This window comes from Patiria miniata, unplaced genomic scaffold (genome assembly GCF_015706575.1).
Source record: "Patiria miniata isolate m_02_andy unplaced genomic scaffold, ASM1570657v1 HiC_scaffold_29, whole genome shotgun sequence".
Taxonomy (NCBI): Eukaryota; Metazoa; Echinodermata; class Asteroidea; order Valvatida; family Asterinidae; genus Patiria; species Patiria miniata.
The window spans coordinates 15320581-15392669 of NW_024037068.1; the positions used below are offsets into that span (position 1 = coordinate 15320581).

General features: G+C 40.7%; 5 protein-coding genes across 5 annotated transcripts; all 5 read left to right on the forward strand.

The window, feature by feature from the left end:
* Window positions 1-19258: 19258 nt before the first annotated feature.
* Window positions 19259-21442, forward strand: LOC119736245 (alpha-N-acetylgalactosamine-specific lectin-like). Its single transcript, XM_038210284.1, has one exon. It carries the CDS (start codon window positions 19378-19380, stop codon window positions 19858-19860), a length of 483 nt encoding a protein of 160 aa, XP_038066212.1. The 5' UTR covers window positions 19259-19377; the 3' UTR covers window positions 19861-21442.
* A 10143-nt stretch (window positions 21443-31585) lies between these two features.
* Window positions 31586-33691, forward strand: LOC119735205. The gene has a single exon (XM_038208910.1). The coding sequence runs from the start codon at window positions 31586-31588 to the stop codon at window positions 33689-33691; it is 2106 nt and encodes a 701-aa protein (XP_038064838.1).
* Window positions 33692-34016: 325 nt separating this feature from the next.
* On the forward strand, window positions 34017-36917 carry LOC119735206. Its single transcript, XM_038208911.1, has one exon. The coding sequence runs from the start codon at window positions 34017-34019 to the stop codon at window positions 36915-36917; it is 2901 nt and encodes a 966-aa protein (XP_038064839.1).
* Window positions 36918-48901: 11984 nt separating this feature from the next.
* LOC119736270 (alpha-N-acetylgalactosamine-specific lectin-like) lies at window positions 48902-51150 on the forward strand. The gene has a single exon (XM_038210314.1). The coding sequence runs from the start codon at window positions 49081-49083 to the stop codon at window positions 49564-49566; it is 486 nt and encodes a 161-aa protein (XP_038066242.1). The 5' UTR covers window positions 48902-49080; the 3' UTR covers window positions 49567-51150.
* Window positions 51151-67149: 15999 nt separating this feature from the next.
* Window positions 67150-69231, forward strand: LOC119736281 (alpha-N-acetylgalactosamine-specific lectin-like). Its single transcript, XM_038210327.1, has one exon. The coding sequence runs from the start codon at window positions 67353-67355 to the stop codon at window positions 67830-67832; it is 480 nt and encodes a 159-aa protein (XP_038066255.1). The 5' UTR covers window positions 67150-67352; the 3' UTR covers window positions 67833-69231.
* The last annotated feature ends 2858 nt before the right edge of the window (window positions 69232-72089 follow it).

A 72089-nucleotide genomic window follows, 5' to 3' on the forward strand; every position in this document is an offset into this window, starting at 1 on the left:
TATACCACCACCAGAAATTTGCAAACATCACAAACGCAAGACTGAGCATACCATTGACTTTTAACAACTCATTACAAATTTTCAGTCACCTTTTGGAGTAGGCAATCAGAGCAAAGAAAACTAGTAAATGTCCCAGGGGTTATAAACGAGATAGCGTCAGGGGTGAGGCGGGAAAGAAGAACATTTTAGCAGAGAAAAATCGTGACACTTGTGGATTTACTAGACGACTGGTTGTGGACTACTACTGTGAGGCTATCTGTTTGTTTACCTTATGAGTCTCGTATCATCTTCAAAGAAAGATGTCAATTCTAAAGCTAGTTGAATGCTGCATGAGACACTTATTGATAAATATTGCCCGTGTAATGATATTCGCGATAGTCATAGTTGAACAAAAATACACTCCACGCTACACAGTTGTTCATGCGACATTTTTACTCTGCGATAATTAATGTAACTTAAAAAATAAGATCAAACATGCAAGATAATAGCAAAAACATAAAAAATAAACAATAGAAATAAACAATTATAAATAAAGAATACAAAAAGAAGTAAAATAAACAAATGAAGATAAACATGTTGAGAGACTCCCATCCAGGATAATGCTGACAGTAACATGTTTACACGTACTTAATTTCAAATCTTAACAAAATCACTTCCACATTTTCTGTCATCATCTCAGTAATTTGTTAGGCTAACGTTCAACACAGAAGACTGACATATTATGCTGATACACTTCATTGTGAAATATCCAAAAATGAAATTAGTTTATCTGGTGCTTTCTGAATCTAGTAAACTTTGTTGTCAGGGTTGTGCTCTTAAAACGAAAGCAATAAATGTGTTAATAAGTCCATCACATTCTGAGCACATACGTTTCTTATTTTGTTTACTCAGACGGCAAATTAATTAAGAAAATCCCTCCACCAACATGTTAATATTACCAAAAAGTTGAATTTAAAAGGCAAAAACAAATTAAGTTTCTTGAGAAGAATTCAAGAGGACATGAATTTAAAGTTTCAAGCTAGGAGTTTGTAGCGTGAGGAATCAGATTTTGAATTGAATGTTTCTTTGTTCGTTGCAGTTGTGAGACACATTCCAGTTCGTTCATTATGTAGTTTTTGGAGATAATGTCATTGTGTTATACAGTGCGGCTAAGGGCCCTGTCACACTTCTGCGTTTCCTAATTCCTTATGAGTTGCGCATTGACATTTTTTCCATACGCAGTCGTACGCACATTACGCACCTCATATGCATCTCTATCGTTTTGTGTAAGTTTTATGTACGCAGGCATACACATGGTACGGCCTAGTACGCTGGATAGTTTTGGGCATGCAAAAAACTACGCTGCGTACGCTGTTACGCAGGTCATAAGTTATAAATACGCAGCGCATCGGTCCCGCATCGGTCGAGCGCGGTACGAGTACGCTATGTGTTCATGGGGGATAAGCCGTTCATACGCGGTGATACGCTGACCTCCTATATTGGACGTATACATAGCGTACTTGCAGCGCAGATATAACGCACGCTGAACGAACTCATAGCGAATGCCGACGTATTGAACGAATAAGTACCGCTCGTCCTGCGAGCGGGCAGCGCATTGTACTTATTCGTAACTTATGAGAAACGCACAGATAGCGAACTTGCGCACTGCATACGCAACTCATATGCATCTTATACGCATTGGATGCGCTGAATTCGTTACTTGTTCGCTAGATGTGCGTCGCACATAAGTCAAAGTAATCAAAAAAAATCGACGTTTTTGATCGTACGGCTGCGTATTGAAAAAAATTGATAAGGAACTCATAAGGAATTGGGATACGCAATAGTGTGACGGGGGCTTAAAGTACAACAGCTGATTAGTTCACCGATGCTATGACCTTCATCCATGTATTCTAAATACTAAATGGTTAACTTAAAAGCATGCAGGTTGGTGAACGTTGGAGCCATGAAGATGCGAAGTGGGTTCAGGCGCGGTTCTAGAGCCAATATTTGGGGGGGGGGGGCTAGCAGGGTGGATCCAGTAATTTTTTTCAGGGAGGCATGCTGAAATGGTTATTTTCTCCGGACACTTAGGCCTCCAAAAATCAACAGGTGGGGGGAGAGACTCGTGCCACATTTTCAATGGGGATATCTGCTAAATCCTACAATCTATATTAACTAAAAGTGTACAAGTGCATCCTTCTCACGACTTTTCAATTAGGGGGGAGACCCCTTCGAACGTACGGGGGATAAAGCCCCCCCCCCCCCCCAGCTCCCCGTAAAACCGCCATTGGTGGGTTATGGAAACGATTTCTTTTCACCGTGAAGCCGGCCAGCAGTCTACACCATGAAATACAACCGTTAAGTAATGAAGTGTACTGTGGATATCGGTGAACACTTTGGGCATCGGATTGACATGCCGCAGCAAAACCGCATGAAAGCCATGCTGTTTACAGGTTGTCTTCCTATACCGCTGAGTGTCACAAACCAAATTGCAGTTGCAGAGTGAGGCTAAAAGATGAGATGACATCGCTTATAAACCCTCGATTGGTCAGTAGTGAGTAGGGTCTTCATCGGACAGACAAAAGAATTCTTTGCATAATGCACAAAGACAATGGACTCATTAGCATATCAATGAAACCAATTAGCATATCGATGGATGATGTTAGCATAATAAAAGAGCGCATGGGCGTGTGTAAGTTTTATCGGACAAGGGATGGGTCTAAAAAAAAAAATGTATTGGACAAAGGGGAAACCCATCCCCCTAGATGGAATATTGGACAGAGGAAGACTGGAACTGGAATAGTGGACAAGGGGAAAACATGAACTGGAATATTGGACAAAGGGGGGCAGCCCACCCCTCTAGATGGAATAGCGGACAGAGGAAGACCTGAACCGGAATAGCGGACAAAGGGAGACTTGAACTGGAGTAGAGGGCAGAAGAAGACTTGAGCCGGATTATCGGACAAAAGGGAGACTTGAGCCGGATTATCGGACAAAGATGCATGTCAAACGTTTAAAATGACCAAGACTATCATTTGTATTCATTCAAAGCAGTGTGCAAACAATGAATAATAAAAACAAAATGCAGGCCACACCAACAGAGCGCCAATTAAGCCGACTAGCTGGAAATCTTGTGAAAAAATGTTTTTACTCTGGTAAAAATGGAGAGTGCGAGCGACCTTGGGAGAAGTTAATGATGAATCTCGGTCTATCAAGAGCCGCTATGTATAGACATTTAGAGGAAAACAAATTTTGTGAATGGGGGCAATGTTTTAACGCACTTATAGAGTTACTCATTTACTCATTTCGTTACTCATTTACTCATTTGATTAAATGATGAGTAATGATGAGTAACGAAATGAGTAAATGAGTAACGAAATGAGTAAATGAGTAACGAAATGAGTAAATGAGTAACGAAATGAGTAAATGAGTAACGAAATGAGTAACGAAATGAGTAACGAAATGAGTAGCAAATGAGTGAATGAGTAACGAATTGAGTAAATGTGTAACGAAATGAGTAGCAAATGAGTGAATGAGTAACCAAATAAGTAGCAAATGAGTGAATGAGTAGCAAATGAGTGAATGAGTAACGAACTGAGTAAATGAGTAGCAAATGAGTGAATGAGTAATCAAATGAGTAGCAAACGAGTGAATGAGTAGCAAATAAGTAACCAAATAAGTGACGAAATGAGTAACCAAATGAGTAGAAAATGAGTGAATGAGTAAAGAAATGAGTAAATGAGTAACGAACTGAGTAAATGAGTAACGAAATGAGTAAATGAGTAACGAAATGAGTAACCAAATAAGTAGATATATATTAAATGATTTCATCCGTTCCCTATCATTCGGAGATTAATTTTCAAAGCTTCAACATGAATACTATTTCTGCAGTCAAACCCTATGCTTGTCACCAGTGTGACAAACGCTTTGGACGGAGATATAACCTCTTGAGACATACCGAAAATAAACATGCTGAAGATGAATCCGACATAGACGAAGTTGAGGTGGATAATTCTGAACCTGAATTTAAAAGCAGTAGATTTAAAGATCCGGAAATGGAAAACTATGAAACTGAATCTACGTATGATGAAGACGAAGATCTTGAGGAAAATGATTCCGAATCCGTCACGGAGGTGGAAGATGACGAATCATCTGATGAAGATGAGTCTAGTTCTGATTTGGAAGACAATGCAGCCTATTTAGACTGGTTGGGAGAGGCAAAAGAAGCGATTGATGAAATGTGGAGTGAAAAACATGAAAAGTACATCAACGAGGGCATGAGTGAAGATCAGGCCACGGAAAAGGCCAACAGGAAGACCTTGTGGGCAGTCAAGCGAATCTTTTTCAACAAATACAAAGATTTTTTGTCAAGTTACATACATCTGAAAGATAATGATACTCATCAAGAAATTGTGGACGAGATCGAAGACAGAGTCAATCATTCCGGTATTCTACTGCCCACGGCTGTCAGCCGGGTCATATCTAAACACCAGGCCAAATTTGACGGCCTGTTACATCAATTAGATGAAGATGACGTTAACGAGGAAGACAGTGACGATTAAAGACAAGTCAACGTTACATTAAGATCACTGATGATTTAATTGCAAAGAATACATTTAAAAACAAATTTAAAAAAAACACGAGTGTTTCATTGAGAAATGACGTCAATAAAGCAATGATGTTATCATGTATACACTTTCTGCAGTTGTATTTTTCTTTGTTGGTGTTGTCTTACAGTTAAACAATCGGGAAGCGAATATTTTATTTACACAATAGTACAGGGTACCCATTTTTCAGGCGACTTGAATCACGGTTATATGATTGCGGCGCTCTACACGCGCGCGCGCGTATACTCTCTCCACATATTATGTGTGAAAGTATATAATTTATGAATTGCAGGGTTTTTCGAGCACCGCCGTTGCCTAGTGATTAGGCATGCTTGCCATTGATCGGAGGCCTCGAGTTCGATTCCTCGCTCTGCCCACAAAGATTTTGCTCTTTTTTTCAACAATTTAAAGTTGTATCTTAAAAACGTTATTTTTCAGTCGGATACTACTTGTATAGCAGCAATTTCCTATTTCTTTTCCTGATCTGAGGCTCTGGAGGATTTTTTTTTAAAAGGGAAATAAAGTCCGAAAGTTGAAAAATAGTAGCCTCCACTCAAGCCTGGTTATAAAAACCAAGCCCCATAGGAAAGCGCACAAAGTACCCCAGATAGTTGTGTAAAAAAAAAATATCGCAATCGGGAAAGCCCTACTGTCAAGCAGTCATATAATTAGTGTTTGGACACGCCCTGTCAATAATCCCCGAAATGTTTACGGTCTTTAATGCTTCATGTATGGCTTTATCACGCACCGTGTCCAACTTTGGGACTACCTCCATGGTTGGGGTAAAAAAGTTAGTTGCCTTATGACACTCTAAATTTTCAATATAAAATAGAAGTACATACTATTGCTTTAACACAAAAAGACCTTGTTATATATATATATCCTTGATTTTGTAAACAAGTCCGGCACGGTGGTAGGGTTCGGTGCATTCCTGTACAGACAACGGTAAAGGGGTATTAAGGCTTGAAATCATGTTTAGTCAGTGAACTTCATTGACTTCTTTCACGTACAGATTTTTGAAGCTCCCGCACATGCCGTGCGCTGCCAATTAAGTCCCATTGTCCAATAAAGGGAGTCAGCGTTCACTACTGTTGCGTAACTCCTGGCAATCGATATTCCTGTTCATTTTTATTTCTGTGAAGCGCCTTGAGCGTCAATTTTGACGGATTTGGCGCTATACAAGAATTAGATATTATTATTATTATTATTATTATATTTAGAACGCTCAATAATCCATCCCCCACTGTACATGCAGGTAGGTTCAGTCGGTGAAAGATAATCGATATAATGAACACGTCTTGAAAGAATTACGTCTTTATGGATTAGGGAAACAGCGCTATCTGATCGGACGGTGTAATATACAATGTGTATATGTAGGATGCAGTCAGTCCCTTAACCCTTTCCTTACCATGGGCGACTTTTGTCGACAAGAAGTAGCCCCATGCTGGTTCCCATGGGCGACTTTAGTCGACCAGGAAACCACACACAAAACACCCTCAACACATATATATTCACTACTTTTCAGAAAGGCGGCATGTTGATGTTTGGCCGCCCATACATCAACTATATACCAGCTGAAAGAGTGTTTTCGGATCTTTCTATTGGTGTGGTTTATTCATAGTGTTACCATACAAAAAAAATGAGAAAAGTGCCTTCAGAAGTATCCACGCACAATTTTGAGGTATGGAGTGCCATTTGGTCATGTGGTGAAATAGCTTGCAGTTTGATAATTGGGACCAGATAAACAAAAAGTCATACCTTTCTTGTATTTGCACGTATGGACTTCATTTTTACATCACATAAAAGAGTAAGGTTCAAGGAACAAACTTTACACACAACATTTATGATTTTAATCACCTCTTGGCAATGAAAATCTGGGTTGAAAAAAAGTGAGTTTTTGACTCGTGCTCATTTTGTTCACGCTCTAGTGATTTCCGCATGACTGAGCAAACAATTTGGTCCTTGGGAGAGCCTAGTCAATAAACAATGTGGGCATACAGATGTACGTGTACATACTGTACACACCGTACCGAGTGAGCCGACGCTGAAAGTTTGTATTTTCTACGACCACCGCACACAGATATACGTAAATGTACATAGATGGTTATGCAGGTGGTAATGTGGAAGAATACAGTCGACTCTCGTTATAACAAGGTCGATGGGACTAGCCAAATTACCTCTTTATAACAGGAATGTTGTTAAGAAAGGACAGCGAAACAAAGAAACACAAAGAGAACCTGAGATTTGGGACCTCAGAATTTGCTCTTTATAAGCAGAACCTCTTTATAAAAGTGCTCTTTATAATATAATGAGAGTCGACTGTATTGTGCAATTGTTATTGCACCTGGATAACACACACGATATGACAAGGCAAATATCGGTGCAGAAGCACGGAGTTATTTATTTGCTCCATGATCGGTGCGGTCATCGAGGGGTGATCGACCATCGGTCTCCGTATAGAACGCATGATTCATTAGCTCTCTGATCTATTATTAACACAATTCCTCCATGGTTAAAACAATCATCGGACTATACCGTGCAAGTACGCTGTTCACCGGTGAGTGTTTGTTTACTATAAATACATAAATTAATTTTTCAAACTTTTTTAAAACTCGACCAGAAGAAACTCTTGTATGTCTGTACACGTACACGAACTTGTCCGTGTGGATTGCACAATGGACTACCGAGATGAGTCATTCGCAACAAATCTTAAGGGTTGTTCCATTCTAGACGATGTTCGCCGTACTCGATAATAATTTACTAAAAGATAAATTCTTCAATTAGACAATCATAATTGTTTCTTTCTTTCTTTCTTTTTTGGAAGGGGGGAAGGGTAATGGTTTACTGCAGCAAAAAATTGTAAGCGTTATGATCAATACCGCAAAATCGACAGGCATTCAATAATCGTTCAATCGTGGCATTTTTATATTCGCGTCGTTTCCACTCTATAAGTGCGTTAAAACATTGCCCCCATTCACAAAATTTGTTTTCCTCTAAATGTCTATACATAGCGTCTCTTGATAGACCGAGATTCATCATTAACTTCTCCCAAGGTCGCTCGCACTCTCCATTTTTACCAGAGTAAAAACATTTTTTCACAAGATTTCCAGCTAGTCGGCTTAATTGGCGCTCTGTTGGTGTGGCCTGCATTTTGTTTTTATTATTCATTGTTTGCACACTGCTTTGAATGAATACAAATGATAGTCTTGGTCATTTCAAACGTTTGACATTCATAATCCGGCTCAAGTCTCCGTTTGTCCACTATTCCGGTTCAGGTCTTCCTCTGTCCGCTATTCCATCTAGCCGGGTGGGCTGCCCCCTTTGTCCAATACATTTTTTTAGACCCATCCTTTGTCCGGTAAAACTTACACACGCCCATGCGCTCTTTTATTATGCTAACATCATCCATCGATATGCTAATTGGTTTCATTGATATGCTAATGAGTCCATTGTCTTTGTGCATTATGCATAAAATTTGTCTTGTCTTGTGCGATGAAGACCCTACTCACTACTTTGGTCCCAGTTTGGAATAATGCATATTCGACATCTGTGAGGCTTCATTGGCGTTCAGCGTCGCGGTTAACCCTAACTCCCTAGGGGGTGTGCCAAATTATATTGAAATTGGAGGATTCAGGACTGTTGGGGCTATTTGGCCAATGGAAGTTGGAGGTGTGGCCAAAGCCATATTTCCCACGAAAAAAAGTTTGACCTGTTTAAATTGTATCACTGAAAAGTACCTATTACGTCATCCTCTTTTAGCACCATGATTGATCAGTATTTTTTTTTCAGCGATTAATGAGTTTTATTCACAAGACCATTTATTATGTTTCATTTCACTCTCCCGTCGCAGGCCGAAGGCTGAATTGTGGGCAGGTTTATATTAAAAAACTTTTTTTTTTAAATAGACAGAGGAACTAACTGTATGCATAACAATAAAAAAAATTAAATGACTGTTTGCACCTGCAAACAGTCGACTAGCTGTTTCCCATTAAACCCTATTTTCAGTTTTCATTTTGCCATTAATAAGGGCATTTTTGTAAGCCAACACTCTCCGTGGGGGACAGTGCAACTGTTATATAGAGAGAATGACACGACAAGGCGATGTACAGGTGGCATTTTTTTTCCTATTGTCTTCGCTTAATTCCATCAGGACGCGATCAGTTAAGAATTCCAACTCCTCTTCCTGCTAACTTATGGACAAGAAAAGCAAATAGACCTATTGTTTTTAACTTGTAAATAAGATGCTCTCTTCATGTTCTTGTAAACTGATGTGTTGCCTGCTGAAAACGTGTGTGCAAAAATGGGCACTTTTTACTTCCAGCCATCTGGAAGTACTCGGTAATAGAATAGTCTGAACATTCCAGGGAAACTGATGCAACACAAACTCTAACGTTCATGTATTGTGTATTTAAGTGTATTTCATTTCCCAATTGACATATGGTTAATTTGGCTTGTACGTCAATAGCTTTCTCGTATTCGTTACCGATATGGCAAGTTATTTATGTTGGTTTTTTATGTTTTTATTTGAACAAGTTTGAGCAAAATTTTAAACAAATATAATACCAGTTAGTATCAATTTAAAGTTACAAAACCAATAAATAATGACTGTTGTTTTTCCCCCTGTCGTTACAGTGTGAAATGATGCAGCAATAATATGGGCGTTGGGTAGTAAGTGTAGCTGTCAATCACACTAATCCTGTAATCACTCAGACCGTTAATATGTGGTTTTCACACCTTCAGTGGAGGGAAGCTGGACCTGCTATACAGTTATGAATAACAATAGACCCTTGGACCTCCGGAAGACCCATGTAAAAATACCGTCAAACTGCAGTGAGTTTATCCCCTGCTGAGGGGCCCAGTTTGACACCGTGAGAATGAGCTTACTTGGCAGTGTAAAAAAGTTTCACGGCGACTTCATTGTAAACTATATTTTCACAGTGTTGAAATTCATATTGTAGGTCAATTAAACAGACTGCAATGAAAAGACTTCCAGTGAATAGTCCTAGCCATTGTGAATCAATTGAACAGACTACATGTATGCAAAGACTTCCAGTGAATAGTCCTAGCCATTGTGAATCATTCAACAGACTACATGTATGAAAAGACTTCCAGTGAATAGTCCTAGCCATTGTGAATCAATTGAACAGACTACATGTATTAAAAGACTTCCAGTGAATAGTCCTAGCCATTGTGAATCATTCAACAGACTACATGTATGAAAAGACTTCCAGTGAATAGTCCTAGCCATTGTGAATCAATTCAACAGACGTACGTACTACATGTATGCAAAGACTTCCAGTAAATAGTCCTAACCATTGTGAGTCAATTAAAGTGACTACAATGAAAAGACTTCCAGTGAATAGTCCTAGCCATTGTGAATCAATTGAACAGACTACATGCATGAAAAGACTTCCAGTGGATAGTCCTAGCCATTGTAAATCGATTCAACAGACTACATGCATGAAAAGACTTCCAGTGAATAGTCCTAGCCATTGTGAATCAATTCAACAGACTACATGCATGAAAAGACTTCCATAGTCCAAGCCTTTGTGAATCATTTAAAACAGAGCATGGAGGAATAAGAATTCCTCCATGAACAGACTACATGCATGCAAAGACTTCCAGTGAATAGTCCTAGCCATTGTGAATAAATTCAACAGAATTGTGCACACTCTGGGACTAGCTTACCAGGTTTGCCTTGTCTGGTTGGGGTTTCCCTTTGCTAACAGCTACATCGCAACATTGTATCGATACACTTCAAATAAAGTGAGCTTATTCCATGAAAGTTATGGACTAATTTCTCAGTGAAAAGAAGGAGGGGGGGGGGAAAGGCCAAAATTAATGGAACGCTCAGTATGCCAGACCTAGAAACATAATTCCGATCAAATCCAAAATAAATTTCGTTATTCTGCATTTTCGGCGGGATTTTTAAATTGAAAGTAGGCCTCCACTGTAAAAGAAAGTTGGGTTAAACAGTGGTGGGCAACGTTATTTGCCCAACATTGGAATTCATTTGCCTTACTGTATTTTGATTGCATGTGGTAACAAAATTCAACAACTATTGTCAAGAATTTTCCAATTTTGTTTTCAAATGGAACTTCAGACGGCTTTGGTTTCCCCTGTTTTCAGGATGGGGTGATACGAAACATTGGCTCGATTGATTTACGAAGGACTATTTTAAATTCCAGTGACAAGGGAAATACTTGAATTCGACGTTCGACTTCATCGGAAAAACCTTCTTATTGCTAGAAACCCAGCAATTTCGGCCATCAGCCTTGGTCCAGAATGTTGGCTACCGGTATCAAATGAGGGGAATAATCGTCACAGCGATTTTTGGCAAGGTATACGCCTTCGGAGTTGGAAAATATGTGATAGCATTGCAACAGTGGCAGCTTTTTGGGTGTTATCACTTTTTTTCAAAATGTCCATCAAAATGCTTGTTACCACTCTAGGGGCGGTTTATACCTTGCGCATGCTCATTATAATCATTTATGCCCTGATTTGATACTGACCAAACCCCCAGGCTGATGCCCTAATTCCAAATACAATTTAAAAGTAGCACTGCAGCAAAGTAGCAAGGAATAGTCATCTTCAGAGTGGAATTGATGACAAAATAAAAATTGGAATTGACCTTTCATTTTTCTATGAGCAATTTCGAAGCGTTTGTCTTGGATTCTTGAGGAGTTTTGTTTGTTAAGTTTTGAACGAATTTATTGGCGAAGCACATGTAAGTCACATGTAAAAATAGACAGAGGAACTAACTGAATGCATAACAATACAAAAAAAATTAAATGACTGTTTGCACCTGCAAACAGTCGACTAGCTGTTTCCCATTAAACCCTATTTTCAGTTTTCATTTTGCCATTAATAAGGGCATTTTTGTAAGCCAACACTCTCCTTGGGGGACAGTGCAACTGTTATATAGAGAGAATGACACGACAAGGCGATGTACAGGTGGCATTTTTTTTCCTATTGTCTTCGCTTAATTCCATCAGGACGCGATCAGTTAAGAATTCCAACTCCTCTTCCTGCTAACTTATGGACAAGAAAAGCAAATAGACCTATTGTTTTTAATTTTTAAATAAGATGCTCTCTTCATGTTCTTGTAAACTGATGTGTTGCCTGCTGAAAACGTGTGTGCAAAAGTGGGCACTTATTACTTCCAGCCATCTGGAAGTACTCGGTAATAGAATAGTCTGAACATTCCAGGGAAACTGATGCAACACAAACTCTAACGTTCATGTATTGTGTATTTAAGTGTATTTCATTTCCCAATTGCCATATGGTTAATTTGGCGTGTACGTCAATAGCTTTCTCGTATTCGTTACCGATATGGCAAGTTATTTATGTTGGTTTTTTTATGTTTTTATTTGAACAAGTTTGAGCAAAATTTTAAACAAATATAATACCAGTTAGTATCAATTTAAAGTTACAAAACCAATAAATAAGTTATTTTTTTTAATAGTTGTTTTAAGACACATTCCGGAACCCAACAAGTTGTGAGCCACAAGTCTGGTTCAACTGGAAGGAACTCTTTTCTTTGCTTAGGAAAGTCTAGAAGAACTTAGGTTTAGCTTTGTTTAATACCTGCACATTGAGCCAGGGGATTCCTCCCCTGTGTGACCTCACAAAGTTGCACGGTCGCAGGAGAGGAGGAAATATTCACGCTGACGTACCACGCCTTCAACGCCGAAGAGCAGTCAAATTCAATGGAACCATCGCTTGGTTTGGCTTGGGCAGCGGTGACAGGGGACCACAAGTCGGGTTGAAGGTGACATTGGAGCTGTCGGTTGAGTCTCGATAGTCCGAAGTCCCATTGGTCCGAAGTCGGGTTGTAGGTGACACTGTAGCAGTTGTGGTTTTTGTGGTGTCTTTTATTGCAGAGTGAAAGGCTATGGTTGCCAATCAAGGCAGGTGGGGAAAAAAGTGATTTCACCATGAAAAGTGGCGCAAGCCTCTAAATAGACCCTTGCACAAAATTGGTCACTGCTCAGTCAACCGTGAATGTAAGCACACAATTAGGGTGTCATTTTAAAGAGGATATTTAACCCTAAAGGAGGATATCTCCCTTTGATTCACATGTGCCCAACTTCTGTTCCAATTTGCAATAATATTTCATTTTTTTATCCACCCTGTAGTGTGCCTGATTGTAGGATTTTATCCGCGCTCCCTATTGAATAAGGCACGAGCCCCCCCCCCCCCCCCCCCCCCCAACCTATTGAAATTCGGAGGCCTAAGTGTCCGGTGAAAATAACCGGTCTACATTTCAGCACGCCTCCCTGAAACAAATTCTGGATCCACCCTGCTAGCCCCCAAAAAATATTGGCTCTAGAACCGCGCCTGGTCCAGTCCCGAAAGTAAGACACGAATGATTACAAATCTCGAATTAGAGAATGCCTACTGTATCTGGGTTTCTTAGTACATTGTAATGGTCACAAGCTTCCAATCTTACAAACCAGAATGTCGAATCATTCAAGCTGGATGAGAAATCTTGAAACTATTTTTGTTCTTGTTTGCCCAACAACTAAACAACTGTAGGTACTAATAATGTTAAGAACATACTCAGCTCCAGAGAAATAGCTGCCTTTGGGGTGCAAACATTGTTTTTTAAAAATTGATTTTTTTTTTGTCATGTATGAAAAATCCTTGTTTCTTGATAGTTTTTAAAAATGTTTCATTTCACTCTCCCGTCGCAGGCCGAAGGCTAAATTGTGGGCAGGTTTATATTAAAAAAAAATATTTAAAAAAAATAGACAGAGGAACTAACTGAATGCATAACAATAAAAGAATTAAATGACTGTTTGCACCTGCAAACAGTCGACTAGCTGTTTCCCATTAAACCCATCTTTCAGTTTTCATTTTGCCATTAATAAGGGCATATTTGTAAGCCAACACTCTCCGTGGGGGACAGTGCAACGGTTATATAGAGAGAATGACACGACAAGGCGATGTACAGGTGGCATTTTTTTCCGCTTGTCTTCGCTTAATTCCATCAGGACGCGATCAGTTAAGAATTCCAACTCCTCTTCCTGCTAACTTATGGACAAGAAAAGCAAATAGACCTATTGTTTTTAATTTTTAAATAAGATGCTCTCTTCATGTTCTTGTAAACTGATGTGTTGCCTGCTGAAAACGTGTGTGCAAAAGTGGGCACTTATTACTTCCAGCCATCTGGAAGTACTCGGTAATAGAATAGTCTGAACATTCCAGGGAAACTGATGCAACACAAACTCTAACGTTCATGTATTGTGTATTTAAGTGTATTTCATTTTCCAATTGCCATATGGTTAATTTGGCGTGTACGTCAATAGCTTTCTCGTATTCGTTACCGATATGGCAAGTTATTTATGTTGGTTTTTTTATGTTTTTATTTGAACAAGTTTGAGCAAAATTTTAAACAAATATAATACCAGTTAGTATCAATTTAAAGTTACAAAACCAATAAATAATTTATTTTTTTTAATAGTTGTTTTAAGACACATTCCGGAACCCAACAAGTTGTGAGCCACAAGTCTGGTTCAACTGGAAGGAACTCTTTTCTTTGCTTAGGAAAGTCTAGAAGAACTTAGGTTTAGCTTTGTTTAATACCTGCACATTGAGCCAGGGGGATTCCTCCCCTGTGTGACCTCACAAAGTTGCACGGTCGCAGGAGAGGAGGAAATATTCACGCTGACGTACCACGCCTTCAACGCCGAAGAGCAGTCAAATTCAATGGAACCATCGCTTGGTTTGGCTTGGGCAGCGGTGACAGGGGACCACAAGTCGGGTTGAAGGTGACATTGGAGCTGTCGGTTGAGTCTCGATAGTCCGAAGTCCCATTGGTCCGAAGTCGGGTTGTAGGTGACATTGGAGCAGTTGTGTTTTTTGTGGTGTCTTTTATCACAGAGTGAAAGGCTATGGTTGCCAATCAAGGCAGGTGGGGAAAAAAAGTGATTTCACCATGAAAAGTGGCGCAAGCCTCTAAATAGACCCTTGCACAAAATTGGTGACTGCTCAGTCAACCGTGAATGTAAGCACACAATTAGGGTGTCATTTTAAAGAGGATATTTAACCCTAAAGGAGGATATCTCCCTTTGATTCACATGTGCCCAACTTCTGTTCCAATTTGCAATAATATTTCGGTTTCATTTTTTTATCCATCCTGTAGTGTGCCTGATTGTAGGCTTTTATCCGCGCTCCCTATTGAATAAGGCACGACCCCCCCCCCCCCCCCCAACCTATTGAAATTCGGAGGCCTAAGTGTCCGGTGAAAATAACCGGTCTACATTTCAGCAAGCCTCCCTGAAAAAATTCTGGATCCACCCTGCTAGCCCCCAAAAAAATATTGGCTCTAGAACCACGCCTGGTCCAGACCCGAAAGTAAGACACGAATGATTACAAATCTCGAATTAGAAAATGCCTACTGTATCTGGGTTTCTTAGTACATTGTAATAGTCACAAGCTTCCAATCTTGCAAACAAGAAAGTCGAATCATTCAAGCTGGATGAGAAATCTTGAAACTATTTTTGTTCTTGTTTGCCCAACAACTAAACAATTGTAGGTACTAATAATGTTAAGAACATACTCAGCTCCAGAGAAATAGCTGCCTTGAGGTGCACACATTGTTTTTTTTAAATTGAAAGGTTTTTTTTGTCATGTATGAAAAATCCTTGTTTCTTGATAGTTTTTAAAAATGTTTCATTTCACTCTCCCGTCGCAGGCCGAAGGCTGAATTGTGGGCAGGTTTATATTAAAAAACTTTTTTTTTAAATAGACAGAGGAACTAACTGTATGCATAACAATAAAAAAAAATTAAATGACTGTTTGCACCTGCAAACAGTCGACTAGCTGTTTCCCATTAAACCCATCTTTCAGTTTTCATTTTGCCATTAATAAGGGCATATTTGTAAGCCAGCACTCTCCGTGGGGGACAGTGCAACGATTATATAGAGAGAATGACACGACAAGGCGATGTACAGGTGGCATTTTTTTCCGCTTGTCTTCGCTTAATTCCATCAGGACGCGATCAGTCAAGAATTCCAACTCCTCTTCCTGATGACTTATTGACAAGAAAAGCAACTAGACCTATTGTTTTTAATTTTCTAAATAAGATGCTCTCTTCATATTTTTGCAAACTGATGTGTTGCCTGCTAAAAACGTGCGTGCAAAAGTGGGCACTTATTACTTCCAGCCATCTGGAAGTACTCGGTAATAGAATAGTCTGAACATTCCAGGGAAACTAATGCAACACAAACTCTAACGTTCATGTATTGTGTGTTTAAGTGTATTTCATTTCCCAATTGACATATGGTTAATTTGGCTTGTACGTCAATAGCTTTCTCGTATTCGTCACCGATATGGCAAGTTATTTATGTTGGTTTGTTTTATGTTTTTATTCGAACAAGTTTGAGCAAACGTTTAAACAAATATAATACCAGTTAGTATCAATTTAAAGTTACTACACCAATAAATAATGACTGTTGTTTTCCCCCTGTCGTTACCGAGTGAAATGATGCAGCAATAATATCATATCAATTACAACTTTCATTATCGATAGCGTTTAGAATTTACTTTACCTCCGTTGTAAATCAACTGTTTTAATGCAGTCCTTGAAAAAGAAAACACTTTTGTTTCCCAATTAACCCCATTTTCAGTTTTCATTTTGCCAATAATCAGGGCATTTTGGTAAGCCAACACTCTCCGTGGGGGACAGTGCACCGGTTATACAGAGAGAATGACACGACTAGGCGATGTACAGGTGGCGATTTTTTTTCCCAAAACGACATCCGCATATGGTGTACGCTATGACGTTTTGGACTTTACTTCTCAGTCAATACAACAAAACAGGGAAGCTTTCCCACATTATTAGCAACTAATTAATATTGCAAAGGAAACCAGACAAAAATCGCCATCAGTGTTTCAGAAAAAAAAAATGACTTGTTCTTTATATCTCTATTCAAAATGTGTTGGTAAAAATAACGCTTCAGTCTTGACCCAAATGATTAAAATCCCATTTGTATTTGAATGCCTGTGTGTAGTAATTCTCTCTCAGCTCAGGCTCTTTTAGTAAAACATGCAAAACTTATGATAGCATTGATCAATTTCACCAATTTTGGTTTTTTTGTCAGATGAGTGGAAAGCCATGCTATTTAAAGACATACTTCATTGGTGTATCTTATTTGATTGCTTTTAAAAAAAAAATTGAATCATTTTTTGACTCACCATGTAGAGTAAACAAGGAAGGCGGATTTTTTTCCTCACGTTTTGGGTTTTTTGTTTTGTTCTTGTCTTTGGGGGAATTGATTCCCGAGGCATAGTATTGAATATTGTTTGTAATTTTGAAAACAAAGGGTGGGGTTATTTTGGTAGCAAAACAAACAACCGGAACTAGTCTCCATCTGTGAATGACTTGAAGGTGTGGTAAAAATGTCTGTGAATAAAATTAAGACCGCGAACTAGGATATTTCTTTGCTTCCATGAAAGCCCAAAGTCATGCATGCACAGCAGTATACCTGAAGCCTAGTCTCCAGTTGCTGGCGTGATGACAGTAAGTATAGTGGCAAGACGTGAACGGTCAGAGACGAGACAATCTCTGACGCCCTTCCTCCAAACATTGAATAACAAAATGGCGTCAAAATGGAGTTCACATGTTTCCATATAAAGTGGTGGGGTTTTGTTTGGCTGGTCCCATAGGGCCAGCAACAAAAAAATGTTTCTGACTGACTTATTGACCTCCTGCCTGATTAACTGACTAGCTGACTAACTGACTGACAGACAGGTAGTAGACTGGTGAAGAGAGCTTAATGTTGGGTTAATTCCGGTCCATTATGTAGACCACAAATATGCAAAGACTTTCAATGGATAGTCCTAGCCATTGTAGGTCAATTAAACAGACTGAAATGAAAAGACTTCCAGTTAATAGTCCTAGCCATTGTGAATCAATTGAACAGACTACATGTATGCAAAGACTTCCAGTGAATAGTCCTAGCCATTGTGAATCAACTGAACAGACTACATGTATGCAAAGACTTCCAGTGAATAGTCCTAGCCATTGTGAATCAATTGAACAGACTACATGTATGAAAAGACTTCCAGTGGATAGTCCTAGCCATTGTGAATCAAGTGAACAGACTACATGTATGAAAAGACTTCCAGTGAATAGTCCTAGCCATTGTGAATCAATTGAACAGACTACATGTATGCAAAGACCTCCAGTGGATAGTCCTAGCCATTCTGAATCAAGTGAACAGACATGCATGACAAGACTTCCTGTGTCTAGTCCTTGCCATTGTGAGCCAATTCAACAGACTGTATGCATGAAAATACTTCCAGTGAATAGTCCTAGCCATTGTGAATAAATTCAACAGAATTGTGTGCACTCTGGGACCTGCGTACTAGGTTTGCATTGTTTTGTTGGTAGGTTTCACTTTGCTAACAGCTAAACCGATACATATTATCGATATATTTCAATTAAAGTGAGCTTATTCCATGAAAATTATAGATTTACTTCTTAGTGAAAAGAAGGAGGGGGGGAAAGGCCAAAATTCATGAAACGCTCAGCATGCTGGGCCTAGACGCAAAATGCCGGTCAAATCCAAAATAATTTTCGTCAGTCTGCATTTTCGGCGGGGTTTTCGATTTGAAAGTAGGCCTCCACTGTAAAAGAAAGTTGGGTTAAACAGTGGTGGGCAACGTTATTTGCCCAACATTGGAATTCATTTGCCTTACTGTATTTTGATTGCATGTGGTAACAAAATTCAACAACTATTGTCAAGAATTTTCCAACTTTGTTTTCAAATGGAACTTCAGACGGCTTTGGTTTCCCCTGTTTTTGGGATGGGGTGATACGAAACATTGGCTCGATTGATTTACGAAGGACTATTTTAAATTCCAGTAACAAGGGAAATACTTGAATTCGACGTTCGACTTCATCGTGAAAACCTTCTTATTGCTAAAAAAAAACCCAGCAATTTCGGCCATCAGCCTTGGTCCAGAATTTTGGCGACCGGTATCAAATGAGGGGAATAATCGTCACAGCGATTTTTGGCAAGGTATACGCCTTCGGAGTTGGAAAATATGTGATAGCATTGCAACAGTGGCAGCTTTTTGGGTGTTATCACTTTTTTTTCAAAATGTCCATCAAAATGCTTGTTACCACTCTAAGGGCTGATGCCATAATTCCAAATACAATTTAAAAGTAGCACTGCAGCAAAGTAGCAAGGAATAGTCATCTTCAGAGTGGAATTGATGACAAAATAAAAATTGGAATTGACCTTTCATTTTTCTATGAGCAATTTCGAAGCGTTTGTCTTGGATTCTTGAGGAGTTTTGTTTGTTAAGTTTTGAACGAATTTATTGGCGAAGCACATGTAAGTCTAATTTCTCCAACTATATTACCACTCGGTTTAAACAAATAAATCCTCTCATATTTCTCAATGTAAATGCACGTGACAACCAGTTACAATAAATGGTCTCGTGAATAAAACTCATTAATCGCTGAAAAAATACTGACCAATCATGGTGCAAAGAGAGGATGACGTGATAGGCAGTTTTCAGTGATACAATATATACAGTTCGAACTTTTTTCGTGGGAAATGTGGCTCTGGCCACACCTCCGACTGTCATTTGCCAATCAAAACACTCCACGTGACGCTTGACGCCAATGAAGCGTCACAGATGTCGGGTTTGCATTTTTCCAAACTGGGACCAATCGAGGCTTTATAAGCGATGCCATCTCTTCTCTTAGCCTCACTCTGCAACTGCATTTTGGCGTGTGACACTGAGCGGTGTAGGAAGACTACTCGTAAACATCATGACTTTCATGCAAGCCTTGTGCTTCGTTCTGTTGGTTGGTTTGGCCGCGGCATTTCAACCAGACTGCCCCAAGTGTCCTCCACTGTGGACTTTCTACAATGGCAACTGCTACCGATTTTTCGGCACTGGTAAGACCTTCGCTGAAGCTGAGAAGTACTGCCAGAAGTTCGCTCAAGTCGGCCAGGGTCATGTGGCGTCCATAACCAGCGCCGAGGAGAATAATCTGCTCATGACGATGTGGGAGTCGGTCCGTACAACTACAACAGGCGGCCTGTGGATCGGCTTCACTCACAAGGCATTGGAAGGGAAGTACATCTGGACGGATGGATCACCGGTCGGTTTCACAGCATGGAGCTATGGCAAACCCAATTACGGCTCCGTTAAGCCGTGTGCTCACATGCGGTTCAAATATGCCACATGGGTTGCAGCCCCATGCGACATGGTGTGGCCACACATCTGCAAGATGGCAACTACAGACTAAATTGACCCTACGATGGACAGCCACAGAGATGCGTCAGAACATATTTGCCACATCAACCCTGAAGCTCTTAACAACGATACCAAGTCGACGTCATCGGCTATGATCACCAAACAGTGAAAAAGAAATCGTTTCAATAAACCCAATTCGCATCTTAGTTGCTTCAACGTTTACGAACCTGCTGCATGCTTTCAAGTTTAACGTTTAGTGTTTAGCTTTGAGCGTTTTATCAGGTGTCCAGTTGAATAGTGAGAAGAATATGGATGAACTAATCTACCGATGTTCTCAAGCTGCACTACAGGGTAAGTCAAAAAAGCGGAACCCAAACCCCATAAAATATATTTTATATTTAAAAAAATATGTAGCACCAAAAATAATAATGAATGGAGAGACACTTTCATAAGCTACTTTGAGATAAAAAAAATAAATGCTCAATCCGTTTAAAGAATATCGCCATTTAAACACAGTGACTCTCAAACCTGTCTCGTCCAAAAAGGCAATTCATTGCGTGTTTTGGCTGTTTGGAACAACAAAGAAAATGACACAGAATACTTGTTTCACCAACTGTCACCAACTCTAGTACACAATATCTTCATTAACAACCCCGGTTAGGCAAACAATATGATTTATAAAATCTTCTTTTTCAAAGGACGGGCCTGCAAACGGATTCTGTTTAATATTTCTAACGTTTAAACTGAGATTTTATCGCTGGTGATGTTTGAAGACAATTGAGACGACGATTCTTGAAATCGCATTTTTTGGACGAGATTGGTTTAAGGGTCATTGTATTTAAATGGTGATATTTTCTGAACAGATGGACCAATTTTAGTCATCTTTTCATCTAAAAGTACCTTATGAGATTGGCTTTCCAGTCATTATTGTTTTGGTGCTACATTTTGTTTTTTTAAATGAAGTATAATTTTTGGGGGTTGGGTCCGCTTTTTTGACTCACCCTGTACTATACGCCAATGACATTATTAAGGAAACAACGAACTGGAACGTGTCTCAAATCTACAACAAAGAAATTTTCAATTCAAATCCGATTTCTCACGTTTCTCAACAGAAATAGAAAGCTTGACTTTACTGGATACCTCTTTTTAAACTTTATATAATAATTTACTCTTGATTTTTTTCTCTACAACTTCGTTCTTATATATTTATTTGTTTCCGTTTAATTTTCAACTTCTTGTTCATTTGTACGTACTGGTAGAGGGGATTTGTTTCAGTTAATTTTGCCGTCAAAGTACAATAAGAACACTCAAAAGCTCAGATGTTGATGGACTAATGAAAAACTAATTGCATCAGTAAAATAAAACATCCGGATAATTTTACATATCACAGACTAAACTAAGGTTAAGCGGTAGTCAAGAATCGGAAAAGCGGAAATAGTCAGAATCGTTTGGTCTGGGAGCCAGACTACTATGCTGATATTCTTAATGGTGATGTATTGCCCGGGAGCAGAAGCCCAATTGATCGCTTGGCATACTGACTAAACAAAAAGGCATATTCAAATCGGTTCATTCATTTTCTGTTTGTTATAAAACGACAGAGGGCACTCGCTGCTGTCGAATTACTCGTTAGCCAACCTCGATCTCAGAGTCCATTCTTTTTTATAGTAGACCCTGTGAATATTATTACAACTTTGAGATATACAGCCTGACCTGGGCGTCGACAGGATACTTTATTGGGGGTAAGGCACATTTTCCTCGAAAATCCTTGTACTTTTTCTAGCATTTTACAAATTTATCATTTTTTGCCACCCCACCCCCATTGACACCCCTGCAGACACCCATTTTGTTAAATGTGTATTGTGGCGAAACCGACCCCTGACACCATTTGTGGCGGAACCGGTGATTGGCGGAACCCAGGGGGACTGGTCTTATTTATCCCAGGACTCTAGCCAACTCCTATAATCCCACAAAAATATTTATTAGCCTAACGAACTGGTTAGAGCTACCCATTCGCAAGGGGGGACAATTAACAAACGGCGGACTAAGCCTAGGGGCTGTTCGTTTGGGGGAAATATACCACCGTTTTGTGATTGAGTAATCAATTGAATGTAAACAGAGCACTTATTAATTACAATAACCTTTACAATGATTCAATAATTATCACACAGACAAATGTTTCCAAGGACGATCAATAATTGGTCTTATTCTTCTCTGATCAAATATTCAATTATAATCTTTATAAACACAATCACTCAATTAATAATCCACAGTTGTAATAATTCCTAATGATTTAAACAAGGGTCGACTGCACCCCTGTAAATGATCTTAGCTTACAATAATCCTCACGTGGTCAACTGCACCACTTTAATAATCATAAACTTGTATTCTCTAATTATACGAATAGCTAGTCCAATTACCCTCACACAGAGTGTGACCTCAATTACCCTCACACAGAATTAGTGAACCTCAACCCGGCTCAGTTCAGTGAAAGCAAACTTCAGGAGGACCTCAATTACCCTTACACAGATTTAGAGAACCTCAATTACCCTTACACAGATTTAGTGAATCTCAGTTATCCCTGCACAGATTTAGTGGACCTCAATTACCCTTACACAGATTTAGAGAACCTCAATTATCCTTATATAGAGTGAGTGGACCGTAATTACCCTCACACGGAATAGGTGGGGGATGTCCATACTGGTTCACCACTTTAACTGCCGCCAAACACATCAATTTTCACCTCACCTTGTGATTTCACCCAAGAGGAATCCAGGAAGCTCTGGAAATGCGAAAAACAATTAGGCAAAATGTGTTTTTAGAGCACATTTTGGATGCACACGTCGTGCAAAACTAAGTTGAAACAGCCGGTCAAAACTGATTGAGTGGCTAAAAGACAGCGGTACGTTATACGCATGACATCGACAACCATGACGTCGCATGAGCCAGCCAATGATGAATATTTATTTTCTCATGAATATTTAGTTTATTCCAATGGCTACTTCAAATACGTCCAAAGATTGATTATTGCAACAGCGATCGTGCGTGGCCTAGCGGTTAAGAGTCTCGTGTTTCAAGCAAGAGTCCGAGGTTCGAATCTCGATAAAATAAGTGACTGATTAATGAATAACCATAAAGGATGCAACTTTTGGCGCTTGAAAAAAAGGTGGTGATCCAGTATGAATTTTTTTCCAAAGTGGGCCTTTATTAACCTTACACAGAATTAGTGGAAGTAAGCTTAAAGTATACTTCACAGGAACTCAGGGCAGAGTCAACCGATCAGGCAAGTCAGTCCAGTGATTGTGCGATCGCCTCAGCGGTCCGGCCCACCGTTACGGTGTTCAACAGACCACAAGCAATTCCACACAACTCAAAGTTCCACTCGCCTTCAACCTGTGATGCACAACTCCTCCCTTTTTGTTCCAACACTTATCCAAACCCACTAAATACCCGTATTCCCCCTACAATTCCATATAAATCTAAGATCACACAATTATCTTACATAATTAACCTGGGGATACCATTCCACTCAAATATTATTAGATAACACGCACTACACGTAACTTACCCGGAGCTACAACTCCCGAACCCGGCCGCACCAGAACGTCACCACCAGAGGGCTCCTACTCCCGACCGGGGGATTCGCAACAGCAACGGAAGACCCCAGCAACGGCACCGTGACTTGACTCGTCCCTGAACCCCGAAGCTTGGCTTCTTGCAACTTGGCAACATCACCAGAACGCGTTCCTTCTGCATTGACGCCATCTTGCGAACTCCGCTAGATGATCTAAGACCCCACGCTATCAACCTCGACCCCAGGGTGTCGAGCAGTACGCGCCCATCACTACCTGCTCTCTCACCCTGGTATTGGATCATTTGCATGTGCAAGATTTTTGCACACGTATGCAAATGAGGAATAGTCTGGTGCCTGCTTGTGCGTTACATTTGCGTTTGTTTTTAAATGCGGTGTCTGGGGTAAAAGCAGAGGCAATTCGTAGCAGCGCGAGCATGGCGTGAGTTACGAAAAACACGATTTATTTAATTAAATTGTTACGATCCTACCGAGACAACATGTAGTATCACATTTCATATTAATATGAACAAATTGGGAAGGAAATGAGTATTTTCGAGAAGACGTGGACGAATAATCGCGAAAACACGTACTGCACGTTGTGAATAACCACACCAAGTACACGACAAAAATCCATTACTAGCCAATTGCCGTATCGAATCAGGATGCAGGAAGAAAGTTTCCTATCCAGGGTTTACTATTGGAAACTAGGTTGGAAATAAAGTAAGCACTGGGGACAAGGTTGCCACGCTATAGCATGCTAATTCGCGCACAGCCTTTCCAATACGCGATACTGATTGGTCAAATGCACGCCATGAATTATTAATGTCCTGATCACGCAGCACAATTCACTTCTAATTGGTCCATGCGCACTTCGGCATTTTAAACACGCACAAAATGCCCCAGATCACGCGCATAAACAATTTCTGACTTAGACTCCTACACAAGCCTGCATTACACTTGTACACCTGTTTCGCCACAGTATTAAAGAAATAGCAAATTATAACTTCACATCTTTTTTTTCTCTCCTTTTTTTTCTCCATCTACTTATATTCATCTGAACAAAGCAAAACAATCCTCCCTCAAGGGACCAAACAAAAACAGAAAGAAACGTTAGACACATTCCTTACTAAATCAAAACAGGCAACGGCCTAGGAAAGTTGGTCCTAGAGCGCGTACAATTGTATTCAATCGAATCAGAATGACTATGTATACTTGAACTTGTTCAAGTATATTTCCTTCACCAATGGTCGAAGGGGCTGCATACTGTGACGGGAACCCCCCGGGCCAACCCAAGTCTGTCAGGATAAGTCTGACTCTTAGTGGGTTGAAGACAGTCTTCCCAAACCAAAGCTCTTCCCTAGACGAGAGATCACTCAGAGCCCCTTCAAGGCTATTGGGTGCAAGTCCGTTTGGTGGAAATCTGCCGCCCGATTGTGAATGATTGTTAATTATTAACCTCTGTTAATTAATTGCACAATAAACATGTACACATAAACACTGGAAACAAAAATCAACAATAATCATAATTTATTCAACAATAGTCAGGTACATTAATAAGAGGGTTGTTTTATTAACTGGGTCTTTCTGTACTTACTGGAGATAACCCGCTGCTCGCCTATGCAACAACGCTCACAGCATTAAGAACTAGACAAAAATGGCAGCAATGAGCAACTATGCACATCGCCAATAATGCGTCGCTAAGTTGGAAATAACACAGCGCACAACAGCGACATAGATATGGGGACATATTCACGAGTCGGCCACTTTGAATTAATTGAAAATCTTCATTTTTGGAACTTGCGACGAGAAATGAAAGCAATGACATAAAGTGTGTTGGAAAATAATACCAGTCTGCTCTGATGAAGGATTAAATATTTGAGATTAAACATACCCTAATGTTTTAGGCAGGATTTTACAAAGAAATGCAAGTGAGGCTAGGCACCATCCCATTCAAAAGTTCACAATTTACAAAATACATAATACAACATATGATAGGGAATACGACAAAATGGTCTCTTTTATCTTAGGCCACACAAAAAAAGTCTCCGGTTTCTGGTATGGAGCTTGCCCAAAAATGGTGCGGCGACGCGGCTTTATTTTTTTTTTTACCTGTTTTTTTTGCTTTAGATGTCGGCTGATGACTGCAAATGGTGCCCGACTAAACTTAGTGCAAATATTATGGGAGACCAGAGAGGCCACATAAAGTTTATTCTCGATCATAACCCCATCTAAAAACCCGTTAAAATTGTGCAGCAGCAGGATTCCAGTCAAACCAGTGAGTTTGGCGGTTTTGAGACATCATCTTTCATTGAAAAAAAAACTTTTTCATTTTGCCGACGCGCATGGCTACGGCGACGCGCGCGCATACCAGAAACCAGAGACTTTTTTGTTTTGGCCTTATATGGACTCTGCCTTTAACACGTGACCCTGTAACGTTTTCTTATTGGTTGCAAGAGTCCAGTAGCTTACACCTGTACGTAACATCTTGCACGAGAGTGCTCGATTAGCCATCACGTGATCCTCGTGTCTGCCCCACTCAGGGGCGGATGTAGGAATGTTCGCAGGGAGGTTTTCATCGGCCAAAAAAAATCTGAAATGTAAACAGGGTATTTTGCAATGGAGCTTAGGCACCGTTTTTCAAAATAGCGATAGGCTTTTAAAAAAAAATGAAAAGAAAATGAAAGATGATGGAATAAGCTGACCACAGTGGCTTGACCACGTTGTATCCGCGTCCGTCGCAATTCAGCTTCTCTGCTGCCAGTGACGATGATAAGCCTCCCAAATTTGTGTGGAAGGGACATATCAAAATGTGCAGGTGGGTCAGTAGGCGGCTTAATGGACAGCGCCACCTACTGTCCCAGAGGTTATAAAACGAAATCGAGTTGGGGAACGAAGCTCCGGCGATAAGGCTAAACCTTAAGTAGGCTTAAGCACAGAACAATCATGAACTCTGAAAACACTCTGGTTAAATTTGACGAGGAAACAAACTTGCACAGCTGGCCCCAGATGTCGTCAGCTGCGTGCAAGGTTGATTGACTGTTTTCTAGTTAAATTTAACTATTAAGTGTTTCACACTGTGATAAATTATTTAATGACTCACTGCAATTTGGCTTCAAGTTGTGACATCCGGCGTGTAGGGAAACGACTTGTAAACATCATGGCTTTCATGCGAGTCTTGTGCTTCGTCCTGTTGGTTGGTTTTGCTGCGGCATGTCGTGCACACAGAGCAGAATTACCATTCGTACATATGAATAAATTAACCATAATTCCTAAACCCTTTGACCTATAGTCATGAAATTTCTTGGGTATGTTTATGATGAGTTGCTCTATGCATGTACCGAGTTTCAAAATACACAACTCGATGGCCGAGATCTGCGGCTGAGAGATGGTCAAAATAACCCGGCCCTAAGTTTTAGGGTTAAAAGCAAGCGTACAGTCAATGGCAACATTCCGTGACATTTGGCCTTTGGCCGGTGTGATAATAAATTTGAACTCTATGAAATGAGGACTCATTGTTTGTATTGCGCATGTCTATGTTGTGAACACTGTGTGAGCAAAATAACATCTGTGACAAGTCACGTGTGAGAGGCTGAGTCCATAATGTAAAATAGGTCACATTTCGTAGGACTCACACTTTCAAATGACACGGGTTTTCATTCCGTGCTTAAAGGGCCCATTCAATGTCATTTTTTGATGCAATCCTTGAAAATTCTCCTTCTTGTCCCACTGTACCTTTTTTTCAATTTTCGTGTTGCCATTTCCAGGGTATTTGGTGTTTTTGTTTCTTTGCTAATGCATTTATCCACATTCATTAGCAAAACTGTGATGTCATTCTGGGAAGAAACCTGAATGTTACCGCTTTTTAAGCACAAAAAAACAAATTTGAGCACCAGAACTTTTGTCTCTTGCTGTTGTAAATTTTCTTTGCGGATTCACTGCTGTGTCAGTACACGGCAGTAAGCCAATGAGCCAACCTTTTTCACAGATGTTTTCAATGAGCAGGTTTTTTTTGGTTCACAATTTGAACTGAGAAACCCCTAATCTGACAATCTCTTCCTGAAATGTCATCACAGCAACATCGCCCTCAGTTGTCAGGAAAAAGCATCGAAAGTTTTAAATGTTTTAAAGACGCCACCAGAGATCCGCTCGCGCGCTGAGGCAGTGGTCACTGGTTCACACCGGGCAGACACGATGATCACGTGATGACTACTCGAACGCTCTCGTGTAAGATTTTACTAACAGGTGTAAGCTACTGGAATGTAACCAATAAGAAACCATACAAGGTCACGTGTTAGAGGCAGAGTCCATATAAGGTATCATGGACCTTATTCGCGAATAAGCCATTTTGTCGTGTTCCCTGTATGTGTTTTTTAAATTGGTAACTATTGAATGGGATAGTGCCAGACTAATTAAACATTCTATCCTCACTTTTATTCTTTGTAAAATGTTGCTTAAAACATTGGGGTAAGGTTAATCACAACAATTAAATTATTCATCAGACCAGACTGTTATTAATTTGCAACATACTTTATGTCATTGCTTTCATTTCTCGTCGCAAGTTCCAAAAAGAAAGATTTTCAATTCAAAATGGCATATTAAACCGGTAGGACTAAACATGTTGTTGCCGAGTTATTTTTCCGTGCTAATCAACGAAAACCTAATTCTAGTGAAGTATTATATTTATGTGAAACATTATACAGTTTCTCAATTGGGTTGACAGATGTTTGTCTTTATCGAGTTTCTAGGCAATAATTGGATTTTGTGTATGCAAATACCAATAGAGAAAATGACAGCTATTTTAGTCGACGTTGGCCTTGGAAGTAAATTAATTGTTTTCCCCGAATTTACGAAAAGTATTGCTTGAATATAACTGAAAAGTAGCAGTCACACAAAAATGTATCGAAATAATACTGTTCAAAATATGTCCTTTTCTCAAGCCATTTTTAAGTATAAGAAATCGTAATTAAGTTTTAGAGAAAGAAAAAGATATTAATTGAAAAAAAAAAGAATTATCAAATTACACTTCAACTTTAGTTTTCAGACTGATTGATTTATATTGGAGTTTGTTATTAGCAGGGACGTTAATCCGGGGGGGGGGGGAGAATGGGGGTATATTACCCACTTTTTGACTGGAGGCAATGCTTTTGCACCTGCAACTACAAATTCAACACCGTCAACCATTTTGTGAGCTTGCCGTAGTCGCCGTGTTTGCGGCGAAAATGCTCGCCCGTCACCGGCGCGGCCGTATCATGATTGGCGTTCATCCACATCGCCCCCCGCTGCACGGCCGGTTCCCAGCTCAGCTCAGCGCGAGGCCGGCTCCGCGCGGCGTTGACAGTCACCGGTACAAATCACGTCCAACAACCTTTCTTCAAATAAACATTTAAAGGCACCAGTCTGCACAGCGAGGGTTTTGCGTCTATGCGAATGCTCTATTATTTATGCTAATGCGCGCGTGGGATATGCTCGGAAATTTCCGGGGAGGCCTGCCCGAATCGCAAAGCCTGGATTTCGGTTCGTCTCGTCATCGATAGCGTCCTCTACCGTTAATGTCGTTTGGCTGTGCTCACCAGCTCGAGCTATTTACCAACTGCACGTAGACAGTAAATAATCCAAATCAAGTTGCGGGCCTAAAGATTACACCAACTTAAGCCTAAAGATTACTTTTTAACTAATTAAAAGCAAAGGTATCTGAAATGAAAATTTCTCACAACTTTCTTTACTTCAGGACTAAAATCATAGCGGTGACACTTTTAAAAACATCATAAAAATATGAACTGACTCACCTTCGCACTCAGCGAATGTGTTTAAATTGCAAATCCCACAGTAAGGAGTAATTTCTCCAGGGTCCAATGAGAAATAGACCCTGAGAACGACGTTTGGTACGAGTGAGCCGAAGAAGGCGCCCTCAGTCGTTTGCCGAAAAAACAAATGAATGAAATAAGAATATAAATACGCTTGTTGTCTAGTCAGTACGCCGAGCGATCAGTTGGGGCTTCTGCCCCTGGGAAGTAAATAACCTTCAGGATATCAGCATGGGCGCTATTTTGTAAACGCGAGAGAGCGCTCTCTACATTTCACGTGATATATTCCTTAAGCTTCAAATACGGTACGGGTGAGTCAAGTACGTTAGAGTGTGAAAAGATATATAACATGTGAACAGCTCGAAATCTGAACTAGTGAGGGCGCTAGCAAGAGGTGTGCTACAGATGCGTGCGATAATCACATAATTCAATTCAGTAGAGTACTTGTTGGAGTGACGTAAATAGTGGGATAAAGCACAGGGATTTACCTCAGTGTTCTGCAACGGCCATTGTTTGGTCATCACTTATACCATGTATACCCACCAGAAATTTGCAAACATCACAAACGCAAGACTGAGCATACCATTGACTTTTAACAACTCATTACAAATTTTCAGTCACCTTTTGGAGTAGGCAATCAGAGCAAAGAAAACTAGTAAATGTCCCAGGGGTTATAAACGAGATAGCGTCAGGGGTGAGGCGGGAAAGAAGAACATTTTAGCAGAGAAAAATCGTGACACTTGTGGATTTACTAGACGACTGGTTGTGGACTACTACTGTGAGGCTATCTGTTTGTTTACCTTATGAGTCTCGTATCATCTTTGTAACACATGCTTTCCGTAAGGATTATTTAGACATAGATTTTACCATGTTGCACCGAAATGTCTTCCGTGGAGGTCAATAATCTCTGCGTCACCCACGAGGTCTTAGTCTGGTTTATGTTGTGCATGATGCAATAGTTTCATGCTGTAGAGTCAAGACATACGCTAGTGTGCATTGTTTCATGTGGGCTTTCTGCATCAACGATTTTGGGAAAGATAATCTGTCCAACTTCTGTGTTTAAATTAATAACTAAGAAAGCGACATTCAAGGCAGTTTGACCTGACGTCTTTTCTGCTAGTTTGCTGTAGTTGACCTGTGCTCAACAAAGTCGTGAGTCTTTGGTTTCATGACTATTTGTATGCAATCATTGTTAGGATTGGGACTCTGAGGGGCAGACATGTTTGGGGGGAATAACACATGGGGATTTGTAATGCTGTCACATTCCTGATTTTGTTATTATATTTGTTCGACACTAAATTAACTGAATAATTTACTCCTCACATGGTTATGTTATGTATGTGTATTGTTTATTGTCATAAAAACAAACTTACAAATTGTTATTTGATCTGTGGTTAATTTCAGATTAAACCTAGTTATATTCCACAAGTACATTTGCGTGGAAAGCGTCAATGACCACTTGAGAGTGAAGGGTTTATGCAAACAAGGCAGCAGAATTGCGTTACAGTTTAATGACTTTGAGTCACTCTCCAAGTTATTGGAGTTATGGCGTCCAGTCAACGTTGGCGACCAAATTGAGACGGCTGCCCGCCACCAGTACTTACCTGACAACCACCCATGATGTTCACAGTCCAGTCCAGGGGTTGTGTGTATTGCACCTGATGTTGAGTGTATGCAGTTGACTGACCCAACTTGCGCCCTACATGGTGAGAGCCGTAATCATCGGGTATTTCCTCGTGGTCCAGAAGGGGACAAGATTTGAATCGTGAATCATCTTGGACAATTTGATTGCGGCCAAGTTCGTATACCTGTACATGTACTGTAACCTTTGAACTTTGGACGAGCACCTGATTCTGTGTTTCGAGGATATTCCAAGTTCATCGAACTGTGACCTGTGACCTTTGAGCTTTGGACAAGCACCTGATTCTGTGTTTCAAGGATATCCCAAGTTCATCGAACCGTGACCTGTGACCTTTGAGCTTTGGACGAGCACCTGATTCTGTGTTTCGAGGATATCCCAAGTTCATCGAACCGTGACCTGTGACCTTTGAGTTTTGGACGAGCACCTGATGCCGTGTTCGAGGATATCCCAAGTTCATCGAAATGTGATCAGTGACCTTTGAACTTTGGACGAGCATCTGACCGTGTTCGAGGATATCCCAAGTTCATCGAACTGTATACTTTGAACTGCACGTGTGTTTGATTTATTGCTTGATTGTTGTGTAATTATCTTGCTAATTACTTGTAGTGTTTGGTATTTCACATAATTTACATTTTCTTCACATACTTGTGTTGATTTAATGATTGACTGGTTGGTAAAACTTTTCTGATTTATATAATATTGGTATTGATCATAACGTACTGCTATTCCATTTTTCACTGCTGTAATTTGATAGTTCACAATGTCAGTTTCAAATGCCAGTAGATCCAGCAAGGCTGGTACTTCCAGTTCAATTAGTAGTGCTAGGCTCAAGGCAGCTGCTACTTTAGCAGGTCTTCAGGCAGAAGCCGCAAGCAGGATAGCGTTGAAAGCCATTGAAGAGGAAGAGTTTAGACTTGTTCAGCGTAAGCGAGACTGCGAACTCCAGCTGGAAATTGCCAAGGCAGAGGCAGAGCAAAGGGCTCTGGGAGACATTGAACAATCTTCACATGAAGACGAGCCTAAGCCAAGCTTAGTTGGGTCGACGGCTGCAGAGAAGGTGGATCAGTGGTTAACTGGTAACCCGCAGCCATCTGCCCCAGTGCAGCCATCATCGCCCATGGCAGCGATTCCTTTGCAACGTGAGATGATTGACACGCTGCTCTTGCCGAAGTGTGAGCTGGTCAAGTTCAATGGGGACCCTCTTGAATACTGGATCTTCATCTCTAGCTTTGATGCAGCTGTTGGCAACACCAGCGTTGGGGCCAGCGCCAAGCTAAATCGCCTGTTCCAGTATTGTTGCGGAGAGGCGCTGGCAGTTATCAGATGCTGTGCTGTCATGCAGCCGGATGAGGGCTACACAAGGGCACGGGCATTGCTGCGTGAACGCTTTGGTAACGATTACAGGATTTCGGAAACTTGGGTCAGTAAACTTACAGAGGGCCCGCGCATCCTGCCAGGGGATTGCAGAGGTATCCAGAAGTTAGCTGACGATCTTCGGAGTTGCACACTCACTCTGACAGCGATGAAAAAGCTTGGAGAAGTTGACACTAAAAGGAGCCTTAGCCTCATCGTAAAGAGACTGCCACAATTCGTGCAGGGTAAATGGCGTTCGAAAGCTGTGGGCATTCTGGACAAGACTGGCCACTACCCCGATGTTGCAGAACTTGTCAAGTTTATCAGCAAAGTAGCTCGAGAGGCAAATGATCCCGTTTACGGTTTGGAGAACCGGCACAGCGATGAGAAATCACCCAAGAAGAAGGGATCCAACTACAATATCCAAGCCACCAGTGAGGTCGACCACAGGTCTCGGGTTGGGACTGACTCGCCCAAGCGTCAATGTGGCAAGAACGAATTGGTGAAAAGGACAGCTTGTCCATTGTGCTCTGGGGAACATGCACTCGCGGCATGCGACAACTTTGGTAAGATGTCTCCTACTGACCGAGTCAAAGTGGCGAGTGAAAACAAGCTGTGTTTCAACTGTCTCTCCAGTAGGCATTTTTCAAGGCAGTGTAAAGCAGCTCCCTGCGGTTTCCAAGGATGTAGAGGAAAACACTCGAGGCTGCTACATGGTGTATTCCAGAGGGCGAATTCTGAAGATGGAGGTGCTCCTAAAGAATCGCCTGATGATCAGAAAGTCGGAGCAACAAGTCTCGCTTGTGGGTCCAGTCAAGAACACTCTAAGATAGCCCTACCAGTTGTCGCCGTGATGGTGAGAGGTGCGGGTAGTGGGGAGTGGCTCAAGACAAATGCTCTTCTTGATCCCGGGAGCAACAGGTCGTTCTGCACAATGGAGTTAGTGAAAATGCTGGGTGTAAAGGGCACCCCACAGTCTTTGTCTCTGGACACGTTGAACGAGAATGCACAGGTTCAAACAGTCGTGCTTTCGTTGGACGTGTCTGGAACTGTCGGCAAGGCCCATACCAGAAAGTCTTTCTGCATACCAGAGATTCACGCTCTGAAAGAGTTTCCCACTCTGCGAGATTCCTGCGCTACCTTTGAAGATGTGAAGAAGTTTGAACACTTGAGAGACATTTCTGTTCCATGCGTGGCTAAAGATGGTGTAGCGATTCTCATTGGACAAGATGTCCCACAGGCCCTGGTTCCGTTAGAGGTGAGGCGTGGTGCGGAAGGCGAACCCTACGCAGTCAGAACCTGCCTTGGATGGACGGTGAATGGACCGTTAGCCAGTGGGAGTCCAGCAGCAGCAGTGTCAAACTTTGTTCAAGGCGGCCTTGAAGCTCAGGTTGAGCGATTTTGGAAGCTCGATACTGCGGACCTATCAGATGACAGAACCATGTCACTTGATGACAAGAAGGCAGTCAAGACATGGAATGACTCAGTCTTGTCGATGGCCACTACCAGTTAGACATACCATTCAAGTCGGACACTCCAGATTTGCCTGAGAACAGGATTGTCGCAGAAAGGCGCTTGCAATCCCTTGCCAAGCGGTTTACCAAGGACCCCGGTTTGCACTCAAGATACTGTGCAGAGATACAAAATCTGTTGAGCAGAGGGTTTGCTGAGAAAGTGCCTGAGCACGAGCTGGCATCATCAACGGGACGAACTTGGTACTTACCTCATCACTGCATCTGAACCCCAACAAGCCTGAAAAGCTTAGAGTTGTGTTCGATTGCGCTGCCAGATGCTGTGGTACTTCGTTAAATGACAGAGTATTACAGGGGCCGGACATGATGAACAAGTTAGTTGGAGTCCTTACCCGTTTCCGAGAGCACAAAGTTGGATTGATGGGAGACATCGAGCAGATGTTTCATCAGGTTGGAGTCTCCAAGGAACACAGAGATGTGTTACGATTCCTATGGTGGCCTGAAGGGGATGCTACTCGACCTCCTGAAATGTTTCGTATGACGGTCCACCTTTTCGGAGGGGTATGGAGTCCGAGTTGCGCTGCATTTGCTCTTCGGCGAACGGCAGATGACAACGAGGATATGTTCAGCAGTGATGCAGTCCAGGCGGTAAAAGAGAACTTCTACGTTGATGATCTTCTTAAATCCTTCAAGTCGGAGGATGATGCAGCATTCATGGTGAAGCAGCTGACGCACCTTCTAGCTAAAGGTGGCTTCCACTTGACTAAGTGGATCTGCAGTAGCAGAAATGTCATGGATTCCGTACCGACGGCTGAAAGAGCCAAGACAGTCACCGACTTGGACCTTGATCATGAACGTCTTCCTGTGGAAAGGGCCTTGGGAGTACGTTGGGATACCGAAAGTGATCAGATTGGAGTCAAGATAAAGTCAAGGCGAGGATGTCACACTAAGAGAGGTCTGTTAAGCATTCTGAGCTCCGTTTACGATCCTCTTGGGTTCGTGTGTCCATTTGTTCTGTTAGCCAAGCTCCTGTTCCAAAATGAGTGTAGAATAGTTGGGAAGGGCTGGGATGAGCCATTGGAAGTCAGTACGCAAGATCAGTGGACCAGGTGGCTGGATGATCTTCCCAAGCTGGAGCAGTTTTCTGTTGATAGGTGTCTGATTCCTGGTGATTTTGGAATTGTTGAGGAATGTCGTTTGCATCATTTGGCTGACGCTTCACAAGATGCCTATGGCTCTGTTTCTTTTGCCCGCTTTGTCAACACTGATGGTGATGTTCACTGCAGCTTTCTGATTGGCAAATCACGACTCGCTCCGTTGAAGACCATGACTATCCCTAGACTAGAGCTGTCTGCTGCTGTTATTGCAGTGAATATGGACCAGATGCTCAGAAGAGAACTAAGGGTTCAGGTGAAAGGGTCAACGTTCTGGACAGACAGTACGGTGGTACTCCAGTACATAAGTAACCAATCAAAGCGTCTCCAAACGTTTGTTGCAAACAGAGTTGCCACAATTCATGATGGATCTACCGCCAGTCAGTGGAGATATGTCAATACACAGCAGAATCCTGCTGACGATGCATCTAGGGGGCTCGATGCCCAGAGTATGCTTGACAAGATAAGATGGAGAAAGGGTCCTGATTTCTTGTGGCAGACTGAGGACAGTTGGCCTGTGACTCCACAAATTCCTAGTCTGCAGGAAAAGGACAAGGAAGTGAGAAAGGTAGCACTGTCCCGAGCCATAGATGTCGTTGATCAGGATGACCCCATTCACAGGTTGATCAGCAGATACTCGTCTTTGTATCGACTCAAAAGGGCGGTCGCATGGGTGCTCCGCTTCATAAAGTGGCTGCGACTCCATAGGCCCAGGAACCTGGATAATGGAGATAAGGGAAACCAGAGGTTGACTGTGGGTGAACTGCAAGATGCGGAGCTGGCCATAATCAGGAGCGTTCAGAGAAGGCACTACAAGAAGGAGTTCCGTGATTTGTTGGCGGGAAAGACTTCCGTGCAGAGACAGAGTCACGTGTATAGTCTCGAACCATGCGTAGATGACCATGGGGTATTGAGGCTTGGTGGTAGACTGCGACACTCTCCAGTCGGGCCCACTTGCAAGCATCCAGTGATACTACCTCGTGATAGTCATCTGGCCACTTTGATAGTTCGTCATGCACATGAATTGATATCTGGCCATTCGGGCAAAGAGCATGTGCTCTCTGTGATAAGACGACAATATTGGGTTCCCAAGGTGCGACCTTTGATCAACCGCATTTTGAAGGAGTGCGTGCTCTGTAGAAAACTTCGGGGACTGCCTGGCGTTCAACGCATGGCCGACCTACCTGCCCACAGAGTGACTCCAGGCAAACCACCGTTCACCCACGTTGGGGTTGATTGTTTCGGACCGTTTCATGTCAAACGAGGGAGGAGCAGGGAAAAGCGATATGGCTGTATTTTCACCTGTATGCGAATCAGAGCAGTCCACCTGGAGAAGCTACACTCTCTAGAAACTGATTCGTTCCTCAATGCCTTCCTAAGGTTTGCGGCAAGGCGAGGAACCCCGGAGAAAATCTATTCCGACAACGGGACTAACTTTGTTGGAGCAGAAAGGGAGCTAAGGGCAGCTATCGAGCGTATACAGGAAAGCAAACAGACGGAGGGTTTCTTTCTCAGCAGAAAGATCGAATGGCAGTTTAACCCACCAGTGGCCTCCCACATGGGAGGCGTTTGGGAGCGCCAGATTCGTACCTGCCGGAAAGTTCTCAGTTCACTTCTGCGTGATGAAGTGCTTGATGACGAGAGACTCGACACATTGTTCTGCGAAGTGGAGTCTATCGTAAATGACCGACCCATCACAGCAGTCTCCGACGATCCGAAAGATCTCGAACCCCTTACTCCCAATCATCTGTTGAAGCTTGGACATGGGCATCCAGTTCCACTCCGTGACTTGAAAGCAACTGACCAGTATGGGAAGCGATGGAAACACGTACAGTTGCTGGTTGAAAGGTTCTGGAAGCGTTGGACTGCAGAGTATCTTCCCACGCTTCAACGCAGACAACGTTGGCTTGAGCCACAAGCCAATTTTAAGGCTGGTGACCTGGTGTTGGTCAAGGATGACAATTTGCCCAGGAGTCAGTGGCCTCTAGCGAGGATTTTGAAGACCTTCCCTGGAGCCGATGGTCTGGTTAGGAGTGTGGAAGTACGGACAGCCACTGGAAATCATGTCAGGCCAATCACCAAACTGTGTCTGTTAGAAGGTGTTAAAGACTAGAAGCATCTCCTTACCCAATTGGACCAAGTTCTTAGTTATAAGGCAACACGTCTCCGACGATCCGAAAGATCTCGAACCCTTACTCCCAATCATCTGTTGAAGCTTGGACATGGGCATCCAGTTCCACTCCGTGACTTGAAAGCAACTGACCAGTATGGGAAGCGATGGAAACACGTACAGTTGCTGGTTGAAAGGTTCTGGAAGCGTTGGACTGCAGAGTATCTTCCCACGCTTCAACGCAGACAACGTTGGCTTGAGCCACAAGCCAATTTTAAGGCTGGTGACCTGGTGTTGGTCAAGGATGACAATTTGCCCAGGAGTCAGTGGCCTCTAGCGAGGATTTTGAAGACCTTCCCTGGAGCCGATGGTCTGGTTAGGAGTGTGGAAGTACGGACAGCCACTGGAAATCATGTCAGGCCAATCACCAAACTGTGTCTGTTAGAAGGTGTTAAAGACTAGAAGCATCTCCTTACCCAATTGGACCAAGTTCTTAGTTATAGGTTCCAGTTTAAAGTTTAATCGTTTTATAAGGTTTACTGTTAAGCTTGGTTACTTGTTGTGATTGTAAATGTTCGTTGATTACTCTTACATTTAAGGGGCCGGAATGTAACACATGCTTTCCGTAAGGATTATTTAGACATACATTTTACCATGTTGCACCGAAATGTCTTCCGTGGAGGTCAATAATCTCTGCGTCACCCACGAGGTCTTAGTCTGGTTTATGTTGTGCATGATGCAATAGTTTCATGCTGTAGAGTCAAGACATACGCTAGTGTGCATTGTTTCATGTGGGCTTTCTGCATCAACGATTTTGGGAAAGATAATCTGTCCAACTTCTGTGTTTAAATTAATAACTAAGAAAGCGACATTCAAGGCAGTTTGACCTGACGTCTTTTCTGCTAGTTTGCTGTAGTTGACCTGTGCTCAACAAAGTCGTGAGTCTTTGGTTTCATGACTTTTTTGCATGCAATCATTGTTAGGATTGGGACTCTGAGGGGCAGACATGTTTGGGGGGAATAACACATGGGGATTTGTAATGCTGTCACATTCCTGATTTTGTTATTATATTTGTTCGACACTAAATTAACTGAATAATTTACTCCTCACATGGTTATGTTATGTATGTGTATTGTTTATTGTCATGAAAACAAACTTACAAATTGTTATTTGATCTGTGGTTAATTTCAGATTAAACCTAGTTATATTCCACAAGTACATTTGCGTGGAAAGCGTCAATGACCACTTGAGAGTGAAGGGTTTATGCAAACAAGGCAGCAGAATTGCGTTACAATCTTCAAAGAAAGATGTCAATTCTAAAGCTAGTTGAATGCTGCATGAGACACGTATTGATAAATATTGCCCGTGTAATGATATTCGCGATAGTCATAGTTGAACAAAAATACACTCCACGCTACACAGTTGTTCATGCGACATTTTTACTCTGCGATAATTAATGTAACTTAAAAAATAAGATCAAACATGCAAGATAATAGCAAAAACATAAAAAATAAACAATAGAAATAAACAACTATAAATAAAGAATACAAAAAGAAGTAAAATAAACAAATGAAGATAAACATGTTGAGAGACTCCCATCCAGGATAATGCTGACAGTAACATGTTTACACGTACTTAATTTCAAATCTTAACAAAATCACTTCCACATTTTCTGTCATCATCTCAGTAATTTGTTAGGCTAACGTTCAACACAGAAGACTGACATATTATGCTGATACACTTCATTGTGAAATATCCAAAAATGAAATTAGTTTATCTGGTGCTTTCTGAATCTAGTAAACTTTGTTGTCAGGGTTGTGCTCTTAAAACGAAAGCAATAAATGTGTTAATAAGTCCATCACATTCTGAGCACATACGTTTCTTATTTTGTTTACTCAGACGGCAAATTAATTAAGAAAATCCCTCCACCAACATGTTAATATTACCAAAAAGTTGAATTTAAATTGCAAAAACAAATTAAGTTTCTTGAGAAGAATTCAAGAGGACATGAATTTAAAGTTTCAAGCTAGGAGTTTGTAGCGTGAGGAATCAGATTTTGAATTGAATGTTTCTTTGTTAGTTGCAGTTGTGAGACACATTCCAGTTCGTTCATTATGTAGTTTTTGGAGATAATGTCATTGTGTTATACAGTGCGGCTAAGGGCCCTGTCACACTTCTGCGTTTCCTAATTCCTTATGAGTTGCGCATTGACATTTTTTCCATACGCAGTCGTACGCACATTACGCACCTCATATGCATCTCTATCGTTTTGTGTAAGTTTTATGTACGCAGGCATACACATGGTACGGCCTAGTACGCTGGATAGTTTTGGGCATGCACAAAACTACGCTGCGTACGCTGTTACGCAGGTCATAAGTTATAAATACGCAGCGCATCGGTCCCGCATCGGTCGAGCGCGGTACGAGTACGCTATGTGTTCATGGGGGATAAGCCGTTCATACGCGGTGATACCCTGACCTCCTATATTGGACGTATACATAGCGTACTTGCAGCGCAGATACAACGCACGCTGAACGAACTCATAGCGAATGCCGACGTATTGAACGAATAAGAACCGCTCGTCCTGCGAGCGGGCAGCGCATTGTACTTATTCGTAACTTATGAGAAACGCACAGATAGCGAACTTGCGCACTGCATACGCAACTCATACGCATCTTATACGCAGTGGATGCGCTGAATTCGTTACTTGTTCGCTAGATGTGCGTCGCACATAAGTCAAAGTAATCAAAAAATTTCGACGTTTTTGATCGTACGGCTGCGTATTGAAAAAAATTGATAAGGAACTCATAAGGAATTGGGATACGCAATAGTGTGACGGGGGCTTAAAGTACAACAGCTGATTAGTTCACCGATGCTATGACCTTCATCCATATATTCTAAATACTAAATGGTTAACTTAAAAGCATGCAGGTTGGTGAACGTTGGAGCCACGAAGATGCGAAGTGGGTTCAGGCGCGGTTCTAGAGCCAATATTTTTATTGGGGGGGGGGGGCTAGCAGGGTGGATCCAGTAATTTTTTCAGGGAGGCATGCTGAAATGTAGACCGGTTATTTTCTCCGGACACTTAGGCCTCCAAAAATCAACAGGTAGGGGGAAAGACTCGTGCCATATTTTCAATGGGGATCTCTGCTAAATCCTACAATCAGGCAAACTATATTAACTAAAAGTGTACAAGTGCATCCTTCTCACGACTTTTCAATTAGGGGGGGAGACCCATTCGAACGTACGGGGGGCTAAAGCCCCCCCCCCCCCCCCAGCTCCCCGTAAAACCGCCATTGGTGGGTTATGGAAACGATTTCTTTTCACCGTGAAGCAGGCCAGCAGTCTACACCATGAAATACAACCGTTAAGTAATGAAGTGTATTGTGGATATCGGTGAACACTTTGGGCATCGGGTTGACATGCCGCAGCAAAACCCACCAACAGGACGAAGCACAAGGCTCGCATGAAAGCCATGCTGTTTACAGGTTGTCTTCCTATACCGCTGAGTGTCACAAACCAAATTGCAGTTGCAGAGTGAGGCTAAAAGATGAGATGGCATCGCTTATAAACCCTCGATTGGTCCCAGTTTGGAATAATGCATATTCGACATCTGTGAGGCTTCATTGGCGTTCAGCGTCGCGGTTAACCCTAACTCCCTAGGGGGTGTGCAAAATTATATTGAAATTGGAGGATTCAGGACTGTTGGGGCTATTTGGCCAATGGAAGTTGGAGGTGTGGCCAAAGCCATTTTTCCCACGAAAAAAAATTTGACCTGTTTAAATTGTATCACTGAAAAGTACCTATGACGTCATCCTCTTTTAGCACCATGATTGATCAGTATTTTTTTTCAGCGATTAATGAGTTTTATTCACAAGACCATTTATTGTAACTGGTTGTCACGAGCATTTACATTGAGAAATATGAGAAGATTGTTTTTTAAACGGAATGGTTATATAGTTGGAGAAATTTGATTACGCTAACATGTGCTTCGCCCGTGAACTCGTTATAAACTTGAAATATAACGCCTCAAGAATCTGAGACAAACGCTTCGAAAGTGCTCACAGAAAGAACTTGCCACAAAAACGTCATTTTTAAATTTTAATTTCAATTCTTCGATTCCCTGCGGAAGACGATTATAACCTTAAAAATATACCATTACTACTTTTCAATTGTATTTAGAATTGCTGTTTCTCTAGCAGACCAAAGGCATCATGTACTGAAGAGGGACACATGGGTGGAAGAGACAAAGGTCATGAGCTAGATGCGTGCATGAGGAATCGTTACGAATGGAGGATCCGTGCAAGGGTTCGGCTGTGGCCGACTTAGTGAGTGAGAGTGTGTGTGTGTAGCATTACGAAAAGTGTTCACGATGAAGTCGAACGTTGAATTCAAGTATTTCCCTGGTTATTTAAGAATAGTCCTTCTTCACTCAAACCAATATTTCGTGTCGCCACCACCTCAAAAAAAGGGATAACCAATGTCGTCTGTAGATGCATTTCAAAACTGTTGGGGGATTCTTCACATGCATAATAATTGTTCTATTTTTTGTTACCACATGGAACTAAAATACAATAAAGCAAATTTCTTTCAATGTTGGGCAAATAACGAATAACGTTGCCCAACAATGTTTAATCCAACTTTCTTTCAAAGTGAAGGCCTACTTTCTAATCGAAACCCCGCCAAAAATGCAGACTAACAAAAATTATTTTGGATTTGACCGGCATTTTGCGTCTTTGTCTGCCAATGCGTGTGCCTTCCATGAAATTTGGCATTTCCTCCCCTCCTTCTTTTCACTAAGAAATAAATCCATAATTTCCATGGAATAAGCTCACTTTATTCGAAGTGTATCGATACAATGTTGCGATGTAGCTGTTAGCAAAGGGAAACCCCCAACCAGACAAGGCAAACCTGGTAAGCTGGTCCCAGATTGTGCACAATTCTGTTCAATTGATTCACAATGGCTAGGACTATTCACTGGAAGTTTTTTCATACATGTAGTCTGTTAAATTGATTCACAATGGCTAGGACCATTCACTGGAAGTCTATTCATACATGTAGTCTGTTCAATTGATTCACAATGGCTAGGACTATTCACTGGAAGTCTTTTCATGCATGTAGTCTGTTTAATTGATTCACAATGGCTAGGACCATTCACTGGAAGTCTATTCATACATGTAGTCTGTTCAATTGATTCACAATGGCTAGGACTATTCACTGGAAGTCTTTTCATACATGTAGTCTGTTCAATTGATTCACAATGGCTAGGACTATTCACTGGAAGTCTTTTCATGCATGTAGTCTGTTCAATTGATTCACAATGGCTAGGACCATTCACTGGAAGTCTATTCATACATGTAGTCTGTTCAATTGATTCACAATGGCTAGGACTATTCACTGGAAGTCTTTTCATGCATGTAGTCTGTTCAATTGATTCACAATGGCTAGGACCATTCACTGGAAGTCTTTGCATACTTGTAGTCTGTTCAATTGATTGACAATGGCTAGGACTATTCACTGGAAGTCTTTTCATGCATGTAGTCTGTTCAATTGATTCACAATGGCGAGGACCATTCACTGGAAGTCTTTTCATACATGTAGTCTGTTCAATTGATTGACAATGGCTAGGACTATTCACTGGAAGTCTTTTCATGCATGTAGCCTGTTCAATTGAATCACAATGGCTAGGACTATTCACTGGAAGTCTTTTCATATATGTAGTCTGTTCAATTGATTCACAATGGCTAGGACTATCCACTGGAGGTCTTTGCATGAATGTAGTCTGTTTAAATGATTCACAATGGCTAGGACTATAAACTGCAAGTCTTTTCATACATGTAGTCTATTCAATTGATTTACAATGGCTAGGACTATTCACTAGAAGTCTTTTTATGCATGTAGTCTGTTGAATTGAATAATAATAATAATAATAATAACTGGATTTATAGAGCGCCAATTGAATCACAACGGATAGGACTTATCTCTGGAAGTCTTTGCATACATATGTGGTCTACATAATGAACCGGAATTAACCCATTATTATTTTTACCAACACATTTTAAATAGAGATATGAAGAACAAGTCAATTTGTTTTCTGCAACACTGATGGCGATTTGTGTCTGTTTTCCTTTGCAATATTAATTAATTGTTGAATAATGTTGGAAAACGTCCGTGTTTTGTTGTTTTTACTGAGAAGTAAAGCTCAAAACGTCATAGCGTACACCATATGCGGATGTCGTTTGAAGGAAAAAAATCGCCACCTGTACATCGCCTAGTCGTGTCATTCTCTCTGTAAAACCGTTGCACTGTCCCCACGGAGAGTGTAATTGGCTTACCAAAATGCCCTTATTAATGACAAAATGAAAACTGGAAAATGGGTTAAATGGAAAACAACACTGTTTTTTTTTCAAGAACTGCATTTAAAAACACTTGAAATACAACGGAAATACATTCTAAACGCTATCGATAATGAGAGTTGTATTTGTATAATACTGCTGCATCATTTCACTCGGTAACGACAGGGAAAAATCAACAGTCATCATTTATAGGTTAGTAACTTTAAATTGATACTAACCGGTATTATTTTTGTTTAAAATTTTGCTCACACTTGTTTAAATAAAAACATGAAAAAACAACATAAATAACTTGCCATATCGGTGACGAATACGAGAAGGCTTTTGACGTACACGTCAAATTAACCATATGTCAATTGGGATATTAAATAAACTTAAATACACAATACATGAACGTTAGAGTTTGTGTTGCAACAGTTTCCCTGGAATGTTCAGACTATTCTATTACCGAGTACTTCCAGATGGCTGGAAGTAATAAGTGCCCACTTTTGCACGCACGTTTATAGCAGGCAACACATCAGTTTATAAACATATAAAGAGAGCATCTTATTTAAAAAATTAAAACCAATAGGTCCATTGGCTTTTCTTGTCCATGAGTTATCAGGAAGAGGAGTTGGAATTCTGGACTGATCGTGCCCTGATGGAATTAAGCGAAGACAAGAGGTCTGCAGGTGCAAACAGTCATTAAAATTTCTTTTTGCATACAGTTAGTTCTTCTGTCTATTAAAAAAAAAGGCTTTTTTAATATAAACCTGCCCACAATTCAGGCTTCGGCCTGCGACGGGAAAGCGAAATTAAACATTTAAAAATCATCAAGAAACAAGGAATTCTACATACATGACAAAAAGACCATTTAAAAAAAATAATGTTTGCACTTCAAGGCAGCTATTTTATCTGGAGCTGAGTTTATTCTTAACAAAATTAGTACCTACAGTTGTTTAGTTGTTGGGCGAACAAGAACAAATAGTTTCAAGATTTCTCATCCAGCATGAATGATTCGACATTCTTGTTTGAAGGATTGGAAGCTTGTGACCATTACAATGTACTAAGAAACCCAGATAGAGTAGGCATTTTCTAATTCGAGATTTTTAATCGTTCGTGTCTTACTTAAGACACCGGTAAGATAATCGGAAGATTAAGTCGGAAGAATTGGGGGACTGGCGCGGTTCTAGAGCCAATATTTTGGGGGGCTAGCAGGGTGGATCCAGAATTTTTTTCAGGGAGGCGTGCTGAAATGTAGACCGGTTATTTTCACCAGACACCTAGGCCTCCGTAAATCAATAGGTGGGGGTAGGGTGGGGGAAGGGGCTCGTGCCTTATTCAATAGGGAGCGCTGATAAAATACTACAATCAGGCACACTACAGGGTGGATCAAAAATGAAACTGAGATATTATTGCTAATTGGAACAAAAGTAGGCCACATGTGAATCAAAGGGAGATATCCTCCGTTAGGGTTAAATATCCTCTTTTTAATATCCTCAATTTAAGGTTGATTGTTAATCAGAGTGGCATCAAAGACAAACATAAAACGAAAAAATGACGTTTTTTGTGGTTCCTTCAGTAGGCACTTTCGAAGCATTTGTCTTAAAATTTTGAGGAGTTTTAAGAGTGTTTTTATTTAAAAGTGTTGTCTCCTAATCTATTATTGTCATTTTCTCAATGTAAATGCACGTCACAACCAGTTAGAATTACACTTGCTATCGTCCATAAAAGGTATTAATTTCTGAAAAGTCCCATTGGTCCGAAGTCGGGTTGTAGGTGACATTGTAGCAGTTGTGGTTTTTGTGGTGTCTTTTGTCACAGAGTGAAAGGCTATGGTTGCCAATCAAGGCAGGTGGGGAAAAAAGTGATTTCACCATGAAAAGTGGCGCAAGCCTCTAAATAGACCCTTGCACAAAATTGGTAACTGCTTAGTCAACCGTGAATGTAAGCACACAATTAGGGTGTCATTTTAAAGAGGATATTTAACCCTAAAGGAGGATATCTCCCTTTGATTCACATGTGCCCAACTTCTGTTCCAATTTGCAATAATTTTTCATTTTTGTATCCACCCTGTAGTGTGCCTGATTGTAGGATTTTATCCGCGCTCCCTATTGAATAAGGCACGAGCCCCCCCCCCCCCCCCCCCAACCTATTGAAATTCGGAGGCCTAAGTGTCCGGTGAAAATTATCGGTCTACATTTCAGCACGCCTCCCTGAAACAAATTCTGGATCCACCCTGCTAGCCCCCAAAAAATATTGGCTCTAGAACCGCGCCTGGTCCAGTCCCGAAAGTAAGACACGAACGATTACCAATCTCGAATTAGAAAATGCGTACTGTATCTGGGTTTCTTAGTACATTGTAATGGTCAAAGGCTTCCAATCTTGCAAACAAGAATGTCGAATCATTCAAGCTGGATGAGAAATCTTGAAACTATTTGTTCTTGTATGCAAAACAACTAAACAACTGTAGGTTCTAATAATGTTAAGAACATACTCAGCTCCAGAGAAATAGCTGCCTTGAGGTGCAAACATTGTTTTTTTTTAAATGGATTTTTTTTGGTCATGTATGAAAAATCCTTGTTTCTTGATTGTTTTTAAAAAAAATTTATTTCACTCTCCCGTCGCAGGCCGAAGGCTAAATTGTGGGCAGGTTTATATTAAAAAAAAATATTTAAAAGAAATAGACAGAGGAACTAACTGAATGCATAACAATACAAAAAAAATTAAATGACTGTTTGCACCTGCAAACAGTCGACTAGCTGTTTCCCATTAAACCCTATTTCCAGTTTTCATTGTGCCATTAATAAGGGCATTTTTGTAAGCCAACACTCTCCGTGGGGGACAGTGCAACTGTTATATAGAGAGAATGACACGACAAGGCGATGTACAGGTGGCATTTTTTTCCTATTGTCTTCGCTTAATTCCATCAGGACGCGATCAGTTAAGAATTCCAACTCCTCTTCCTGATAACTTATGGACAAGAAAAGCAAATAGACCTATTGTTTTTAATTTTTAAATAAGATGCTCTCTTCATGTTCTTGTAAACTGATGTGTTGCCTGCTGAAAACGTGTGTGCAAAAATGGGCACTTATTACTTCCAGCCATCTGGAAGTACTCGGTAATAGAATAGTCTGAACATTCCAGGGAAACTGAGGCAACACAAACTCTAACGTTCATGTATTGTGTATTTAAGTGTATTTCATTTCCCAATTGACATATGGTTAATTTGGCTTGTACGTCAATAGCTTTCTCGTATTCGTTACCGATATGGCAAGTTATTTATGTTGTTTTTTTATGTTTTTATTTGAACAAGTTTGAGCAAAATTTTAAACAAATATAATACCAGTTAGTATCAATTTAAAGTTACAAAACCAATAAATAATGACTGTTGTTTTTCCCCCTGTCGTTACAGAGTGAAATGATGCAGCAATAATATGGGCGTTGGGTAGTAAGTGTAGCTGTCAATCACACTAATCCTGTAATCACTCAGACCGTTAATATGTGGTTTTCACACCTTCAGTGGAGGGAAGCTGGACCTGCTATACAGTTATGAATAACAATAGACCCTTGGACCTCCGGAAGACCCATGTAAAAATACCGTGAAACTGCAGTGAGTTTATCCCCTGCTGAGGGGCCCAGTTTGGCACCGTGAGAATGAGCTTACTTGGCAGTGTAAAAAAGTTTCACGGCGACTTCATTGTAAACTATATTTTCACGGTGTTGAAATTCATATTGTAGGTCAATTAAACAGACTGCAATGAAAAGACTTCCAGTGAATAGTCCTAGCCATTGTGAATCAATTGAACAGACTACATGTATTAAAAGACTTCCAGTGAATAGTCCTAGCCATTGTGAATCATTCAACAGACTACATGTATGAAAAGACTTCCAGTGAATAGTCCTAGCCATTGTGAATCAATTCAACAGACGTACGTACTACATGTATGCAAAGACTTACAGTAAATAGTCCTAACCATTGTGAGTCAATTAAAGTGACTACAATGAACAGACTTCCAGTGAATAGTCCTAGCCATTGTGAATCAATTGAACAGACTACATGCATGAAAAGACTTCCAGTGGATAGTCCTAGCCATTGTGAATCGATTCAACAGACTACATGCATGAAAAGACTTCCAGTGAACAGTCCTAGCCATTGTGAATCAATTCAACAGACTACATGCATGAAAAGACTTCCATAGTCCAAGCCTTTGTGAATCATTTAAAACAGAGCATGGAGGAATAAGAATTCCTCCATGAACAGACTACATGCATGCAAAGACTTCCAGTGAATAGTCCTAGCCATTGTGAATAATTAAACAGAATTGTGCACACTCTGGGACCAGCTTACCAGGTTTGCCTTGTCTGGTTGGGGGTTTCCCTTTGGTAACAGCTACACATCGCAACATTGTATCGATACACTTCAAATAAAGCGGGCTTATTCAATGGAAGTTATGGACTTATTTCTTAGTGAAAAGAATGAGGGGAGGAAAGGCCAAAATTCATTGAACGCTCAGTATGCCGGACCTAGACGCATAATGCCGATCAAATCCAAAAATAAATTTCGTTATTCTGCATTTCGGCGGGATTTTTAAATTGAAAGTAGGCCTCCACTGTAAAAGAAAGTTGGGTTAAACAGTGGTGGGCAACGTTATTTGCCCAACATTGGAATTCATTTGCCTTACTGTATTTTAATTGCATGTGGTAACAAAATTGAACAACTATTGTCAAGAATTTTCCAACTTTGTTTTCAAATGGAACTTCAGACGGCTTTGGTTTCCCCTGTTTTTTGGGATGGGGTAATACGAAACATTGGCTCGATTGATTTACGAAGAACTATTTTAAATTCCAGTGACAAGGAAAATACTTGAATTCGACGTTCGACTTCATCGGAAAAACCTTCTTATTGCTAGAAACCCAGCAATTTCGGCCATCAGCCTTGGTCCAGAATGTTGGCGACCGGTATCAAATGAGGGGAATAATCGTCATAGCGATTTTGGCAAGGTATACGCCTTCGGAGTTGGAAAATATGTGATAGCATTGCAACAGTGGCAGCTTTTTGGGTGTTATCACTTTTTTTTCAAAATGTCCATCAAAATGCTTGTTACCACTCTAGGGGCGGTATACCTTGCGCATGCGCACTATAATCATTTATGCCCTGATTTGATACTGACCAAACCCCCAGGCTGATGCCCTAATTCCAAATACAATTTAAAAGTAGCACTGCAGCAAAGTAGCAAGGAATAGTCATCTTCAGAGTGGAATTGATGACAAAATAAAAATTGGAATTGACCTTTCATTTTTCTATGAGCAATTTCGAAGCGTTTGTCTTGGATTCTTGAGGAGTTTTGTTTGTTAAGTTTTGAACGAATTTATTGGCGAAGCACATATAAGTCTAATTTCTCCAACTATATTACCACTCGGTTTAAACAAATTAATCCTCTCTTATTTCTCAATGTAAATGCACGTGACAACCAGTTACAATAAATGGTCTCGTGAATAAAACTCATTAATCGCTGAAAAAAAATACTGATCAATCATGGTGCAAAGAGAGGATGACGTGATAGGCAGTTTTCAGTGATACAATATATACAGTTCGATTTTTTTTCGTGGGAAATGTGGCTCTGGCCACACCTCCGACTTTCATTTGCCAATCAAAACACTCCACGTGACGCCTGACGCCAATGAAGCGTCATAGATGTCGGGTTTGCATTTTTCCAAACTGGCACCAATCGAGGTTTAATAAGCGATGCCATCTCTTCTCTTAGCCTCACTCTGCAACTGCATTTTGGCGTGTGACACTGAGCGGTGTAGGAAGACTTCTCGTAAACATCATGACTTTCATGCAAGCCTTGTGCTTCGTTCTGTTGGTTGGTTTGGCCGCGGCATTTCAACCAGACTGCCCCAAGTGTCCTCCGATGTGGACTTTCTACAATGGCAACTGCTACCGTTTGTTCGGCACTGGTAAGACCTTCGCTGAAGCTGAGAAGTACTGCCAGCAGTTCGCTCAAGTCGGCCAGGGTCATGTGGCGTCCATAACCAGTGCTGAGGAGAATAATCTGCTCCTCACGATGTGGAAGTCGGCCAGTGAACCCAAAAAAATGGGTGCACTGTGGATCGGCTTTACTGACAAGGCAGGGGAAGGGAACTTCATCTGGACGGATGGATCACCGGTCGGTTTCACAGCATGGAGCGATGGCAAACCCAATTACGGCTCCGGTCAGCCGTGTGCTCACATGCGGTACAATTATGCCGCATGGAATGACGCCCAATGCGACAATGTGTGGCCACACATCTGCAAGATGGCAACTACAGACTAAATTGACCCTACGATGGACAGCCACAGAGATGCGTCAGAACATATTTGCCACATCAACCCTGAAGCTCTTAACAACGATACCAAGTCAACGTCATCGGCTATGATATCACCAAACAGTGAAAAAGAAATCGTTTCAATAAACCCAATTCGCATCTTAGTTGCTTCAACGTTTACGAACCTGCTGCATGCTTTCAAGTTTAACGTTTAGTGTTTAGCTTTGAGCGTTTTATCAGGTGTCCAGTTGAATAGTGAGAAGAATATGGATGAACTAATCTGCCGATGTTCTCAAGCTGCACTACAGGGTAAGTCAAAAAAGCGGAACCCAAACCCCATAAAATATATTTTATATTTAAAAAAATATGTAGCACCAAAAATAATAATGAATGGAGAGACACTTTCATAAGCTACTTTGAGATAAAAAAAAATAAATGCTCAATCCGTTTAAAGAATATCGCCATTTAAACACAGTGACTCTAAAACTTGTCTCGTCCAAAAAGGCAATTCATTGCGTGTTTTGGCTGTTTGGAACAACAAAGAAAATGACACAGAATACTTGTTTCACCAACTGTCACCAACTCTAGTACACAATATCTTCATTAACAACCCCGGTTAGGCAAACAATATGATTTATAAAATCTTCTTTTTCAAAGGACGGGCCTGCAAACGGATTCTGTTTAATATTTTTAACGTTTAAACTGAGATTTTATCGCTGGTGATGTTTGAAGACAATTGAGACGACGATTCTTGAAATCGCATTTTTTGGACGAGATTGGTTTAAGGGTCATTGTATTTAAATGGTGATATTTTCTGAACAGATGGACCAATTTTAGTCATCTTTTCATCTAAAAGTACCTTATGAGATTGGCTTTCCAGTCATTATTGTTTTGGTGCTACATTTTGTTTTTTTAAATGAAGTATAATTTTTGGGGGTTGGGTCCGCTTTTTTGACTCACCCTGTACTATACGCCAATGACATTATTAAGGAAACAACGAACTGGAACGTGTCTCAAATCTACAACAAAGAAATTTTCAATTCAAATCCGATTTCTCACGTTTCTCAACAGAAATAGAAAGCTTGACTTTACTGGATACCTCTTTTTAAACTTTATATAATAATTTACTCTTGATTTTTTCTCTACAACTTCGTTCTTATATATTTATTTGTTTCCGTTTAATTTTCAACTTCTTGTTCATTTGTACGTACTGGTAGAGGGGATTTGTTTCAGTTAATTTTGCCGTCAAAGTACAATAAGAACACTCAAAAGCTCAGATGTTGATGGACTAATGAAAAACTAATTGCATCAGTAAAATAAAACATCCGGATAATTTTACATATCACAGACTAAACTAAGGTTAAGCGGTAGTCAAGAATCGGAAAAGCGGAAATAGTCAGAATCGTTTGGTCTGGGAGCCAGACTACTATGCTGATATTCTTAATGGTGATGTATTGCCCGGGAGCAGAAGCCCAATTGATCGCTTGGCATACTGACTAAACAAAAAGGCATATTCAAATCGGTTCATTCATTTTCTGTTTGTTATAAAACGACAGAGGGCACTCGCTGCTGTCGAATTACTCGTTAGCCAACCTCGATCTCAGAGTCCATTCTTTTTTTATAGTAGACCCTGTGAATATTATTACAACTTTGAGATATACAGCCTGACCTGGGCGTCGCCAGGATATTTTATTGGGGGCAAGGCACATTTTCCTCGAAAATCCTTGTACTTTTTCTAGCATATTACAAATTTATCATTTTTTGCCACCCCACCCCCATTGACACCCCTGCAGACACCCATTTTGTTAAATGTGTATTGTGGCGAAACCGACCCCTGACACCATTTGTGGCGGAACCGGTGATTGGCGGAACCCAGGGGGACTGGTCTTATTTATCCCAGGACTCTAGCCAACTCCTATAATCCCACAAAAATATTTATTAGCCTAACGAACTGGTTAGAGCTACCCATTCGCAAGGGGGGACAATTAACAAACGGCGGACTAAGCCTAGGGGCTGTTCGTTTGGGGGAAATATACCACCGTTTTGTGATTGAGTAATCAATTGAATGTAAACAGAGCACTTATTAATTACAATAACCTTTACAATGATTCAATAATTATCACACAGACAAATGTTTCCAAGGACGATCAATAATTGGTCTTATTCTTCTCTGATCAAATATTCAATTATAATCTTTATAAACACAATCACTCAATTAATAATCCACAGTTGTAATAATTCCTAATGATTTAAACAAGGGTCGACTGCACCCCTGTAAATGATCTTAGCTTACAATAATCCTCACGTGGTCAACTGCACCACTTTAATAATCATAAACTTGTATTCTCTAATTATACGAATAGCTAGTCCAATTACCCTCACACAGAGTGTGACCTCAATTACCCTCACACAGAATTAGTGAACCTCAACCCGGCTCAGTTCAGTGAAAGCAAACTTCAGGAGGACCTCAATTACCCTTACACAGATTTAGAGAACCTCAATTACCCTTACACAGATTTAGTGAATCTCAGTTATCCCTGCACAGATTAAGTGGACCTCAATTACCCTTACACAGATTTAGAGAACCTCAATTATCCTTATATAGAGTGAGTGGACCGTAATTACCCTCACACGGAATAGGTGGGGGATGTCCATACTGGTTCACCACTTTAACTGCCGCCAAACACATCAATTTTCACCTCACCTTGTGATCTCACCCAAGAGGAATCCAGGAAGCTCTGGAAATGCGAAAAACAATTAGGCAAAATGTGTTTTTAGAGCACATTTTGGATGCACACGTCGTGCAAAACTAAGTTGAAGCAGCCGGTCAAAACTGATTGAGTGGCTAAAAGACAGCGGTACGTTATACGCATGACATCGACAACCATGACGTCGCATGAGCCAGCCAATGATGAATATTTATTTTCTCATGAATATTTAGTTTATTCAAATGGCTACTTCAAATACGTCCAAAGATTGATTATTGCAACAGCGATCGTGCGTGGCCTAGCGGTTAAGAGTCTCGTGTTTCAAGCAAGAGTCCGAGGTTCGAATCTCGATGAAATAAGTGACTGATTAATGAATAACCATAAAGGATGCAACTTTTGGCGCTTGATAAAAAGGTGGTGATCCAGTATGAATTTTTTTCCTAAGTGGGCCTTTATTAACCTTACACAGAATTAGTGGAAGTAAGCTTAAAGTATACTTCACAGGAACTCAGGGCAGAGTCAACCGATCAGGCAAGTCAGTCCAGTGATTGTGCGATCGCCTCAGCGGTCCGGCCCACCGTTACGGTGTTCAACAGACCACAAGCAATTCCACACAACTCAAAGTTCCACTCGCCTTCAACCGGTGATTCACAACTCCTCCCTTTTTGTTCCAACACTTATCCAAACCCACTAAATACCCGTATTCCCCCTACAATTCCATATAAATCTAAGATCACACAATTATCTTACATAATTAACCTGGGGATACCATTCCACTCAAATATTATTAGATAACACGCACTACACGTAACTTACCCGGAGCTACAACTCCCGAACCCGGCCGCACCAGAACGTCACCACCAGAGGGCTCCTATTCCCGACCGGGGGATTCGCAACAGCAACGGAAGACCCCAGCAACGGCACCGTGACTTGACTCGTCCCTGAACCCCGAAGCTTGGCTTCTTGCAACTTGGCAACATCACCAGAACGCGTTCCTACTGCATTGACGCCATCTTGCGAACTCCGCTAGATGATCTAAGACCCCACGCTATCAACCTCGACCCCAGGGTGTCGAGCAGTACGCGCCCATCACTACCTGCTCTCTCACCCTGGTATTGGATCATTTGCATGTGCAAGATTTTTGCACACGTATGCAAATGAGGAATAGTCTGGTGCCTGCTTGTGCGTTACATTTGCGTTTGTTTTTAAATGCGGTGTCTGGGGTAAAAGCAGAGGCAATTCGTAGCAGCGCGAGCATGGCGTGAGTTACGAAAAACACGATTTATTTAATTAAATTGTTACGATCCTACCGAGACAACATGTAGTATCACATTTCATATTAATATGAACAAATTGGGAAGGAAATGAGTATTTTCGAGAAGACGTGGACGAATAATCGCGAAAACACGTACTGCACGTTGTGAATAACCACACCAAGTACACGACAAAAATCCATTACTAGCCAATTGCCGTATCGAATCAGGATGCAGGAAGAAAGTTTCCTATCCAGGGTTTACTATTGGAAACTAGGTTGGAAATAAAGTAAGCACTGGGGACGAGGTTGCCACGCTATAGCATGCTAATTCGCGCACAGCCTTTCCAATACGCGATACTGATTGGTCAAATGCACGCCATGAATTATTAATGTCCTGATCACGCAGCACAATTCACTTCTAATTGGTCCATGCGCACTTCGGCATTTCAAACACGCACAAAATGCCCCAGATCACGCGCATAAACAATTTCTGACTTAGACTCCTACACAAGCCTGCATTACACTTGTACCCCTGTTTCGCCACAGTATTAAAGAAATAGCAAATTATAACTTCACATCTTTTTTTTCTCTCCTTTTTTTTCTCCATCTACTTATATTCATCTGAACAAAGCAAAACAATCCTCCCTCAAGGGACCAAACAAAAACAGAAAGAAACGTTAGACACATTCCTTACTAAATCAAAACAGGCAACGCCTAGGAAAGTTGGTCCTAGAGCGCATACAATTGTATTCAATCGAATCAGAATGACTATGTATACTTGAACTTGTTCAAGTATATTTCCTTCACCAATGGTCGAAGGGGCTGCATACTGTGACGGGAACCCCCCGGGCCAACCCAAGTCTGTCAGGATAAGTCTGACTCTTAGTGGGTTGAAGACAGTCTTCCCAAACCAAAGCTCTTCCCTAGACGAGAAATCACTCAGAGCCCCCTTCAAGGCTATTGGGTGCAAGTCCGTTTGGTGGATATCTGCCGCCCAATTGTAAATGATTGTTAATTATTAACCTCTGCTAATTAATTGCACAATAAACATGTACACATAAACACTGGAATCAAAATTGTCGGTAATCTCAAGCAACAATAATCATAATTTATTCAACAATAGTCAGGTACATTAATAAGGATGTAATTGAGAGGGTTGTTTTAATAACTAGGTCTTTCTTTACTTACTGGAGATAACCCGCTGCTCGCCTATGCAACAACGCTCACAGCATTAAGAACTAGACAAAAGTGGCAGCAATGAGCAACTATGCACATCGCCAATAATGCGTCGCTAAGTTGGAAATAACACAGCGCACAACAGCGACATAGATATGGGGACATATTCACGAGTCGGCCACTTTGAATTAATTGAAAATCTTCATTTTTGGAACTTGCGACGAGAAATGAAAGCAATGACATAAAGCGTGTTGGAAAATAATACCAGTCTGCTCTGATGAAGGATTAAATATTTGAGATTAAACATACCCTAATGTTTTAGGCAAGATTTTACAAAGAAATGCAAGTGAGGCTAGGCACCATCCCATTCAAAAGTTCACAATTTACAAAATACATAATACAACATATGATAGGGAATACGACAAAATGGTCTCTTTTATCTAAGGCCACACAAAAAAAGTCTCCGGTTTCTGGTATGGAGCTTGCCCAAAAATGGTGCGGCGACGCGGCTTTATTATTTTTTTTACCTGTTTTTTTTGCTTTAGATGTCGGCTGATGACTGCAAATGGTGCCCGACTAAACTTAGTGCAAATATTATGGGAGACCAGAGAGGCCACATAAAGTTTATTCTCGATCATAACCCCATCTAAAAACCCGTTAAAATTGTGCAGCAGCAGGATTCCAGTCAAACCAGTGAGTTTGGCGGTTTTGAGACATCATCTTTCATTGAAAACAAAACTTTTTCATTTTGCCGACGCGCATGGCTACGGCGACGCGCGCGCATACCAGAAACCGGAGACTTTTTTTGTTTTTGCCTTATATGGACTCTGCCTTTAACACGTGACACTGTAACGTTTTCTTATTGGTTGCAAGAGTCCAGTAGCTTACACCTGTACGTAACATCTTGCACGAGAGTGCTCGATTAGCCATAACGTAATCCTCGTGTCTTCCCCACTCAGGGGCGGATCTAGGAATTTTCTCAGGGAGGTTTTCATCGGCGAAAAAAATCTGAAATGTAAACAGGGTATTTTGCAATGGAGTTTAGGCACCGTTTTTCAAAATAGCGATAGGCTTAAAAAATTAAAAGAAAATGAAAGATGATGAAATTAGCTGTAATTTGAGGTGTGTCTCCGGATCACCTTGGAGAGTTAAGATTATTTTTCCTGAATTTCTGGAGTGGGGACATTTATCATTGGGATCTCTGGCAGTTTATTTACTGGTCTGGACCCCTAAGGCGCCTTTATGCCAGTGGCTTGACCACGTTGTAGCCGCGTCCTTCGCAATTCAGCTTCTCTGCTGCCAGTGAGGATGATAAGCCTCCCAAATTTGTAGTTCAATTAAAACACTTAGTTTGTCCAATTTCAAAAAAAAAAAGAATAAGAATGTCCAACGCAAAGGTGTAAATCCAGTTAACCAGGTGTGGAAGGGACATATCAAAATGTGCAGGTGGGTCGGTAGGCGGCTTAATGGACAGCGCCACCTACTGTCCTAGAGGTTATAAAACGAGATCGAGTTGGGGAACGAAGCTCCGGCGATAAGGCTAAACCTTAAGTAGGCTTAAGCACAGAACAATCATGAACTCTGAAAACACTCTGGTTAAATTTGACGAGGAAACAAACTTGCACAGCTGGCCCCAGATGTCGTCAGCTGCGTGCAAGGTTGATTGACTGTTTTCTAGTTAAATTTAACTATTAAGTGTTTCACACTGTGATAAATTATTTAATGACTCACTGCAATTTGGCTTCAAGTTGTGACATCCGGCGTGTAGGGAAACGACTTGTAAACATCATGGCTTTCATGCGAGTCTTGTGCTTCGTCCTGTTGGTTGGTTTTGCTGCGGCATGTCGTGCACACAGAGCAGAATTACCATTCGTACATATGAATAAATTAGCCATAATTCCTAAACCCTTTGACCTATAGTCATGAAATTTCTTGGGTATGTTTATGATGAGTTGCTCTATGCATGTACCGAGTTTCAAAATACACAACTCGATGGCCGAGATCTGCGGCTGAGAGATGGTCAAAATAACCCGGCCCTAAGTTTTAGGGTTAAAAGCAAGCGTACAGTCAATGGCAACATTCCGTGACATTTGGCCTTTGGCCGGTGTGATAAGAAATTTGAACTCTATGAAATGCGGACTCATTGTTTGTATTGCGCATGTCTATGTTGTGAGCACTGTGTGAGCAAAATAACATCTGTGACAAGTCACGTGTGAGAGGCTGAGTCCATAATGTAAAATAGGTCACATTTCGTAGGACTCACACTTTCAAATGACACGGGTTTTCATTCCGTGCTTAAAGGGCCCATTCAATGTCATTTTTTGATGCAATCCTTGAAAATTCTCCTTCTTGTCCCACTGTACCTTTTTTTCAATTTTCGTGTTGCCATTTCCAGGGTATTTGGTGCTTTTTTGTTTCTTTGCTAATGCATTTATCCACATTCATTAGCAAAACTGTGATGTCATTCTGGGAAGAAACCTGAATGTTACCGCTTTTTAAGCACAAAAACACATTTGAGCACCAGAACTTTTGTCTCTTGCTGTTGTAAATTTTCTTTGCGGATTCACTGCTGTGTCAGTACACGGCAGTAAGCCAATGAGCCAACCTTTTTCACAGATGTTTTCAATGAGCAGGTTTTTTTTGGTTCACAATTTGAACTGAGAAACCCCTAATCGGACAATCTCTTCCTGAAATGTCATCACAGCAACATCGCCCTCAGTTGTCAGGAAAAAGCATCGAAAGTTTTAAATGTTTTAAAGACGCCACCAGAGATCCGCTCGCGCGCTGAGGCAGTGGTCACTGGTTCACACCGGGCAGACACGATGATCACGTGATGACTACTCGAACGCTCTCGTGTAAGATTTTACTAACAGGTGTAAGCTACTGGAATGTAACCAATAAGAAACCATACAAGGTCACGTGTTAGAGGCAGAGTCCATATAAGGTATCATGGACCTTATTCACGACTAAGCCATTTTGTCGTATTATAAGATGGAATTTTTTTTTTTATTATTTTTTATAATAGTTTATGCGGTACCCGCTGCTATGTACATTAGATTCGAACCGGCCAACCGATCCCGTTAGCTCGGTGGTCGATTGGTAAGACATCTGCACTAGAAAACAGGAGGTCGTGGGTTCGAGTCTCACCCGAGTGATTTTTTCCAACTTTCTCTCGGGAGGTCACATTGAGTATACAGTGTTTAAAACGTCGGTGAAGGGCAAAACCTAATTTAAACCATTTTGTCGTGTTCCCTGTATGTATTTTGTAAAATGGAAACTATTGAATGGGATGGTGCTAGACTAATTTAACATTCTATCCTCACTTTTATTCTTTGTAAAATGTTGCTTAAAACATTGGGGTAAGGTTAATCGCAACAATTAAATTATTCATCAGACCAGACTGTTATTAATTTGCAACATACTTTATGTCATTGCTTTCATTTCTCGTCGCAAGTTCCAAAAAGAAAGATTTTCAATTCAAAATGGCATATTAAACCGGTAGGACTAAACAATTTGTTGCCGAGTTATTTTTCCGTGCTAATCAACGAAAACCTCATTCTAGTGAAGTATTATATTTATGTGAAACATTATACAGTTTCTCAATTGGGTCGACAGATGTTTGTCTTTATCGAGTTTCTAGGCAATAATTGGATTTTGTGTAAGCAAATACCAATAGTGAAAATGACAGTTATTTTAGTCGACGTTGGCCTTAAAGGTAAATTAATTGTTTTCCCCGAATTTACGAAAAGTATTGCTTGAATATAACTGAAAAGTAAAAGTAGCAGTCACACAAAAATGTATCGAAATAATACTGTTCAAAATATGTCTTTTCTCACGCCATTTTTAAGTATAAGAAATCGTAATTAAGTTTTAGAGAAAGAAAAAGATATTAATTGAAGAAAACAAAAAAATTATCAAATTACACTACAACTTTAGTTTTCAGACTGATTGATTTATATTGGAGTTTGTTATTAGCAGGGACGTTAATCCGGGGGGAGAAAGGGGGTATATTACCCACTTTTTGACAGGAGGCAATACTTTTGCACCTGCAACTACAAATTCAACACCGTCAACCATTTTGTGAGCTTGCCGTAGTCTCCGTGTTTGCGGCAAAAATGCTCGCCCGTCACCGGCGCGGCCGCATCATGATTGGCGTTCATCTACATCCCCCCCCCCCCCCCCCCCCCCGCGGCGCGGCCGGTTCCCGGCTCAGATCAGCGCGAGGCCGGCTCCGCGCGGCGTTGACAGTCACCGGTACAAATTACGTCCAACAACCTTTCTTCAAATAAACATTCATAAATACCTCAGACAGTTTAGCCATTCCTATTGGTCGAGAGCCCGTCACGTGGCCGGTATTAAACGGATGATAAAGACATGGCTAGCTGGTCTTAAACACTTTTCCAGTGTCACAATAAAATGTGGACTCCTAAAAATCCAGTGCCTCTTATCGTTTAATTGGTTGAACGTTCACAATCCTCACGTAGGCATGCGCAACACTACCAGGGAGTTAGAATTTTATAGTTCTAAATTCAAAACGCAACGCGCCAGGTGCGTTCTGCGCGACATCGCATAGAACATCATACGCGCGCGTCAATCTCCATAAAAGGGTTGTTTTCATCTTACTCGCCAGCTGAACTCTCCATTATTTTGCAGGAGGGATGATTCAAAAAGCATAAAGTGAATTTGTTGAACAAAATCGGGATGTTTTGCAAGAATTATATGATTTTTTTTTACCGAAAAGGTATTTATGAATGGGAATAAATATGTACTCCGTCGGTATTTATCACTCTGTTTAATACCACTTAGAGTCTGGGTGCTGATAATTACCCTCGCCTCCGGCTCGGGTAATTATCAGCACCCAGACTCTAAGTGGTATTAAACAGAGTGATAAAAACCTCCGGAGCACACATTTATTCCCTTATTTAAAGGCACCAGTCTGCACAGCGAGGGTTTTGCGTCTATGCGAATGCTCTATCATTCATGCTAATGCGCGCGTGGGATATGCTCGGAAATTTCCGGGGAGGCCTGCCCGAATCGCAAAGCCTGGATTTCGGTTCGTCTCGTCATCGATAGCGTCCTCTACCGTTAATGTCGTTTGGCTGTGCTCGCCAGCTCGAGCTATTTACCGACTGCACGTAGACAGTAAATAATCCAAATCAAGTCGTGGGCCTAAAGATTACACCAACTTAAGCCTAAAGATTACTTCATAAGTAGTACTAATTAAAAGCAAAAGTATCTGAAATGAAAATTTCTCACAACTTTCTTACTTCAGGACTAAAATCATAGCGGTGACACTTTTAAAAACATCATAAAAATATGAACTGACTCACCTTCGCACTCAGCGAATGTGTTTAAATTGCAAATCCCACAGTAAAGAGTAATTTCTCCAGGGTCCAATGAGAAATAGGCCCTGAGAACGAGGTTTGGTACGAGTGAGCCGAAGAACGCATGCGCCCTCAGTCGTTTGCCGAAAAAACAAATGAATGAAATAAGAATATAAATACGCATGTTGTCTAGTCAGTACGCCGAGCGATCATTTGGGGCTTCTGCCCCTGGGACGTAAATAACCGATATCAGCATGGGCGCTATTTTGTAAACGTGAAAGAGCACACTCTACATTTCACGTTATATATTCCTTAAGCTTCAAATACGGTACGGGTGAGTCAAGTACGTTAGAGTGTGGAAAGATATATAACATGTGAACAGCTCGAAATCTGAACTAGTGAGGGCGCAAGCAAGAGGTGCGCTACAGATGCGTGCGATAATCACATAATTCAATTCAGTTGAGTACTTGTTGGAGTGGCGTAAATAGTGGGATAAAGCACAGGGATTTACCTCAGTGTTCTGCAACGGCCATTGTTTGGTCATCACTTATACCATGTATACCCACCAGAAATTTGCAAACATCACAAACGCAAGACTGAGCATACCATTGACTTTTAACAACTCATTACAAATTTTCAGTCACCTTTTGGAGTAGGCAATCAGAGCAAAGAAAACTAGTAAATGTCCCAGGGGTTATAAACGAGATAGCGCCAGGGGTGAGGCGGGAAAGAAGAACATTTTAGCAGAGAAAATCGTGACACTTGTGGATTTACTAGACGACTGGTTGTGGACTACTACTGTGAGGCTATCTGTTTGTTTACCTTATGAGTCTCGTATCATCTTCAAAGAAAGATGTCAATTCTAAAGCTAGTTGAATGCTGCATGAGACACTTATTGATAAATATTGCCCGTGTAAAGATATTCGCGATAGTCATAGTTGAACAAAAATACACTCCACGCTACACAGTTGTTCATGCGACATTTTTACTCTGCGATAATTAATGTAACTTAAAAAATAAGATCAAACATGCAAGATAATAGCAAAAACATAAAAATAAACAATAGAAATAAACAACTATAAATAAAGAATACAAAAAGAAGTAAAATAAACAAATGAAGATAAACATGTTGAGAGACTCCCATCCAGGATAATGCTTACAGTAACATGTTTACACGTACTCAATTTCAAATCTTAACAAAATCACTTCCACATTTTCTGTCATCATCTCAGTAATTTGTTAGGCTAACGTTCAACACAGAAGACTGATATATTATGCTGATACACTTCATTGTGAAATATCCAAAAATGAAATTAGTTTATCTGGTGCTTTCTGAATCTAGTAAACTTTGTTGTCAGGGTTGTGCTCTTAAAACGAAAGCAATAAATGTGTTAATAAGTCCATCACATTCTGAGCACATACGTTTCTTATTTTGTTTACTAAGACGGCAAATTAATTAAGAAAATCCCTCCACCAACATGTTAATATTACCAAAAAGTTGAATTTAAAAGGCAAAAACAAATTAAGTTTCTTGAGAAGAATTCAAGAGGACATGAATTTAAAGTTTCAAGCTAGGAGTTTGTAGCGTGAGGAATCAGATTTTGAATTGAATGTTTCTTTGTTCGTTGCAGTTGTGAGACACATTCCAGTTCGTTCATTATGTAGTTTTTGGAGATAATGTCATTGTGTTATACAGTGCGGCTAAGGGCCCTGTCACACTTCTGCGTTTCCTAATTCCTTATGAGTTGCGCATTGACATTTTTTCCATACGCAGTCGTACGCACATTACGCACCTCATATGCATCTCTATCGTTTTGTGTAAGTTTTATGTACGCAGGCATACACATGGTACGGCCTAGTACGCTGGATAGTTTTGGGCATGCACAAAACTACGCTGCGTACGCTGTTACGCAGGTCATAAGTTATAAATACGCAGCGCATCGGTCCCGCATCGGTCGAGCGAGGTACGAGTACGCTATGTGTTCATGGGGGATAAGCCGTTCATACGCGGTGATACGCTGACCTCCTATATTGCACGTATACATAGCGTACTTGCAGCGCAGATACAACGCACGCTGAACGAACTCATAGCGAATGCCGACGTATTGAACGAATAAGAACCGCTCGTCCTGCGAGCGGGCAGCGCATTGTACTTATTCGTAACTTATGAGAAACGCACAGATAGCGAACTAATAGATATACTTGTAAAAGTACAACAGCTGATTAGTTCACCGATGCTATGACCTTCATCCATATATTCTAAATACTAAATGGTTAACTTAAAAGCATGCAGGTTGGTGAACGTTGGAGCCACGAAGATGCGAAGTGGGTTCAGGCGCGGTTCTAGAGCCAATATTTTTTTTGGGGGGGGGGCTAGCAGGGTGGATCCAGTAATTTTTTCAGGGAGGCATGCTGAAATGTAGACCGGTTATTTTCTCCGGACACTTAGGCCTCCAAAAATCAACAGGTGGGGGGAAAGACTCGTGCCATATTTTCAATGGGGATCTCTGCTAAATCCTACAATCAGGCAAACTATATTAACTAAAAGTGTACAAGTGCATCCTTCTCACGACTTTTCAATTAGGGGGGAGACCCATTCGAACGTACGGGGGGCTAAAGCCCCCCCCCCCCAGCTCCCCGTAAAACCGCCATTGGTGGGTTATGGAAACGATTTCTTTTCACCGTGAAGCCGGCCAGCAGTCTACACCATGAAATACAACCGTTAAGTAATGAAGTGTACTGTGGATATCGGTGAACACTTTGGGCATCGGGTTGACATGCCGCAGCAAAACCCACCAACAGGACGAAGCACAAGGCTCGCATGAAAGCCATGCTGTTTACAGGTTGTCTTCCTATACCGCTGAGTGTCACAAACCAAATTGCAGTTGCAGAGTGAGGCTAAAAGATGAGATGGCATCGCTTATAAACCCTCGATTGGTCCCAGTTTGGAATAATGCATATTCGACATCTGTGAGGCTTCATTGGCGTTCAGCGTCGCGGTTAACCCTAACTCCCTAGGGGGTGTGCAAAATTATATTGAAATTGGAGGATTCAGGACTGTTGGGGCTATTTGGCCAATGGAAGTTGGAGGTGTGGCCAAAGCCATTTTTCCCACGAAAAAAAGTTTGACCTGTTTAAATTGTATCACTGAAAGTACCTATGACGTCATCCTCTTTTAGCACCATGATTGATCAGTATTTTTTTTTCAGCGATTAATGAGTTTTATTCACAAGACCATTTATTGTAACTGGTTGTCACGAGCATTTACATTGAGAAATATGAGAGGATTGTTTTTTAAACGGAATGGTTATATAGTTGGAGAAATTTGATTACGCTAACATGTGCTTCGCCCGTAAACTCGTTATAAACTTGAAATATAACGCCTCAAGAATCTGAGACAAACGCTTCGAAAGTCCTCACAGAAAGAACTTGCCACAAAAACGTCATTTTTAAATTTTAATTTCAATTCTTCGATTCCCTGCGGAAGACGATTATAACCTTAAAAATATACCATTACTACTTTTCAATTGTATTAAGAATTGCTGTTTCTCTAGCAAACCAAAGGCATCATGTACTGAAGAGGGACACATGGGTGGAAGAGACAAAGGTCATGAGCTAGATGCGTGCATGAGGAATCGTGACGAATGGAGGATCCGTGCCAGGGTTCGGCTGTGGCCGACTTAGTGAGTGAGAGTGTGTGTGTGTAGCATTACGAAAAGTGTTCACGATGAAGTCGAACGTTGAATTCAAGTATTTCCCTGGTTATTTAAGAATAGTCCTTCTTCACTCAAACCAATGTTTCGTGTCGCCACCACCTCAAAAAAAGGGATAACCAATGTCGTCTGTAGATGCATTTCAAAACTGTTGGGGGATTCTTCACATGCATAATAATTGTTCTATTTTTTGTTACCACATGGAACTAAAATACAATAAAGCAAATTTCTTTCAATGTTGGGCAAATAACGAATAACGTTGCCCAACAATGTTTAATCCAACTTTCTTTCAAAGTGAAGGCCTACTTTCTAATCGAAACCCCGCCGAAAATGCAGACTAACAAAAATTATTTTGGATTTGACCGGCATTTTGCGTCTTTGTCTGCCAATGCGTGTGCCTTCCATGAAATTTGGCATTTCCTCCCCTCCTTCTTTTCACTAAGAAATAAATCCATAATTTCCATGGAATAAGCTCACTTTATTCGAAGTGTATCGATACAATGTTGCGATGTAGCTGTTAGCAAAGGGAAACCCCCAACCAGACAAGGCAAACCTGGTAAGCTGGTCCCAGATTGTGCACAATTCTGTTCAATTGATTCACAATGGCTAGGACTATTCACTGGAAGTCTTTTCATACATGTAGTCTGTTCAATTGATTCACAATGGCTAGGACCATTCACTGGAAGTCTATTCATACATGTTGTCTGTTCAATTGATTCACAATGGCTAGGACTATTCACTGGAAGTCTTTTCATACATGTAGTCTGTTCAATTGATTCACAATGGCTAGGACCATTCACTGGAAGTCTATTCATACATGTAGTCTGTTCAATTGATTCACAATGGCTAGGACTTTTCACTGAAAGTCTTTTCATACATGTAGTCTGTTCAATTGATTCACAATGGCTAGGACTATTCACTGGAAGTCTTTTCATGCATGTAGTCTGTTCAATTGATTCACAATGGCTAGGACTATTCACTGGAAGTCTTTTCATGCATGTAGTCTGTTCAATTGATTCACAATGGCTAGGACCATTCACTGGAAGTCTTTTCATGCATGTAGTCTGTTCAATTGATTCACAATGGCTAGGACTATTCACTGGAAGTCTTTTCATGCATGTAGTCTGTTCAATTGATTCACAATGGCTAGGACCATTCACTGGAAGTCTTTTCATACATGTAGTCTGTTCAATTGATTCACAATGGCTATGACTATCCACTGGAGGTCTTTGCATGAATGTAGTCTGTTTAAATGATTCACAATGGCTAGGACTATAAACTGCAAGTCTTTTCATACATGTATTCTATTCAATTGATTTACAATGGCTAGGACTATTCACTAGAAATCTTTTTATGCATGTAGTCTGTTGAATTGAATAATAATAATAATAATAATAATAACTGGATTTATAGAGCGCAAATTGAATCACAACGGATAGGACTTATCTCTGGAAGTCTTTGCATACATATGTGGTCTACATAATGAACCGGAATTAACCCATTATTATTTTTACCAACACATTTTGAATAGAGATATGAAGAACAAGTCAATTTGTTTTCTGCAACACTGATGGCGATTTGTGTCTGTTTTCCTTTGCAATATTAATTAATTGTTGAATAATGTTGGAAAACGTCCATGTTTTGTTGTTTTTACTGAGAAGTAAAGTCCAAAACGTCATAGCGTACACCATATGCGGATGTCGTTTGAAGGAAAAAAATCGCCACCTGTACATCGCCTAGTCGTGTCATTCTCTCTGTAAAACCGTTGCACTGTCCCCACGGAGAGTGTAATTGGCTTACCAAAATGCCCTTATTAATGACAAAATGAAAACTGGAAAATGGGTTAAATGGAAAACAAAACTTTTTTTTTTCAAGAACTGCATTTAAAAACACTTGAAATACAACGGAAATACATTCTAAACGCTATCGATAATGAGAGTTGTATTTGTATAATACTGCTGCATCATTTCACTCGGTAACGACAGGGAAAAATCAACAGTCATCATTTATAGGTTAGTAACTTTAAATTGATACTAACCGGTATTATTTTTGTTTAAAATTTTGCTCACACTTGTTTAAATAAAAACATGAAAAAAACCAACATAAATAACTTGCCATATCGGTGACGAATACGAGAAGGCTTTTGACGTACACGTCAAATTAACCATATGTCAATTGGGATATTAAATAAACTTAAATACACAATACATGAACGTTAGAGTTTGTGTTGCATCAGTTTCCCTGGAATGTTCAGACTATTCTATTACCGAGTACTTCCAGATGGCTGGAATTAATAAGTGCCCACTTTTGCACGCACGTTTATAGCAGGCAACACATCAGTTTACAAACATATAAAGAGAGCATCTTATTTAAAAAATTAAAACCAATAGGTCCATTGGCTGTTCTTGTCCATGAGTTATCAGGAAGAGGAGTTGGAATTCTGGACTGATCGTGCCCTGATGGAATTAAGCGAAGACAAGAGGTCTGCAGGTGCAAACAGTCATTAAAATTTCTTTTTGCATACAGTTAGTTCTTCTGTCTATTAAAAAAAAGGCTTTTTTAATATAAACCTGCCCACAATTCAGGCTTCGGCCTGCGACGGGAAAGCGAAATTAAACATTTAAAAATCATCAAGAAACAAGGAATTCTACATACATGACAAAAAGACGATTTAAAAAAAATAATGTTTGCACTTCAAGGCAGCTATTTTATCTGGAGCTGAGTTTATTCTTAACAAAATTAGTACCTACAGTTGTTTAGTTGTTGGGCGAACAAGAACAAATAGTTTCAAGATTTCTCATCCAGCATGAATGATTCGACATTCTTGTTTGAAGGATTTTCACCAGACACCTAGGCCTCCGTAAATCAATAGGTGGGGGTAGGGTGGGGGAAGGGGCTCGTGCCTTATTCAATAGGGAGCGCTGATAAAATACTACAATCAGGCACACTACAGGGTGGATCAAAAATGAAACTGAGATATTATTGCTAATTGGAACAAAAGTAGGGCACATGTGAATCAAAGGGAGATATCCTCCGTTAGGGTTAAATATCCTCTTTTTAATATCCTCAATTTATGGTTAATTATTAATCAGAGTGGCATCAAAGACAAACATAAAACGAAAAAATAACGTTTTTGTGGTTTCTTCAGTAGAAACTTTCGAAGCATTTGTCTTAACATTTTTAAGTTTTAAGAGTGTTATTATTTAAAAGTGTTGTCTCCTAATCTATTATTGTCATTTTCTCAATGTAAATGCACGTCACAACCAGTTAGAATTACACTTGCTATCGTCCATAAAAGGTATTAATTTCTGAAAATACTGACCAATCATGGTGCTAAGAGAGGATAACGTGATAGGCAGTTTTCAGTGACACACGATAAACCCTTTGAACTGTCATCATGGGAAATATGGCTCTGGCCACACCTCCAACCTCTGATGGCCAATTAAAACACCGCACGTGACGCTCGACGCCAATGAAACCTTACAGATGCCGGGTAGGCATATACCAAACTGGGACCAATCGAGGGTTTATAAGCGATGCCATCTCTTCTCTTAGCCTTACTCTGCAACTGCAATTGCAACTACACTGAGCGGTGTAGGAAGACAACTCGCAAACATCATGGCTTTCATTCGAGCCTTGTGCTTCGTCCTGTTGGTGGGTTTGGCCGCGGCGTGTCAACCATGCTGCCCCAAGTGTCCACCGATGTGGACTTTCTACAATGGCAACTGCTACCGCTACTTTGGCATTGGCAAGAACTACGATGAAGCCGAGAAGCACTGCCAGGAGTTCGCTCAAGTCGGTCAGGGTCACCTGGCGTCCATAACCAGCGCTGAGGAGAATGATCTGCTCCTCACGATGTTTAAGTCGTCCGGTGGAAATGACAGGCTGTGGATCGGCTTCAACGACTTGGCAGAGGAAGGGAACTACATATGGGCAGATGGATCAGCGGTCAGCTACACCAAATGGCGCAGGTCCGAGCCCAACAACGGCGGTAATAATGAGCACTGCGCTCACATGTACCCCAATAATGGAGAATGGAATGACACCGAATGCGACAGAGCTGTTCCATACATGTGCAAAATGACAACTACAAAGTAAATCGTCCCCACAATGGACAACCACGGAGATACGTAAGCACATTTGCCACTTCAAACCTGAAACCCTCACAATCGATACCAAATTAGTCGATGTCGTCGGCCATGATCACCAAACTGCCTTACCAAACGGACACCCACAAACAGTATCATTTCAGAACTAAACGACTGAATTTTATTGCGTAGACTGTTGGCCGGCTACAAGGTGAAAAAAAATCGTTTCCATAACCCACTTCGCATCTTCGTGGCTTCAACGTTGACGAACCTGCTGCATGCTTTAAATTTGAACATTTAGTTTTTAGCTTTTGTCCGTTTCATCAGGTGTCCAGTTTAAGAATGATGGGAATCCGGAAGATTATCAGAATCATCGGTGAACTAATTTGCTGATTTCACAAACAGTATCACTCTAAAACTAAACGGTTTAGTTTTCATTATGTAGACTGCTCGCCGGCTACACGGTGAGAAGAAAATCGTTTTGACTTCGCATCATCATGGCCTAAACGTTTAAGAACCTGCATGCTTTCAAATTATCTGGTAATTTGGTTTCAACCAAGTTTCCAGTTTAACAGTGAGACAAATATCAGTAAATACCACAACCATTGGTGAACTAACCTGCTGGTTTAGGCCTACGCTTAAGCCGCACTCGTATCTCAAAAAATACAAAACCAACGAACTGTGTATTTAAACTTGGGAATGTTTCTCAGAGCTGCAATGTGCACAAATAGTTTTCAATTTAAAATCCGATTCCTCATATTACAGGCTTCAACATCATTTGCTTCAATTTATTGAACACCTTTTTTTTTTTTAATTCATTTACTCTTCAATTCTCCTACTGCAATTAATTTTTCCGTTATCAATTTCTTATCATTATCAATTTCTTGTTAATTTCTTGTTCAATTTTGCTCTTTACTTTTTTTTTGGACGTTTAAAGTTCAATTTCTTGTTTTTTTTATGTATTGGTAGAGGATATTTGTTGGTCAATTCCGCCGTTCAGGTCGGATAAAACAATCAATACACAAAAGATTACGTTAGTGAACAGGAAACAACCCCGGATTGATTTTACGTTATGCAGAAAGCACCAGATAAAGTCAGATCATTCTAGAATAATTTGCAACGAAAAACATCCGAACCGATGCCGCTTTTTATTACCTCTGAGATGATGACGGAAATGTTTCAATGATTTCTTTAAGATTTGAAATTCTAAACTTTACATTTTCCTGTCATCATTATCCAACGATTGAAGGTCTCAAAATAGTTCCAACGTGTTTTAACTTTTTTTTCTCTATCTTGTTCCTTTTCATAAAGTCGTCTATTGATTTATTGCTTACTTTTGTTGTTGTTGTCTTGCTTAGTCGATCTTATTTTACTCCTTACTAATCGTAGATTAAAAATGTTGCATGATAGATGTTGTTCAGATTGCATTTTATTTTTACTGTAAATGTCCTCACACTTCCGGTTTCGACCGAAAGGAAGGGTCACATGATTTTGCACTTAATACCAAAAATTACGACCCTGCAATATTGTATCGATTGCCATAAAAACAAAATCAAATCTGTAGCAGTTGGTTATATATTGATTTTCAAAGATTAAATCTAGAAATCTCTGATTGCTTGTAATATGATACTTGATGACGTCATTGTGTGACGTCATTACCAGGAAGTTCAAGAGTTATTTCAACTGTGCTATATGTAGCCAAATCTTGATTATATCTATCATGGTTGATTTTTTAGCAATTGTTGAAGGTTTTAAAGGTCTTTTTATTGTAACTGCCGATGTGATGACGTAATAAAAAAAATCGCGCATATATCTTTTCTGCATGAACTTCATCATGTACATTAAGTTTGAAGCGATTACCGCAAATCTTGCCACATACATCGAGTGATAATGCGTTTTTGACGTTTTTTAACCTGCTGCTAGAGGGCGCTGTGACATTTTTTGACGTCACCTATAATATATTTCTGAAGAACAGCCTAGGCAGACACTCACATCTTTGAAAGCAAGTTCGTACGGGGGTACTAGTGTATGTTTGATTCCATTTTTGCTCAGGAATACCTCAAATTCTTCTGACCTAAATTGCGGTCCATTGTCGGACACCAATTCTTCAGGTAATCCAAAAGTTGCAAACCAACCCCTCAATACTTCCACAGTCTTGGCACTGGTAGTGGTCTTCAGGACCTCTACATTTATCCACTTAGTATAACTATCAATCATCACAAAGTAATTTGTACCCTCAAGTTCACAGAAATCAACATGCACTCTCTCCCAGGGTTTTCTTGCGTGTGACCATGGTACAAAGGAGATCTTACTGGGGTTATATCTCATTGCACTGCATGCTGCACAATCCTGTGCCATTTTCTCAATTTCATGATCCAGTTTAGGGAACCAGAAATAGCTGCGTGCTACAGCCTTCATGCGAACAACACCTGTATGTTCCTGATGCAGTTCATTTATGAGTCTTTCTCTGTACTTTGGTGGAATTATGTCTCCTTACAAAGTAATCTTTAAGTTGTTCTTTCTCAATGTGTTTTGGCCAACTACGCTGTGTATAGTCAAATACTCTACTGAGTACTGGATCTTTAAGAGTTTCTTCTCTTATTTCCCTGGCGGACACAGGTAAGTCATCTGTGTAGGTGAAATAGTTCACCGGTAGCTCTGTTGCGAGATTTATCTTACTCTCTACTGGAAAGTGTGTCAGAAGTAGTCAGAATCTTTTGGTGTGCGGCTGTCTGACTCTATCACTATTATTAGTCACCTGAAGTGCTGCGCTTATCATCGGAAAAAAAGTTCTCTATTGCCGGTTTTCATGACTCCATGCTACTGAAACAAAAATTCGCAACAAAATTCGCAACAGGTCGTGAATTCATTCACGACTAATTTACGACTAGTCGCAAATTATATTCACGACTTCGCGACAATATTCACAACGTCGCAAAAACATTCAAGACGTCGCGAATAAATTCACAGCTAGTCGTGAATAAATTCAAGACTAGTGGTGAAACATCGCAAAAATATTCAAGACGTTGCGAAAATATTCACGACCTCGCAAAAATATTCACGACGTCGTGACTAACTTCACGACTAGTCGCAAAAATATTCAAGACGTTGCATGCAAACATATTCACGACGTCGCAAAAATATTCACGACGGTGCGAAAATATTCACGACTAGTTGTGAATAAACTCACTACATGTTATGTCCCTTATGTCCCTTCAGGGCCCCCATAACAATTGGATCAGAAATGGGGATTCCCCTTTTCATCGCTTGTCAACAGAGGGCGTTGTTTATCTTGCCCAGCCGCTGTTTTTTCGATCACCAGTCCGGCAGAAATGAACGATGTTTACGTTGTGTTACGTTTTGGTTCTATTTATATTATGTTTCCTTAAAATAGCGATATATTCTGTGTCTAAGCTTATTTCACTGACCTTTTGCTTTACGTTTTCAACATCAGACATATATCAGGTGAAAATTAGGTTGCTGAAAACAACAAGTCAGGGTCTTGGACACAGCAACTCCTTAAATCTCATTTAGCAAAATTAAAATTTGCCATTATTGAATAGAGGCTTGTTTATAAAATTCCAATTTCGAAGTGAATTAGACCTTAAATTTGTTTTTCAAACCATAGCTTTAGACACGTCAGGTAAAAGCATCAATAAAAACTGGGGAAAAATCGAGTGAAATGAAATATCTTGGTCTTAAACCACTGTCCATAGATGAATCTTTATTCAATTTATTGTCAGGTACTACAAGTTGACACGAAAATATGGAATGTAACATGGCCTATAGGTGCTGCAGTGGCGAAGCATGGGGGGAGGCAGCAGGGGGTGTTAAAGGGGTTTTTAACTCCCCAGTTCTTGTTCTCACAAGTGTTTTTTTTTTATTTGGTCACGAGTGCCCATTCTTGAACATCCCGCGAATGTCGGCAATTGTGCCGCCATGAAGAGCGTCACGTTTCCCGACAGTCCCCATTATCATCTTCTTTGAATAGCGCCTCCATAGGAAGATGGTGTCCAGACCCCTCCCGACCCCCACCATATTCCATAATCTTATTTTTTCCCCAAAATCCCCATTTTTTCCCCAGCATTTTCCCAATTGATCATCTTTTCGAGGGTGGGCAGGGACATTTGCCCCCCCCAAAAAAAAAAAACACCAATTAAAATAACAACAATATGGTTTCGCGCCTCACTTTTTGTTTTTTCCTTTTTCCCCCTCTGTTTTGTTTGTTTGTTGTTGCTTGTCCGGGGGGGAATCCCCCCGCCATGCC

Coding starts and splice junctions, on each gene's coding strand:
- LOC119736245 (XM_038210284.1), top strand. CDS start 19,378: ATGACTTTCATGCAAGCCTTGTGCTTCGTTCTGTTGGTTGGTTTGGCC.
- LOC119735205 (XM_038208910.1), top strand. CDS start 31,586: ATGTCAGTTTCAAATGCCAGTAGATCCAGCAAGGCTGGTACTTCCAGT.
- LOC119735206 (XM_038208911.1), top strand. CDS start 34,017: ATGAACAAGTTAGTTGGAGTCCTTACCCGTTTCCGAGAGCACAAAGTT.
- LOC119736270 (XM_038210314.1), top strand. CDS start 49,081: ATGACTTTCATGCAAGCCTTGTGCTTCGTTCTGTTGGTTGGTTTGGCC.
- LOC119736281 (XM_038210327.1), top strand. CDS start 67,353: ATGGCTTTCATTCGAGCCTTGTGCTTCGTCCTGTTGGTGGGTTTGGCC.